The 69,929-nt window shown below is 46.8% G+C and overlaps 3 protein-coding genes across 3 annotated transcripts; all 3 read left to right on the top strand.

Moving 5' to 3' along the window:
- Window positions 1-13,274: 13,274 nt before the first annotated feature.
- Window positions 13,275-31,714, top strand: DISP2 (dispatched RND transporter family member 2; the record flags this gene model as incomplete). The annotated part of the gene is made up of 8 exons (XM_082762789.1): window positions 13,275-13,336; window positions 19,700-20,152; window positions 22,151-22,180; window positions 24,579-24,702; window positions 25,398-25,513; window positions 25,980-26,098; window positions 27,054-27,151; window positions 28,295-31,714. The coding sequence occupies 8 exons, from the start codon at window positions 13,275-13,277 to the stop codon at window positions 31,712-31,714; spliced, it is 4,422 nt and encodes a 1,473-aa protein (XP_082618915.1).
- Window positions 31,715-33,536: 1,822 nt separating this feature from the next.
- KNSTRN (kinetochore localized astrin (SPAG5) binding protein) lies at window positions 33,537-39,601 on the top strand. Its single transcript, XM_082760407.1, has 8 exons — window positions 33,537-33,641; window positions 34,587-34,719; window positions 35,382-35,438; window positions 35,665-35,764; window positions 37,676-37,790; window positions 38,093-38,154; window positions 38,273-38,347; window positions 39,212-39,601. The coding sequence occupies exons 2-8, from the start codon at window positions 34,595-34,597 to the stop codon at window positions 39,341-39,343; spliced, it is 666 nt and encodes a 221-aa protein (XP_082616533.1). The 5' UTR covers window positions 33,537-33,641; window positions 34,587-34,594; the 3' UTR covers window positions 39,344-39,601.
- A 189-nt stretch (window positions 39,602-39,790) lies between these two features.
- Window positions 39,791-58,179, top strand: IVD (isovaleryl-CoA dehydrogenase). The gene is made up of 12 exons (XM_082762493.1): window positions 39,791-39,941; window positions 41,803-41,892; window positions 43,833-43,884; window positions 46,668-46,837; window positions 48,912-49,005; window positions 49,484-49,620; window positions 50,720-50,816; window positions 53,278-53,371; window positions 54,581-54,662; window positions 54,934-55,038; window positions 55,684-55,756; window positions 55,867-58,179. Exons 1-12 carry the CDS (start codon window positions 39,801-39,803, stop codon window positions 55,998-56,000), a joined length of 1,269 nt encoding a protein of 422 aa, XP_082618619.1. The 5' UTR covers window positions 39,791-39,800; the 3' UTR covers window positions 56,001-58,179.
- Window positions 58,180-69,929: the final 11,750 nt, after the last annotated feature.

The raw sequence follows: 69,929 nt of genomic DNA, 5'->3' as shown, positions 1-69,929 counted from the left end.
CAGGTTCTTTTCATCTTTTATGAAAATGCAGTCCATGGGGAAGGCATGGAGAGCTGCAGACAGCGACTGGCTCGCCCAGGGTGAAAGCTGTCATCAGAAGGGGCCAAGGGTGGTTCCCCATTTCTGCACATGGCTTCAGCCCAGATCTAGGAGGAGGGCATGGTCAGCCCAGTGGCCTGTAGCTTGTGGTGTGCAAGGTGCAAATGAGCAAGGCAAGAGCCAGCTTGACATGGTCGCGTGCGCCTGGTGAGCTATAAAGGGTCCAACTTATTTAACACAGAACCTTGAGGCTACAACAGCAGCAACAGGACCCACTTCCAATCTAATGCAGCAAGAAAGAAGTTGCAAATTCAGCTCCCATCCCAACCAAGCTCAATTAAAACCTAACAAACCATTTCACTTCCCTTTACCAGCAGAACTCAAAAGCAAACTCTAGAGACCAACCTTAATTCCGGGGTCTAAACCGGACTGAAGACTCTTCGTGGACTCCAGCGACATCACATCACACTGATGCTGCATGGGTTCAGGCTGGGCTTAGCAGAGAGACAGGCTTTTCTTGCGCAGGGTTAAGGTGTGGAGCTGATTTGGAGAACAAGCCCAGAGAAAGTGCAAGGACCAACCTGAAAGAGGCACAAAGACACCTGTGAAGGGAGGAGATGAAAAGGGAAGCCAAGGTGACAATTAAATATTAAAGGACCAGTTCAACAATAATTAATCCTAGGGTGGAGAGAAAGGGTGGAGGTACATGAAGCAGTTGCATACACTTGGTGTTCTATGTCTGGCTGGCCAAGTACTGCACTCAAGTGTCACAAAACTCTGAAAAATGCAAATAACCCATGCTGCAGAAGGATGGAAATCGTGATCCAAGAGGGCAAATTAAAACCCAGCTGGAGACGTTGGTCTTTCTTCCAGCTATGGTCAGAATTTGAACCTTGTTGGCCTTGATTCTCCCCTTGCACAAGCTGAAGGGCCTCAGCCTTGGCTTTCTTTCTGGAAAGAAAAGAAAAGAAAAGAAAAGAAAAGAAAAGAAAAGAAAAGAAAAGAAAAGAAAAGAAAAGAAAAGAAAAGAAAAGAAAAGAAAAGAAAAGAAAAGAAAAGAAAAGAAAAGAAAAGAAAAGAAAAGAAAAGAAGAGAAAAGAAAAGAAAAGAAAAGAAAAGAAAAGAAAAGAAAAGAAAAGAAAAGAAAAGAAAAGAAAAGAAAAAAGAAAAGAAAAGAAAAAAGAGAAGAGAAGAGAAGAGAAGAGAAGAGAGAAGAGAAGAGAAGAGAAGAGAAGAGAAGAGAAGAGAAGAGAAGAGAAGAGAAGAGAAGAGAAGAGAAGAGAAGAGAAGAGAAGAGAAGAGAAGAGAAGAGAAGAGAAGAGAAGAGAAGAGAAGAGAAGAGAAGAGAAGAGAAGAGAAGAGAAGAGAAGAGAAGAGAAGAGAAGAGAAGAGAAGATTCCTGCCATTTTGGATAGATGCTTTTTTGTCTCTGCCCCCCAGCCTTTCCATCTCTAGTGTCTGTATGTGTGACTTGACAGTGAAGTATGGCTTGCCTGCACCCATGATGCCCCCCACCTGTCCCTCTCACTGTTTGTATCCATTAAAGACATCAGGACCATCAGATGAAGGTAGCAGGAGCCAAATTCAAAACCACCAAAGCTTTTTTTCATATCTGTGGAACACCTTGCTGAGGGACACATGTAGGCAGAAGGTTTTCCCAGGTCTGAAAGGAGACCACACAGATATTTGGAACACAGTTCTGTGGAGGTTTCCTAACAGGACACATCATACCACACTCAGAGAACCCCCTGCAAAATATTTGGGGAACCATCATATGTGCTTGCCCTGTACTTACTTTTCTCTGAACGTCCATTTCTAGTCCCTGGGTTGGTGAGGAGGACCTTGTTTAGGAGCCTGGTTGTTCTTGTGGTCCTTCTGACACTGTCCCTACAGTGTGATGGAGCAGGGCTGGGGACACACCACAGCCCAAGCACTCAGGACTAGGGTTGCCTAAAATAAGGGGGCTTAGAATTGTGTTTGTAAAAAAGAAAAAAGATCCATTTCCTTTCTTCCTGGGATATTGCATTTTCTTCAGTCTCTTGAGAAGGAATTTGTTAATTTTGGCCAATTTCCTCCCCAAATGTCAACTGGTGGTTCCCTGGATGACTCTGAATCCCTGGCACTGGTGCCATGTGGACAGAAGAGCTTGGTTCTTGCTGAATCCTACTGGTCCTGTGGGGATGAGACTGACACGGGCAGGGATCAGCAGTTTACAGCCAGGTCTTCTAGCTTGAGCTTCCTTCCCATCACAGGGGACCATGCAGGAGCCAGACTAGCTGGAATCATGCTAGATCCATCCATAAAGCCACTACTTGTGGTCTGAGTAGGGTTAGGGCTGTTACTGTGAAGTCAAAAGGGGCAAATTCACACCTGAATGCAGGATGAAGGCTGGGATCATGGTTAGTTCCCTGGTTGTGATGGCCCTGAGCACATGGTGGGTCTGGGCTGATGTTGGCTGCCGTCCATGTTATACCAATGAAGGCTCAGAGGACTTATCTTACGGGAGGAAAGTTAACATGGCTCAGCTCTGATCAATATTTACAGCAATGATCGGGAACAGGGCTTGCAGCTCAGCCCCATGAGGATGGGATGGATCCATCCTTCATTGGGATGTGCCAGCCCTACGTAGGCAGGATGAGATCCTTCTGGCAGAGAGGAAAGTCTCGCTAGTGCTACCTTAAACTGCCAGGATTAGGGATGTGCCTCAGAGTAGCTCTTCTGTCCTTCATTATACCTGCTCCTAATCCCAACTGCAGCTTTGATCATCACCTTCACAGCAGGCCAGAAACCTGCCAGAGCCACCAAACGGGTTTTAGGGAAATCATCCTGCTAGGAAACCACCCCAGGAGGCTGTGCAGGAGCCAACACGGCCCCCCATAGTCCCAGAGCCAGCCAGAAGAGACTCACCAACCCCATTATCTGCCCACACCTAGACCCCTCGTCTCTCTTCTTTCCTAACTAACCTGACAAAACCCAAACTTTTACCCCAGAACAGTCATCCTGAGTAAAGAGTTCAGTCCTCTACATGGAGACTCAAGGCCGTCAGTGCTCACTGGCCCAGCGTTAACCATGGCACAAAGGTAATGTTAGGGTTGTGCATTGGCCACAAGGATCGAGAGTGAAGAGAGTGATTTATCAAGGGTTAGAGCAAGGTCCATGGGGTTCCTAGAGCAAGAAGGCAAACTGAAGAGGGAGGGTTTGCCAGCAATTTGTACAGGGAGTGTGAAGGCTTGGGGTTACAGCTAGGATTTGGTTTGGAGGACCAGAATGGTGAAGCGCACCAAGAAGCTGGCCCAGTAGAGGCAAAGAGCAAATAACTCAGCCTGCTGTGGTCTCCAAGCCATGATCTGGGCTGAGGCAGCAACTGAAGGTTGAGCTTTAGCCCTTCAAGTCCAGCAATGCTGGGGAGGGAGGTGGAGCAGAGAGGGATGAATCTCCTACACCATCACCAAGAAGTGGGTTTAGATGGCTGGGATGATGCAAAAAGTAAGGGTTACATATGAGAGCAGCACAAAGGGCTTTAAAGCAAGAGGAAAAAGCCAAGTTTATAGCCCAATGCTGCCATGTTGGGGCAGCTGGTGAGTCTCTGACCATAGGGTGATAAGGGGTACCCAAGGAAGTTAAAGGAGGTGCCATTGCTGTTGGGCTGAATGCATTGTGGTTGTCAAACATCAGAGAGAAAAGGGCTTTTACTACAGACTCACAGCATAACATCACTTATCGGTGGAATTTAAGCACATCCTTAGCAAGACTGAAATATTCATATTTTGCAGGCCCTGCAACAAAGCTTAGATTCACCAAGATAAAACACGAAATAAAAAGCCCTTCCCATGTTAAAACTTTCTAGCCAATACCACTGGTCTGATTTGCTGATTCATCTAATTTCTTTTTCTTGGCATAGACAGAGTCATACAGGCTGTGAATTTCTCTTGCTCATAAATCTGTTAGCACTGCCTTAGCAAACCCAAATGAGGATGGGGAGAGCAGGAACCCCTTAAACATGCCTTGCCACAACAGAAAGAGCAATATGGTCTCCTCTTTACAGAGCTGGAACAGGAGGGCAGACAGTTAAATACTCCCTGGAGCTCTCAGCCAAACTTTCCTTATTGAAAAATTAGATTAGCAAGGCTGAGAGTCTCCTGGTAACTGATACCTCGTCTGTGTTTGCCGAGTGGTGATAACACAAGTCGTATCAGCCACAAAACCACGGGAACTGGCAGTGCTTGTTACCTCTTGTGAGCAACACTGCCAATGAAGCAGGGAGCTCCGGGCAGAAGGGGCCTTCAGGTCAGGTGAGAGATGCCAGAGATGTGTGTTGGGAAAAAGCACGCTGCTGGCTTCAGACATGGCTTTGTGGAGATATTTTGAATGCCCTTTCATCTGCTGATGCAGAAGGGCTGTAGGCAAAGCAGGGGGCTTAAGTCTCTAACAACACTACAGGTAGTTGGAGATTTTCTTAAAATAAGATTTCTATTTTTACCAATTCCAGAAATGTCAGTTCAGGAAAACAGACTTTTTTTTTTCATGTGACCAGCTGACTGCAGTCAATCTCCTGCTTCGAAAAATCAGTATTCTGAAATCTTGGAGCTGTTCCCCTTTCTGTGTTTTCAAATCATAGCGTCCAGTTCCACAGACAGCAAAAATGTGCTCGTCTCTCACCTGGGTGTTACTCAGCATCAATCAAAATCCCCCTTTTGCACAAAGCTGTGTCACTGCACAGCTTAGAGGCCCAAGGTATTGTCAACAAATGGTGCCTCACGGTGTTCCCTTTGCCATATTTATTATTGATCCATCCTTCTGAAAAGAAAATTTAATGTCTGAGGCCCACTGACCTGAAGTACTTCCCTTTAAGCAACAATTTACCTTCATTGAGCCGGGAGCAAATACAATATGAGAAAAGCAAGGTGTGCAGAGATGCAACAGATACAGCAGAAAAATTGCGACATACTCCCTTCTCTGTCAGGATGGACGGTGGGAGGGTGAGTCTTAGCCATGTCCTGCTCCCTCCCACATCTTCTTACCAAGGGGGGTGCAACTCTCACCTGAGTGTTCAGGTCTTCTGGTTCTGCTGGAGTTATTTCAAAAACCCCATAAGCTCCTCATATTCTCCTTCATGGTCTCTAGAGAGTCTGAATCTACCTTGCTGCTTCTCTCTTGGAGCTGAGAGAACCAAAGGCTGTCTTAGCAATATGGGTCACATATTGCACTCAGCACCCTTTCCACACTTAGCAGACCATGTATGTGCTGCAAATCAGGACTGACAGCAATGGGACAAAACTCCCATTTCTGGGTTGTGCACAGGATGTAGAGAGGGTGACTGACACTGTGCCAGGGCTTTCCTGAGGGCTCAACCCCTTCCAGATAAACGGCTCCACACCTTTATTTATTCTTAGGGTTGAAAAGGAAGTTTCCCCAATTCATTGCATTCTCGAGGCCAGATCTCCTTTCCTTTTTTTACCACCTCAGTAAGCACATAAAAACCTAAAAGCAGCCACTGATACTCCAGAGACACAGGTATCTCAGTGCTAAACTTTAATGTGCTGTGAGACACTTGGGTTTAGTGTTTTTTGCAGAATGAGGCCTGAAATGTAGGGCTCACATGTGAATCGCAGGAGCCTGGGAATGGGACGGCTGGTTTTGAAGTGCTGGATTTTGTACAGGTATTTGGCTGCATCCCGCAGGACCATGCTGTGAAGGCTGTCTGCAAGATCCTCAGTTCCACTAAAAGTCAGTCATCATTTTCAAGCCTTTTTGAAGCTAAAGAGGGTGTTATAGCAGAGACAGTCAAGACAAAAGTTGATGTCCCAGCATCTTTCCTGGTCTTCTCCAGCTGAGAACTTGTGTACCAAACCCTCCTAAGGACAGTATTTACCCGCAAAGACTAAAGCAGTCTTGGATATCTCAGGATGCCCTGAGGGAACTGGCTCACTGTCAGTCATGCTGGGAAATGGTGAGAACATATGGGCTGCTTCAGAGCAAATGTGGTTTCAGTGCCAGCACAAAGCACTGTAGAAAATGGTACAATATTTTTACAGTGAGATTTTCCCTGCCAAGACAATGCTGAATTAGGTCTCCATGGGCCTCCTGCCCCCTCATCAAATTCATCACATCTCTGATTTGCTTCAGTTTGCACTGTGCTTGTGCCCCGAAACACCACTGCCATATGCCTGCTACCTTCTCAGCCCATGGTATCATGTCAACAGCCACTCAAAGGTTGCCAGCACTGCAGGAACCTCGTGGTCACCCTGAGAAGCAGAGAAGGGCTCTGCCTGGACCTCTGCTCCCTGTGGACCTCCTCATCTCCATGGGCTGCAGCTTCAGCCCAGGGCCTGCTCCTGCGGGGGCTCTCCATGGGCCGCAGTCTCCTCCAGGCCACATCCACCTGCTCCACTGGGGGCTCCTCCACGGGCTGCAGCATGGAGATCTGCTCCATGTGGGACCCGTGGGCTGCAGGAGGACAGCCTGCTCCACCAGGGGCCTCTCCACAGGTTGCAGGGGAACTGGAGGACCTCCTGCCCTCCTGCTGCACTCCCCTTGGGGGCTGCAGGGCTGCTTCTCACTCCTTGTTCTACCAGCTGATGTGGCACAGCAGAGTTTTTTTTTTGTTTGTTTGTTTGTTTGTTTTTCCCCTTTCTTAAATCTGCTCTCACAGAGGTGCCACCAACATGGCTTATTGGCTCAGCTCTGGGCAGAGGCGAGTTCCTTTGGAGCTGGATGGAACTGGCCCTTATCTAACATGGAGCAGCACCTGGGGTCTTCCCAAAGAGGCCGCCCCTGCAGCCCCCCACTACCAAAACCTTGGCATGTAAACCTAATGCAAGTGGTCAGCAAATGACTTTGAATACAAATCCCTTTTAAAACAAACAGCAATACTCCACAGCAGCCACTGGTTTCTGCCTCCAGCTCACTTTAGCTCTCCCCTCTGCTGTCCTTGCCGTGATGGGATTTGCATGAGGTTCCACATCCACATGATGGAGAAGTGGCTGCATGACTGTGTGGTGACTTAGATTAGGGCTGTGTTTGCCCTTGATCTGGCTCTTTTCTTCTTCTCAATCACATCAGTCACGGCCCCTGGTTGAGATCAGGCTTTTCAATCACACCCTGAGCTGTACAGATACAGAAAAGCACTCACAACCGCAGCCCCTGTACTTCGCGGCTTAGACCTCTGCTTGCTCAGGTAAGTTTTTTAAGCTGTCATCATGAAGGGTGGGTGAGGTTGTGTGGGGGTGTGAGGAGCCAAGGAAAACAGGCACCAAATTTTGTTTTTCGATAGTTATATTTCCAAGAATTCACAGCCTCAGTGCAACTCTGAGCCAGAAAAATACAGTCACAGACCACTTCATCCGACTCATGTAAATGGAGTTACAAACAGGAAAAAGACAGGCTCCAGTGAGCGTGGATGTGTGCAGAGCTGCGTGTCCTTGGGGTGCAACAGCACTGCCCGTGCTGTGCTGCCGGCACTGCAAATCAGACCAGCTCTGTACAGGAGACCAAACGTGTGCCCAGGCCTTTCTCTTCAGGCACACAGAGCTGACATTTTTGGCGTGTCAGCCTAGAAGCAAGTGGCTGTTTGGATAGATGGGTTCAAGACTCGGGTCTTGGCATTCAAACCGTGACCAAAGCACATTTCTAGATCTAATTTAAGCCCTCCTGGAGTTGCAGAAGGCAGGCCTCTACATTCACCTGTAAAATAAGCTCTGTACAGTGAAGGTAAATGGGGCTTGGTTTGCTAACACAGCACCAGCTGCCCCGTGGACCTGCACTCTGGTTAAGGAAGCAATTTCATGGCCTGAGGTAACAAGGGGTTTATGAAGCAGAAGAGCCTAGGACTGCTGCTGCTGTACCCATGGAAATCTTCCAGCATGGGAGGGGACTGGCACACAGTTGCTGGCTTTGAGGAGTGAAAATACCCTTGCTATTTTATTGCTACAGTGAGCATGGTAGCAGGCCAGAGTTCGAATGTAGCTGGCTGCAGATCTCGAAGATGTTTCACATTGCTTGGAAACCAGCAGCCTGCTGCAAACTGGAGCAGCGTGTGCAGCCACAGAGCAGCCACAGGCTGCACTGTAATCTCTGGCTTTGGCATGACCACAGTGACTCCAAAGGCTCATCTGTGCAGAAATGCTCACAAATGCCATAATATGAGTGATTTTGCTGGGAAAAAAAAAAAAATGCTCTGTCCTCAACATCGTGGTGGGTTCATCACTGCAAGCAGTCGCAGTTGAGCATGGTTTTCCTGGGACCCAGGGTAGCACTGCAGTGAGAGGCAGGGATGCATCCACATGCAAAGGGACTGATCCAGACCACCCTGTCTCCATCCTGCTGAAGAGTCACTGTGGAAGAAAATATTCCTCTGTATGAATGTTTGGTGGGCAAGAAAGTATCAGCTTGAAGGAATGGTCTTATGAGTAACAGTTATGTCCCTAAAAGAGCTTTGGGGTCCCATTTTCTCAGCCTCCCTGTTCACTGTTGATTTTTTTCTATGAGGGCATGATATCTTCTCAGCATCAGCACAAGCCTCTCCTATTAGAGTACAGAGATCTGCTCTACTAGTCTCAAACCAGCCAAGCACAGAGAGGCCACAGAGTGGAAATATTTTAGATGGCACAAGGCAGTGGGTACAACAACAGCTTCTGGTTGATGGGCACAAGCAGTTCCTCTGCTGCTGCAGTGCAGGGACAAGAGCCAGGCAGATTTTGAGGAAAGGGACTCCTGTCTTCCAGAATTTCAGCCACCACAGCTGCTCACTCTCATCAGCAGGTCCAGGCAAAGGTCTAGGTGAAGCTCCTGCTCCGTGCCAGCCTCCTTCTTGCATGGGGATGGCATGGTATGAATGTAGCCGTATTTGCAGCAGCCTGCTCACGTCGGTTGCCAGAAGGACTGCAGGACTTGCTGTTTCTTTCTCCGTGCTGGCACCGGCTGCTCACAAAGCCAGACACACAGCAGAGAGGGAAGCAGCAGAACGTGGGTGTCTGGCCAGAAAGGCAAGGGCTTGTTTTGGAGCATTGCTGTGCAACATGGCTGCGCCGGCTGGTGGCAATGCCTCAGCTGGGGGACAGCCACGTGCTGCGTACACAATCGTGCTGCTGGTTGTGGATCGCTACAATCAGGACAGAAAAGCCCTTAGGATTTACCCTAGCTGGAAGAAGTACAGGCACACAGGTAATATTTCCACCTCATTTTTCTTCCCCAGGTGCTCTGGGACTCCACCTAACAGAAGAAATGGCCATTTGAAAACCCCAGGGCTCAAAGAGGATGGGGTACACAGAAAGCCCCTCTTGCTGTGCAGCAGTTTTTGTGACTGATGGGCACTGCAGCACCTCCCAGGTTTTCTGACAAAGCAGCTGATATAAACACGGTGGTCTGTGTTGTACAGGGAGGAGATGACCATCACTGCTCTCTCTGGTCTTAAAGTCCAACCACGTGCTTGTGCTTGGCAATGTTTTTGAGAACAGGAGCTGCTTTGCATACAGCAGCTGCCTTGGCAGAGCGCGTTTGGTGTTAGTCACGTACATATGTAACACTGAGGGCTGAGAAAGAGATGTCTTCAACTGCGATAAAAGCAGCTTCCTTTGTCATTCCCTTTGACAGCTGTTTTCCTTTGCCTGTGACCCCCATGGGTTGTTACCCATTATGCATTCAGGTAAGGGATCCTTTGGCTGTTACTGAGATGCTCTCAGGTATTGCCCAACACCTGACTTTCTTTCCACAACACTGGAATTTTCTTTTTGTCCTATTCTGAGGAAGCTAAATGTCTAAATGATAGGGACTAAAAATGACTGGCAGCCATGGGAAGCAGAGCACATGTAGCTCCAGGAGTTCTGGGTATGTATCATCTTGGCTCACTGTGCCATCCCAGGGATGCTAAACAATGCAGGCTCTTCAACCCTTTAACAAATATTTAGTTTAGAACCAAAAAATAGCCTGGACCATGTTTCCAAAGGGGCCAAACCCCAAAACATCTCCTATGGAAGCAAAAGGGAGAAACACACCAAAAGACTTAACAGCAAGTTAAAGTTCACCTCTGTAAAAAGGTGAATGGGAGCAAAGGCAGAAAGTGTGGGGCACAGTCTTGTGGCAGCACTGGTGGAGACAAACAGAAGTGATCCGAGCCAAAAGTCAATGCTGAGTGTCAGCAATCAGCCAAGAGACTGCAAAATGAAGCCTGAGAGTGCTCCGAGTGTGCCAGGGCACTGCGTGGGCCTCGCTGAACCGACAGCACCCAGCGTAAGAAATGCTGAGCTCTGCTAAGGGGGTCAGGACGGCACGAACCGAGCTAAATTCTGCTTGTGAAAATGCTGATTTACAGGGGAGAGAAATGAATTGTGCTAAGATAGGGTGCTGTGAAATGATGCACGCTGAACTGTGACAGGAATCCATTTGGAAATGCTCTCGGTCACATCTCCAACCCATAAAAGTAAAGCCTTTTTCTGCCTTCTTAGAAGTCTCTAAGGCTATGCTCAACTTGTACTCCTAAGGAGAAAGGGAGCCTTTTTGCTGACTTTAGCAGGAGATGTAGGAGAATGTCCAGACTGTGGGGATTTATCACATGCAGCAAGTGAAAAGCAGTGTTCACTTCTGACGCAGACTTCTGTCCTACAAAGGAGAGCTGGAGGGGCAATGCTTTGCATTCAATTTGTGAAAGAAATGCAAGTGGATGGTGAGCAAGGGGGTTAGGAAGAGCAATAAGCTAAAAAAAAAAAAAAAAAAAAAGAAAGAAAAAAGGTTCATGTAAAAATGTATCAAAGCTTAAGTGCAAAGTTATTTCTCTCATCTCTTTCAAAGGTCAATCAGGAAAGGTAAGAAATCTGTCTTCATTTGCAACAAATACCAATTTTGTTTGGGGAGCTCAAGCTCAGAGACAGCAGGCTTGCTGCTCTTGGATGCTCTTTGTGAAATGAGGAGCAGTTGATGGATCCCCTAAGTTTCTCAGGGGCAGCAGCAGCAAATTGCTGTTTTGGATGACAGGGATTTTTTTGCAGCACAGCAGCTCTGTAAACCTGCCTCAGCCACCTCTTGCATCACCCCTGGTCCATCTTTATCCCATTCACCTGTTGTATATTTTCCTTCTCCTTTCCCCTTGATCTCTGCTCACCAGATTTTCTCTTTTCCACACATATCCATTACTGCCTGTCTGCTTTTTTAACATTCCTGACCCCACTTTTTTTTTTTTTTTTTTTTTTTGCTATATTTCTCTTTTTTTTTTCTTTTTTTTTGCTATATTTCTCTTTTTTTTTTTTTTTTCCCTAGTTTTTTGTTTGTTTGTTTTTGGTTTGATTTTTAGCCACTTTTCTCTCCGTCACTCTTGCTCACCTGCCTCCTCCCCCCTTCACACTGGGGCACTCTGGGGACCAGCTGGACCCTCCTGATGCTGGCAGGTCTCAGATGTGGGTTGCCATGGCAAGGAGCCAGCTCCTGCACTGCTGAGGAGTGAAAAAAAGCCAGCATGCAATGTGCCAAGCCACCACTCCAGCCCCGGCCCTGTGAAAACATCCCCGAGAGGCAGGTGGGCAGCCCCGCTGACACCTCGCGCCATGGTTAGCAGCAACCTGGCAGCACAAGCCCTGCTGTAGTCCCCGTGTAAGGGCAATTGTAAACAAAAAATCCACGTCGAATAGCTTACAAGCCACAGAGGAATCCTGCCAAACCGTGGGAGTGAGGAAGTGTTATCGCCCCCACTTCACAGACAAGGAGTTCGCACATCAGGCTGAGCCAAACTGGAAGCTGTAGGATGTGACTGTCTGTCAGAAGCGGTGGGAGGTTTGCAATTCAGCCTCTTCCCACCCTCCTTTCAGCTCCCGTGGCTTTATTATTATCCTTACTGTTGTAAGTATTATTATTTAGCATGGGGAAGAAAGAAAAGGAAACAGCACCCATGTCCTGGCCATCGCGTTAATCCCAGCCCAGCTTTACAGCAGATACCAGGTTTCAGTCTTTCCTGCTGGGCCACATAATGCAGCACAAGCACCAGGTGCTCGGCAGCTCCGATCCTACCGGGCAAGCAGCATTTCTGTGGCTCAGGCCGAGCAGAGCGGGCTGCTCCCCTCGCCGTGGGCAGCACCCCGCAGCCCAGCCCAGCAGGGATTGTCACACCCCAGCCTGAAGCCTGTCCGTGGAAACTCCCTCCTGCTGGGTTCAGAGAGGCGTGAGCCTACAGGTAGGAGAGTCAGCGCACAGGCATTAGGAAAAGCTTTTTGTTCGTTAAACTGTCTCAGGCATTTAAGTCATTAAGGCAGGAAGGGCTTATTCCAAGCAGCTAGAGGATTAGTGGGAATTATAGGATACCCTCCGGTCTAATACTCTCCCTTTTTGCTTTGGCTTTTTTTGTAGCACATGAAGCAAGAAGGATGCCGTCCTCATGAGAAAGAAGGTCACTGCCCCCGTGAGGGCACAGCCATGAGAAAGGAGAAGGTCATAGTCATCATCATGGCCCCATGTAGGGTCACAGGGAAGGTCAGTGCCACCCCCCTGGCCATATGCATGCCTATGGGAAAGTGAGCCACAAATAACACCGTGGCCCTTGCAATGAGGGAGGCTGCAGAAGGAGCAGCCACCCTGAGGCTCTGTGAGCTCTCAGGAAGATCTGCCCAAGGCGCAGGGCGATGCGTGGCTACAGCAGTGCTGACAAGCAATGCCGGCGGGTCTTGTGTCCTCCACGTCGTTGCAAAACAACATCAACACCTTATTTATTTATTTAACACTGCTGCAACCACAGGGCGAGCCCAAACACTTCGAAATGCTGCCTTGCACTGGCCGCACGAAGTCCAGGAGCGCTTGTGGGCGCTCTCCCATCTTGGGCCAAAGCTGCACAACTCTGGTGGGACAAGGGACCCGGCACCCAAGGGTGCACCACCCACACCGCCCCTTGAGGCTGGGGGTGAGGCTGGCAAGGTGAGCCTGGTTGTGTCCAACCTCAGAGCTTTCACTTGGGGGACCCCCACCCGCTCAGCACAGCACCCAGCCTCCCCTCCAGCCTCCCCCCGGCTCTCCACCTCGCAGCCTCCCCAGGGCGCAGCCTGCGAGGTCCCGCGGCCATTGGCCGCCAGCAGCAGCACCGGCACCGCCTCCGCGGCCGCGCAAGCGCTGCGCCGAGCCTTCGCAGCCTCCCTCCTCCTCTTCCTCCTCCTCCTCCTCCTCCTCCTCCTCCTCCTCCTCCGCAGCCTCGGCGGCGCCGGCAGCGCTCAGCACCGCGGACAGCGCCCGCCGCCAGCCTCCGCCGCTGCCTCCCGCGGGCCATGGAGGCCGCGCCGGCCTCGGCCGAGCCGCGCCGGGGGGAGCCGCGGCCCCAGGGGTCCAGGTAGGGGCTGGGGCTTGTTGGGGTGGGTGGTGGGGAGGGGCTGGGTTGGTCCCGCAACCCAACCTCTGCGGTTTTGGGCAGCCCAAGGCGGCAGTGGGGAGGTGGCGGGGTGGCCTCCCCGGAGGATTTTTGGTGCTGGTGGTGCTCAGTCCTCCCCTCGCTGGGTTTGCACTCCAAAGGTTTTCTCTGTAAAACCCCGCAGCTTTCTCCTGCTCCCCCCCACACACCTTGTGCCACCCGCGCACCCTTACCTGGTGCCTGACACCGGCCGCAGTCGTGTTCATGTTCTGGAAATGTCAACAAGCGTCACGGGCACGGAGCCGCCCCAAATTTTCAAGCACGTTGCAATTTGTTAGACCCGAGCTGTTCACATCCTCGGTGTATTTGACCGGGGCACACCCTGAGGCGAACAAAACCCAAATCTGTTCTGAAAGCTGAGGTTCAGTTCTGTCTTCGTCTCCTCAGCTCTGAAGGTCTCAGCCTGAGGCTGTGTGGTTTTGGGTCTCGGAGCTCTCTGAGTGACTACATACGCAATCCAGCCCTGCTTTCAGTCCAGGGCATGGGATGGGGGCTGAGCTGCCAGAACCCCCGTTAGCTTTTCTTGCCTGAGTAATCCTTGCTCATTCGACTGGGTCCTTTGCAAGGAGTGCTGCAGGCTGGGAGGGTTAAGTTACAATAGGAGTTCCGCCATCTGAAACCGGCGTGGTTTTAATTTCACTCATGCTGCATACTCGAGAACTAGAATTTATGGCAATGAAGTGCGAGCATCGCTCTCTGACTCCTGAGCAAGCACATATGTAAATGCTTCTTTATGCACAGCTCTTCGCTAGCCACCAAGTGGTTAGCTCGACAGTGCCTGTCCTGCGGCCTTAGCCAATGCTCTGCTGAATTTACCACCAGAAAACTCCCCATGTTTGAAAACAACCCCTTCTTTCTGAGCTTTTTAGGACCGGGAGAGCAAGGTATAGTTTTCTTTTGTTTTCTTCCAAACGGGGGTTAGTTAGCAAACACAATTTTACCTGCACATTTTCCACCGCTGGTGTGCATACGGCAAACTGCATCCAGACCTTCCCTGGTGCCTAAGCCTGGGTGGGGATCGCCGAGACCTTTGTGTCTGCTTGCATCCCGTTGCATATACCCATACCCACAGCAGCACGGGCTGCCTGAGGTAAATAAAGGTAAGGCTGCTCAGGCGAGTCAATGGGAGGAATTATAAAACTAAACTTTTCTTGGCAGACTACGTGGGAAGCAGAGTTTTGCAGTCTCATTAATTTTTCATGAAGGTTTAACGTACTCAGGAGTCTCATTAAAAAGAAAAAAGAAAAAAGATTGTAGGTCTTCTCAAGGATACGCACTGTTCTGCTGCTAGAGTGAAAAAGCAAAACGAGGAGCAACTACGTGGAAATTCTCCTGTGCACAAGAATTTGACTCTGCCTAAGGAGGAGATAAATTGCTTGAGAGGTGCCCGTCTCTCCCTGTCAGCTCAGCGCTGGATCTAGATAATAGGTGAGAGTGAAACGCAACAAACCCTTCCCTAATCTCTGGAAAGGGGCACTCTCACCACCTTAAAAAACACAAGCAAACACAAGCTGTCTTTTTTTTTTTTTTTTTTCCCTTCTTTAGAGCTCCACTGCTGTGTTGCTGGGGGTATGTTGAATGAGAAAACCTCAGTTTAAATTCTAGTATAAAATCCCATTCTTAAAAAGTCATTTACAACTCCCAGAGAAAAAGCCATTTGTCTCAGTGGAAGCTGACCTCTAGCATGTGGTTTTAATTCAGAAAGAATTTCTCCTTTTATTCATTTGGGAAAATTCGTGCAGCTGATGTGCAAGGAAAACCTTGCTAGAAAAAAAAAAAAAAAAAAAGGGAAAGCAAATAACACTAGCTTTTCTTGTGAATGAAATTTTGCAGTGCTTAATATCTGACTGAGCGAAGGTTCCTGTGGAAATAGCATCTGGTTGTAGCCAAGGCACCGGCTCCTGCCCTTACTCTCGCTTGGTTTTGTTCCCCCTCGAGATTCTCCCATTATGGGAGATGCTGCCATTGGACTCTGGCATCAGCTCCATCACTTGGTAGGTGATGCCCATCGCTCCTATGCAGAGAGCTGCTTTCATGATCCCCTCCTCAGTATGCAAAGGCTGAGATAAATAACCTTTTTATTTAAATAAATAAAAGCTTGTACAATTGATCTGGGGGATGATTTTTTTAGCAGACTGGTAAAGAAGCCTCTCCTTCAAACGCTGGGCATTTGAGGCCCGTTTCTCCCCTCTCGGTGACCCACGCTCCCTCCTGCTGCATGGCTCGGAGGGATCGACTCATCGATTTCAGCCTCTGCGATGCCTGTCACTGCTCCGCACCCCAGCGGAGGTGGAGTGGCAGCAAGCTGTCTCTTTCCTGACCTTGACCTTATCTTGACTGCTTTACCATGGGAAGAGGCTTCAGTCCTTTCGCTGGCTCCCCCACATCAGGTGGGCTGCCTGTGCCCTGGCACTTGTCTCAGAGAAGTGCCACTGCACTCAAATTGACTCGGGCAGTTTCATAAATTGGATTATTATACTGTCTAGACATCTCAAGGGGAAAGCAGCACGAGAAACACAACTGACTGCTGTGGGTAACAGGAGCAGTTAGCTCCAGTCTGGCACTTGCCCTACACCTCCTCTTTCTTCTCTCTGCATCACTTCGGCTGCATCCAGCTGAGCTTGAAGAAGAAAAAGGAGGCTGTCAGGCTGCTCCGGTAGGCTTTTCTGCAGCTGAGACACCATTTCTGCCCACTCAATCCCAAAGATGTCAAATATCTGACATGGCCCAGGATGGGAATGAACATTCAAAAAAATTGTGGTGTTGGTTTTCGTTAGTGTCAGCGTGGTACAGAGCTCAGCACAGTTCTCTGCCCACCTCCTCTCCTGCCTGACAGTAAACAGCCATCAGAAACTCCCCCACAACCAGTTTTCAAGCACAGTTCAGGGTCCCGTGGGCCCAGAAAAGTGCTAGTGACCTGTTTGCAGGCAGGCAAACAAGGACCACATCTCTGGTGCAGCCCTCAGCAGATCAAATCCTAAGCCCGCCAGCATCCCAGCTAATTGGGAGCGTAGCAACCAAAAACCCAAAATGTGCAGAACTGCCACCAGTAATTACCCAAAGCTATCATTATTTGTGAGCTCCAGGTTTCCCTGGAGATTTTGGATAACCAAGGTCACATTGTCACGGCGTTGGAGAGAGATGAGCATAAGGCAACTTGGATCCAGGGGGTGATTGACAGAGCTGTAATTGTTTAGCCTGAAAAGGAGATAATGAAGAAGAGTCGTGAGTGAATGATTTGAACTAGCTAAAGTTATTCTAAAATACGAAGCCACTGAGCAGCTAGGGGATGGAGCTGAGACAAAATGTGTGGGAAGGATGGAACCAGACAGAAATCCGCAGCAGAGCTGGTAAACAAGGGGAATGGGCTTGCGTGTGAAATATTAGCCTTGGGAACATTGATGTATGTGCAAAAAAACCTGGACGCAATCTGCAGCCCACCAGGAGGTTCTGTAGCTGAGGGGTTTCAGAGGAAGAATTTTTCATTGCATGTTTCCTGCATTTCCCTGAGCATCTTCAAAGTGTTTTTTTTTTTTTCTCTTTTTTGTGAAAGCCTTTCCTTTCTGTCCAGCATTACAGATGAGGCGGGCAGACGTGGCGGTGCAGTCATCAGACGAATTCAGTTATGCAAAGCCTCCGGTCCCTATGCAAATCCAGCAGTTTAAATGGAAAATATTTTTCTTTTTACTTTGAAATTATATATATATTTTGCTGGTGTGGGAATACAAAAAGTGCAAATCATTAGTGTGGCAGTCTCTGTGAATTAATTATGTATTTTAGGAAAACATTGCTTATTTAAAGTGTACCTAAATTAGGGAAAATGATAGGATCAAGGTAGAGGGAAAGTAATAACTGGGAGACATCTAAAAGGGAGTGGGAGAAGGTCTAGACCTTGCCAAAGTTTAACACTACCACAATCCCAGCTTTCTGATGAAAATTCCCTGTCCCATCACCGCTAGTACAAAGCTACAAGGCAAAATCACCCTGCACTCCAGCCGCTGGAAATCTGGGAAGAGAATTAGTGTAGACAGGCAGTGACTAAATATGCCGTTTTAGATGGGTGACCACAGACCGTAAGCTTTCCTTCATCTGCCTGTGTTGCACCTGACCTGCATCAGGGATGACTCTGATGGGGCTGTAGTAAGCCCAGACGAGGCCTCAGATTACACCTCGTGAACTGCTGCTGTTTGATTTATACTCTCCTGTATTGCATTTGCACACACTAGCGACAAATTTGTAGCCTTCTGTTGGAAAATGCCTCCACACGGAGCTGTAACCCAACTCAAGGGTCTCCGAAAGTCTGGGCAATCCTGCTGCTAATCCATCTGTGACAGGGCCGCAAGGATTCATGTGATGGGATTTTGTATTCTGTCTTTTGACAAACTCTGCGGGTGGATGGGGTGTCACTGTCACAATCTGCTCAGGAACTCGTGCTCTGGCACACAGCACTCCCTCGCACTGCAGCGAGCTGGCTGAAATCTCATCAGTCCTTTGTAGTGTGGAGCAGAGGCAGCTGAGTGCTGGCACTGTCGGGAAGGACCCATTGAGCTGATCTCAGCAAGGTGTGCATGCATCTGGCTGCGGGTTTCCTGGCGCCTGCTTCAGGGCAAACTTTGACTCGTTTCCACTGATTTGTACATCTACTGTCATAAGAAATGGCGAGGGTCTCACAGACCCTGTCTGGCTGCTGCCGTTGCGTGTACATCATCTCCCAAGGACGCAGAGAAGCTTGCTCACAGCCGTGGGCATGTGCTGACTACTTTGATATCATTTTGTCATTTCTCCTCCCCCTTGTTGGCCAAAAAATATCCAGCAAATGAATTTCATGACCCCAAATCTGCATGTGAACATCAGTTCTTGCTTCCAAAGTTGCTGTCATTGCAATGAGCATCCTTGACCATACTGTTCCCGTCTTCTGGCATAAAACTGGCCCTGGAGGGTGTCCAACCAGTCAGGGTCTCTTTGTTATTAGACCCAGGACTGGGACTGAGTGCAAGTAATGCTGAGCACGATGCCTGCACCATGAGTCTCTGCACCAGCACAGGAATAGCAGCTACTGCAAACATTACTCTGTTGTAATGATTTTAGTGAAATGAGCCCGTTTTGTATAATCATGAAATATAGTTTCTCGGTGTTGATAAGCTCAATTGATGCTGGAAAGTACATAGCATGCTTTGCCAAGGCCAGTATGTCCTCCCTTCTGGAAAAAAATACCAATTTTCAAGCAATACTGAGCTAACAGCAATCTCCAAATCCCTTTTGTCATTGATATTACTGTGCTAGTTAAATTTGGGTGCAGTTCCAGAGACCTGTAATTGCTAGAATTCTGTCTTTTTGTGGCTGTCTGAAAGGGAAATGAGATGAACTCTGCAAAGTTTCAGAAATACTCCTTTCTCAAACATATTTTGCCTTCACTTTTTTTCCCCCACATCCCATCAGGTGCCTCAGGCTAAAGTTCATCTCATTCTTGTCTCGCTCCAGCACTCAAAATTCTGTGACGCCTTAAGACACTTTGTGATTCTAGCTGGCCCATATCATCCATCACACTTAATTCTCGATGCCAGACACAAGAGCAGGCACATAAGTCAGCTGTAGACACTACGGCACGTGCTCTGATCAAGCTCCAGAGACTACTGGTGTTTCCATATTGTGCTTGCTTTGAGCTGCAGACAGCACAGTGCTGCTCAAGCTCCCTGACACCCTGAGATGGCAATTTGAGAGGCATTTTGGGATCAGTGTGGCCTCATTCTGCTCTGTGTGAAGGGTTTTCTTGGTGTCACACAGAGTGACTGGTCCCTCAGGTCTCTCTAATTACTCTGTGCTCCCAGGATAGGACTGTGCCATTATCAGCAGCCAGTTTGTCTTGTCCCTTCCATGCTGAAATACCTTGGAGAAATAAGAGGAAACAACGAGGTCCATCCAAGTAAAATGCCGTAAGCAAAATTTAATTCTGCTTGCACATTGCAGCCATACTTGGCTTCTAAAACCACAGCCAGTAGAGGAGTTGAACACTGTTCAAGGGAGCATTACACAATTTTTCACAATTTTGGAGCAACATGCACAAAGAAGTGATGGCTTCACCATCAGCTGGAGTCCTTAAATGAGTCATGGATGTTCTTGTAAAAAGCATGGTCCAGCTCGGCCCTGGCTCCTGATACAGCAAAGAGAGGGGGAAGTTTTAAGTCTCGCATTAAGCGAGAGGCAAGATTCACCTGTTTAGCTTTTCCGTCAATACGGTGCTGTGATGGAGAAGGGTTTCACCCCCCCCTTTATTTCCTCTCGCAGAGAAAAACGCAATGCAGGACCTTGCCAGACCTGCCTCGCCATGCCAGAGATTGCCAACACGGAGCCCAGCTACAGCGGCACCTCTTGGGAGAGAATCTGCCCAGTCCATCACTGCCCCGTTCCTGCATCCCCCAGGCTGGGGGGTGACCACCTGCCCTCCTCCAGCCGCACGCTGGGGCCGGTGCCCACCCAGTCCAACGGGCAGGTACCGTCAAGCTCCCAGGACTCGCAACAGCATCACCTGTATTACCCCTGCAACCAGCAGGAGCCCCGAGGCAGCTACGGGCTGCCCCAGCTCCCCGGGCACGGCGAGAGGTCCGTGCTGTGTTCCCACCTTTCCAGCGGTGACCCCACACCTGCTCCCCACCGCCAGGTCTCAGAAACCCCCTGGAAACAGTGGTCCCCTGGGCAGCGACCCTCCCGGCCGGTGCAGCATCACGTTGTGACAGTCAGGTGAGAGGCTTTCATCATCTCCTTCGTGGTGGGTGGCGGGAGGGGATGAGGCGGGTCTGAGTGGGGAACGCGTGAAACGTGGGTTTGCTCCCCAGTTTGAGGCAGCAGCTGCCCCCAAAAGCCGGGAGGGATGGAGTTTGCTCTCAATGCCTCTGTGGAGGGCGTACAGAGATGCTGTTCCTACAGGATTCGCTTCTCAAGGTGACTCGCTGGATAAAGCCAAGGTCACCCAGCTACTCGTAGATCATCCAGCTGTGATCACAGCCAATTCTGTGGTCCTCCTCGTTTCTCCTTTTGCATTGCAAGATACCCAGCTGGCTAGTCCTTTATCTTGGTGGAGCTTCTGAGTGATAAAAGCACAACTAATTTCTTTTTCTGCTCCCACTGGAGCTGCTGCCAGTGCTGGAGGGGAGAGGCAGCAGAGGGCAATAAGAGGGCTACTGCAGAGCAGTGAGAAATACAAAGCTGGGGAGCACGATTTGGTTTTCCAGGCTGGACAGCAACAAGGATATAAATTCTGTGCTGTCCCTGACAGAATCAGGTAAGATCCATTTGTGTGCAGAGCACAGAGATTCAAATTGCTTGCTTGGTGGATGTTGTCTGGTAGTGCTGTAACAACACATACAGCACAGGCGTCCTCAATAGCCTGAAGTACATCCCCTGCCCCATCCAGCATCATCCTGCCTCACTGAATGTGCCTTTTGGAGCCCACTGTTGGCACAGACAACGATCCCTTGGCTACCACAGCAGCAGGCACCACGCAATGTCTGCTAGGGGATGGTGCAGCATTCCTTGCCTTCATACAGCCCTGTGGGGTTAGGCACAAAAGCCCTTTATGGTCTCATTCTGTAACCATTAAGAGAGGCTTTAATTTGCTTGTGTTTGCATTTGCATCAACACTGCATCAACCAAACTGTCAGCTGTGTTCTCCATAACAGGTTAGTTAAGCAGGAAATGCAGCTGGATTGCAAATCCCTGGCAGAATGTGCAGAGCTAGCGGACAGAAAAGTGATATTGTAATGATGGTATAAAGGGGGTTTTAATCCGAGCAAATCTGCTCGAGAAGCTATTGTGAGAGAATTAGCACAGAATGGGCAGCGTGCTGCCAAAAGGAGACCTCTCTTTAATAATCTAGTGAGGATTTTTCTTTGCTGTCCTCTCTATCAAACCTATGGAGAGCGATGAGGAAATCACAATGTGATTTATTACACGTGCCACAAGGAGTGACTCTTCCGTGGGGAGCTCTGCTTCGTCACTTTTTTGTTCTTTCCACTCGCTATGACATGCCAGGAGGGATGAGCTGCTGCAGGGGCACCAGCTGGCACCAGCCCCACATTAATAAATGTAACCTTGGTCCTCTGGAGAAGGCTTCTCTATTTTGTTCCTCAAAGCTCTACGAGAGGAATTACAAAAGCTCCCCTATGAGGGAAACATGAGTAAAATGTTTTTTTGCAGCTCCACTGGAAGTCTACTCCTCTAGATTGGACAAACGTCTTTGAAATGGCTCAGGAAACAAATGAGATTCGCCTTTCTGGAAAATCCTTGCTGAGTTGAACTGAGAATAAAAACTGTAGGCATTGTTAGCCCAGCTCATGAAATTTTGTAAAGAGTTATGCTCTTGTCAAGAAGCAATTTAAAAATTCAGTAGGAAAGCATTTAAAACAGATAGATTTTCATGGATAGGTGTTATGGGGCAATTTCTCTGGGATTACTGTGTATGTCCATTATATTCTGTGGTGTTTTTTAGAGGAGCAAAAAAGAGGAGTTAATACCTGTCTTCCCATCACACTTAGTTAAAATGCCAGTGGGAGAGGAATAGGCTCTGCTATTCATTAGACTAATCCACGTTGTGCCAAGCAACTCTTGCAGCAGCAGCTCAGCTTGGTGCCTTGCAGCCCCTGAATGGGTTAACATGCTCATTAGCAGGCCGGGACCGCGCTTTGTAGGAATATAATAAATTATCATGATGCCTTCTATTTTTTTCTTTTCCATCTGCAGACACGACAAAGCTTTCAGGATGCCAAAAAGGTATGTTTAATATCAAAAGCTTGCTGTCCTTCTGCCCTATTATCACTGCTTTCCTACCCCGCTGTTAGGAAATGCGGAGCATTATTGCTGGTGACGTCCCCGGCAGGCCCATCTTCAGAGGCAAGGTCAGCGCTCCCTGCCCCACGCTTCCCATCCGCTTGGAAAAATCCCAATTTGCTCGTGAGATCAATTTAACCTGCGCTAATGAATAGCAACGCAGTCTTGATAGCCGTTCTCGGGGCAGGTGCCTGGCTCTGGTCCATACGACAGCTTTATATATATATATATAGTCACATTTATTGGATTAATCCAGCTTGGCCTAACAGATGGGGAATCAGGAGGGCAGCAATAGCAGTAACAGTGGAGTCCTGCGTTTTCTCACAGCCTACAGTGGAAGAGACCTTTGTACCCAGACTACGTGCAACGATTCCTAGTTTTTCATGTAGTTAGATACCAGGAAATCTGCTATTAAGTTAAGAGGTGTAAAATATTCCAAGGAGGTTAGGTTTAGGAAGAGGCAATCCTTGTGCAAAAGTACAGGATGCTCCCTGACAGTGAGAAGTATGGCTAGCCTAGCCATGCTTGGGAAAATAGCATTTTAATAGAAAAGCTAAGTACCACAATTCTTTTATCTCCAGTTTTCTGCTTTCAAGTTAAGTGAACATATAAAGAGATCCTATCAGCATGAAGCTCACCTTTAATACAAAAGAAATTACATAAACGTTTCAAATTAGATTATTAAAGGATAAAGATCCCCTAATGTTCAGAATTAAAAGCAAAAGGAATGTTTTCCATTGTATTTGCTTTATAGCAGTTTTTATCTTTATTGAGTTTCTTTACAGTATTAGGAAATTCTCGTTTAGGGCATGAAAATAGGCAACAGAAATTCCTTCCTCGTAAAGAATGTGGATTTTGCATGTGGGCGTACAGTACTGTCATGGAATGTAACATTGCTAAACTACGGCTTCAGCTGGAATGCCTAAACCGAGTAAACATGAAAACATGCCTGGAACTCTTTTTACATCTTTAAAAAGTTGAATGAGTTCACCCTTTTCAAAATACAGAGGATTTTTAATACGTTTCTCAAAATTAAAATACTTTGATTGCTTTCAATTTCTGTTTAAAAGCTGATTTTGTAACCTGCTTTTCTCTGGAAGGTTTGGGTACGGCATCAGATACTGCAGTTTATTTTTATTTTTATTTGGTAATTGGTCACGGAATTAATCCAAAACAGCCTCCAGATATTATGTAATCTAATGTGGAAAGGGCAATTTTGGTCCATTTTCATAGTGTAGACTTCATCTATGAAAACAAATTTGATAAGGGAGCCTTAAATTAAAAACAAAAGCAAACCAGACCTGACCTGAAGTCATGCAAAAAGCTGTTTGAAGGGTTTAAGATGATTTATAATTAGGAGAAGAAAGCTGCATTATTTGACTCAGTGAAGTTGGAGGAAAGAGAAGCAAAAGACCAGTCAAGCAGGAACCTCAAGGCTGCTAAACACTGGCACAGCTGCTCAAAGTTTCATAAATATTTCACTTCCCCATGAAGCCCAAATATTTATCAACTATTTGTGAACATAGGATTTCTTATATTTCAGAAATACATCCAAATACTTCTTTAAAACTTAGAAACCAGTCAAACCCATTCCAATCTTTTAACAAATTCACTCATCCTGCAGATCCAGAAGCCACTTGTCCACTCTGTGGCTGCTGCTGACAATCCTGACAGCAGTTGCACATCAGATCGGTGGTTTCTATCCCTTTCTGACTTCGCAGATGCCTACAAAATTTCCAGCAGTAAGGCAGGCCCCTGTACAGTGAGTGAATGTAGAGCAATGACAACAGACTTGCTTAAGAGAGTTATCTTTAGAAGAGCCTTCAGAATATCCTATGACTTCTCAGGGTCCATAGGCTGAAGATCTGCAGGCCAAATGGTAAAGCAGCTACTAGCTTAGATTGTACAATGGGGAAGAAACAAACAAACAAAAACAAACAAACAAACAAACAAACAAACAAAAAAAAAAACAGACAAACAACAAAAAAATAGAAAGCTGTTTCTAAATGTAATGTTTTCAGTTAAACATTTAAAGCTTCATTTTGCCTTAGGACGGAAGAGTGGGTTTTATTGTTTCTGTTTGAAAAAGCAGGAAAATGCAGGGAGGCAAAATGTAATTACCCAAGTTAATTAGAATTGCCTGCAAACATCCAGTTGGAGGTATAATATGTTCATTAATAGCTGTACTAGAGCCTCACAGCTCTTCAATAAATAAATGCTCAAACCAGAAAGCCCTAACTGTTTTACTTCCTTTCCCTAACACTGCGTTGGTTCAACAGCAGGTTTCATGCTCGAAGCAGAAGTGCCTTAACAGCTGCATTTTTTCTTCTGTTCATTCCAGTTACTCTCAGATGATCGCGGAGTGGCCCATAGCCGTCCTGGTGCTGTGTTCAGTGATGGTTGTAGTTTGCACTTTAGCTGGCCTGCTTGTTGGAAATTTGCCTGATTTTTCTGAACCCCTAATGGTAAGTCCTTTCAGACAAAATGAACGTAAGGAATGTCCACAGGCCAGCCAGTGATACAGTCTTTCTGCCATATAAAACAAGTCTGTGCTTCCTTCCTTCTCTGCAGATAGAGGCAGGACAGCAAATCAAGGAGGACACTAAAGCCACTAGAAAAAAATAGCAGTGCTTATCAGTGGTCTGCTGTCCTTTCCCCTCGTCTTCACGATGTGCAACCAAAGCAAGATTCCTTCCAGACGGACATAATGTTTGAGAGTAATGCACAATACTTGCTGTTTCTTGATACCACAGTCACCAAAAGAGAAACAGGGACTTCACCCACTCTTTTGTCCAGCCACAACTGTGTCCAGTGCACGTGCCACCACTTGGCCTGTTGTATCTTTAAAGGACATTAGTGAAAGGCTTTCATTTCTTGCTGTCTCACTATTTCACTGCTTAATAGCTCTCACTGTTGAAGCATTTCTGTTGGTATTCAGTATTAAGTTTCCTTCCCTGAGGGCCAGCATGCTGCTCTGGTGGAATGTCCTCACCAGCTTCTGGTATGTAAGGGATGTTGTATTTCCAGGGAAAATTTGATTTCTGTGTCTCTCCAAGATGCAGTAATAATCTTGTATAGTTTCTGTCTAGGAGAAGCATTAAGGAAGGCTAAGCTGAACTAAAAAGCAAGCTGATGACAAAACGCTTTTTCTTGGCTGCAGGGTTTCGAGCCCCGGGATACAGACATTGGCAGAAAGCTTGTCGTGTGGAGGAATGTAGAGAGCCATACGGGCTACAAGAAGACCTTCTCTCTTTCACCATATACTGAGAAGAAAAGGTATTTGAGTTTGGTTTGGGGGCTTAGAGGAAAATGTTGGCTACAAAGTTAATGAGTCACTGTTCCAAAATATGTATGTGAATTACATCCTATATTCTATGCTCAAAAGCAACCAGGAAGTTTAAAGTCTCTTTCCCTGCAATGCACCTGGACTCCCTGCTGCGGGATGCAGGAGTTAGACTCTAAACTCTCCAAGCATTCACTTCACTGTTTACCTTTAAGAGAACACAGTGGGACAGCATGCCTGCACAAGGGGATGCAAGTTCTCATGTAGCCTCACACAGATTTCTACAGAGGGCACAGTGTGTGCAATATCAAAAAGCTCTCATCAAAGCAATGCTGTCTTTTAAGACTACAGTGGCTTTTATTGCTGCAGCAGCATGGTGTGTGGCACCAGAGCCTTGCCAGTCAATGTAGCTCATTGCCAGATCTCTCTACTTACACAAATAATCTCTTCTCTTGCTAGCTATGATGACATTGGCATTAGCAGAGGACAAAAGGCTGATCAGGGAGGACAAGAAGCCAGGACACGGAGAATGGTGGAACAAATCTACGGAGCAGACGGTTTCTTTTGCGGTCCCCCGGGTGAGTGAAGTCTTGATGGAGTAGTAAGTGACAGGCACTCAGAGCTCAGAACTGTCAAAATAGTTTAGGACACAGGGAAATGTTGTGAAAGCACTCTGAGAAAGCAGTGCATACAATACCACTCTGCGAAGGCTAAGCCACTTCTGGGATAGCGATGTTTCAACCCTTCATAATCAAATGGTTAGAAAAGGCTCGTTCCAAAATTCTGGAGTTGTTTCTCTGTCTTATTTTTTGCTATATTTCTTTTTACCCTTTAGAAATATACTTTAAGGGTGCAAATAAAAAGATTAAAGTTTTCACCATTTACCTGTATCGAAAGTGATTACTATGAAAAAATGCATATTCCTCCCTCCCTCTCTGTTTCCAGTCCATCCCTGTTCTTTCTTTTCTTCTTGAAAAACATGTGACAGTAAAAAAAAAGAAAAAAAAAAAAAGAGAGAAAACTCCAAGACACACAAAATTTGTCCCCAAATGGATGCTAAAAAGTAGAGGAAAGAGCATGAAGGTATTCTTACTCCCTCCCCTGCCTCTACTCCACCTCTGAAACCAGGCAAACACCAAACCCTCAGGTCCTTGGGAGTTTTTGGCTGAACTTCAGCTCCTCGCTTTGCAACAGGGGTTGCAGAACCAGGTGACAACACTCACTGGAAGCACGCTGACAGCACAGAGAGCGGATTTTGCAAATGTCCTCCCCCTGCTCTCCTGCTGCTACCAGATGGGTGGAGAGCAGAGGTCGGACGGCACAGGGCAGATGCTACCACTCACTACAAGCTATTTGTGACCTGGTTCCCTCCAGGGAGCCCTCCATAGCAGTCTTATAGACAGCAAGATATTTATTTATTTATTTATTTTATGCACACAGAGTCTATTCCAGCCAGCTGGGCTAATTCATCATCATTACCTAATACTTTCTATTTTTTTCCTTCCTTTTTTTTTTTTTTTTTTTTTCTTTCAGAAAAGAGCTATTCCCAGCTGGTATTTATGTCCACGACTGCTGGGAGCTTATGGAACTTGCAAGCTATCCAGTCCATGTGTCAAATCGAACAAGACAAGGTTAGTAATGTCACACAGAACATACATACATGCTGTCTCTTTCCTGACTTTCCCATCTTCAATACCTAGCTGAAAGGAAATAGCAGACAAAAATAACGTAAGCTACAGAACGTGCTTCAGCCTAGAGGACTCCAAAGCATTTTACTGACTTAGCAAAACAAGAATGATTTCACCTATCAGCTGGTCTGTAGTGATGTAGCAGCTGCCACTGAACAAGAATAATCAGACCTTGAACAAGAACTTGGTCCAGAAGCCAGTGATGCCCATCAGAAGCTGCTGTGAATCTCGAGCAGCAGAACCTAATTACTAAAATGGAGCTATTGTCGTGGAGACTGCCACAGCAAGCTTTGCAAGTGGGAGGTTTAATTGGATTAGCTGTGTTTGCTGTAGAATCTGTAATAACTCTAAGTGATCAGACCCAAGAAACCTCTGCTGCAAGAGCCTGACGTCCCGCTGGCAGGAGGCAGCATGTTCACACTGCACCCTGCCAGGTGTGCAGCTCAAGAAGCCTCAGCCAAGTCAGGCTTTAAGTCACCCCACAGCACGTAGGTGAGTGCAGGCTCCCAAACCCACCCACCTCACTGAATATTGAACTCTGAGCCTGAGCTGCCAGTGATACTGCCAACACCACCCTCACTGCTGTGCTGTGCCTGCAGCAGCTGTCAGGCCAGTAACAGCAAGTGATGGTACTGGCAAGTCTAGTAATAATATAAGGCATAAAATAAAAATAAAAATAAAAATAAAATAAAATAAAATAAAATAAAATAAAATAAAATAAAATAAAATAAAATAAAATAAAATAAAATAAAATAAAATAAAATAAAATAGTAAAAGGTGTCTCCCCTCTCTGTTCTAGCCTTGCAAACAGTGAAATGAAGGTCACTGCTGTCACTAACTGAGTGGAGAAGGATCCACATTTTCAAATCAGAGGTTATAAAATATAAATAGTGAACAGGGTTTCATTTTTGAGCATTTTTACCAATAGCTTTAGCATTGGGCAGTTTGTCACTGGGAGGATGGCAAGCCATGGCTTGTATGCCAGGAGGGGAGGGGACGATTACTGCAAGAAGCAAAGAACCCCATAGGGCTGCAAGATGAAGTGTGTAGAGGATCTGACACGATGCTCCCTCGGCTGTTTTTCAGATACGTTCACATGTTCATTTTAGAGACCTCTGCCAACGTACTGAAGCCAACGAATGCTGCCCAAGCTGGTCTCTGGGAAACTACATCGCTGTCCTGTACAACAGGTCCTCTTGTTTGGAGATAACCCAAGGGGACATCTCCCACACCCTGGCCCTCCTTCGTGCCTGTGCTCCAGACTACCACAAGGGTATCCTCACTCCATCTTGCATAGGTCCTGAGACTGTGAGACAGAAACACTCTCAGTGTGCCAAAGTCCCAGAAAAATGTACCCGCTTCAATGCTATTTACCAGCTTCTTCACTTCTTAGTCGACAGAGACTTTCTTAGTCCCCAGACAATGGAGTACCAAGTGCCATCCCTCAAATACAGCCTGCTGTTTTTGCCTACCAGGAAAGGTGCATCTATGATGGGGATCTACTTAGACAATCTTGAATCCTGGGATCTGTTTGATAACTATACGTCTATCACTGGAATGGACCTGGGCCTTAAACAGAAACTATTCCAGCACTACCTTTTACTGGATACCAAGTATCCAGTTCTGGCAATATTAGCTATTTTTCTAAGCATTTCTTTTTATTTACGCTCAGTCTTTATTACTCTGATGGTCCTGCTCGCTGTTGTCAGTTCTTTGATGATCTCCTACTTCTTGTACAAGGTGGCCTTCAGATTCACCTACTTCCCTTTTGTAAACCTGACAGCGGTCATCATTCTCAGCAGCGTTTGTGCCAACCACACCTTTGTCTTCTTCGACCTCTGGAACCTCAGCAAGAGCCAGAACCCCTCCGCTGGGCTTTCTCAGTGGGTAAGTCAAACCATGCACCACTTTGCGTATCTCATGCTGGCGTCTTGCTTCACGATGGGTGCTGCCTTCTACGCCAGCTACATCAGCAATATCACAGCCATCCGCTGCTTTGCTGTCTACATGGGCACCTCTGTGCTGGTGAACCTGGTATTCATGATGACTTGGCTGCCTTCTTCAGCTGTGCTGTATGAGCGCTACATAGCAACAACCTGCATTTACAAGCCAGAAGACTACTGGAAAAACACTGGCCATAAGAGAGTCGCCCTCTCCCTCCATTACATTCTCAGGGGTCTCCAGAAGACGCTGTGTGAAACCTCCAAGCTGCTATTTGAAAAGCTTCTGCCTTGCGGGGTGATAAAGTTTCGGTACATTTGGATTTGCTGGTTTGCTGCCTTAGCAATAGGAGGTGCCTACATTTCGTGTTCCAACCCGAAACTCAAACTCCCGACTCTTGAGACGTCATCTGTTCAGGTGTTTCGGCTGAGCCACCCCTTTGAGAGGTATGATTCTGAGTACTGCCACCAGTTCATGTTTGAGAGGCTAGAGCATGGAGAAGGGCAGCATATGCCTGTCACGATAGTCTGGGGCATTCTGCCCGTGGATAATGGGGACCATTTCAACCCAAAAAGTAATGGCACCCTAGTGACTGATGCCACCTTCACAATCCAAAGCCCTGATGCCCAGAAGTGGCTCCTTGAATTCTGCCAAAAGGTGAAGAACCAAACTTTCTACTTCCCCGATGCAGAGCAGAAGTCTACTGTGTGCTTCATGGAGGAGTTTATCAGGTGGATGGACAGTCGGCAGTGCTCCCAGCGAGATCACAGCTTCAACCTTTGCTGTAACCAGTTCTCTTTCCCTTACAGAAGCGAGGTCTTCCTGCATTGTATCAAAATGATGCTCCTGGAACAAGGCAGGGAAGGGGCAGAAACATATGATCTGGGCCTCAGGTTTGACGGAGAGGGAAATCTTGCTGCCTTGGTACTGCAGTTTCAAACCATTTATCACTATAGCTTCAATTACAGCAAAGCCAAACAATTCTATGAGGAAATCAACCTCTGGGTAACAGAGGAAATGAAAACTGCCCCTGTGGGGCTTCAGAATGGGTGGTTCACAAGTAAACTAGAGCTATACAACCTCCAGCACAGTCTGAGCACAGAAACGATGGTGGTCATGGGGCTCTCCATAGCCATTTCCTTCGTGGTGCTGCTGCTCACTACTTGGAACGTTCTCCTCAGCATTTTCTCTGTTACTGCCATTGCGGGCACTGTGCTGGTAACTGTTGGCCTTTTGGTCCTCTTGGAGTGGCAGCTCAATGCAGTGGAGTCTCTCTTCATTTCAGCTGCGGTAGGTCTCTCTGTTGACTTTACCGTCAACTACTGCATCTCCTATCACCTGTGCCCCCATTCGGACCGCCTGAGCCGAGTGGCCTTTTCCCTGAAGCAGATGAGCTGTGCCACAGCGATGGCAGCTTCTGCCCTCTTCTCCGCCGGGGTCATTATGCTGCCTGCTACGGTCCTGGCATATCGGAAGTTAGGGATATTCATAATGATGATCAAGTGTATCAGCTGTGGGTTTGCCAGCTTCTTCTTCCAGTCACTGTGCTGCTTCTTTGGCCCAGAGAAGAACTGCGGGCAGATCCTTTGGCCTTGTGCCCACAACATGAAAGACTATTCTGATGACTCTGGGCCAAATGGAAGCTACGCCTGTGGGGGAAATGAGAAGCAAAACCGATTGCGGAAGGTCCAGGAGTCCAACACTGCAAATGAACAGTACGAGCTCCAGCCTTTGTCGAGAAAACTCAGCGACAGTTTTGACAACAGCACTTCTACAAGCAAGCTGTCCAACAGGCCATCAGTGCTCTCTGAAGATACGCAGGTTGAAGATAACAGATGCCCAAGAATAGGAATGCACCCTTCCCTTGAAAGAGAGAGACAGAATCTGCAGGAGACCCTCGGAGACCAGCAGGTTGGCCTGTGCCAGTGTCCTGCCTTGCAAACTTCCTCTCCTTACAAGCACAGCAGCTCAGGAGCAGAAATTCACAGGGAGAGACTCTGCAGAGATTGTCAGTGTCAAAAGTACGGTCCAAAAGCTTGGGATGGATCTGGGCTGGACTATATCCAGCCAGCTGGTGTGAAAGAAGAAGGGCAGCTCAATAAATCACAGTGCTCTAGTGACACTGCCCAGCAGCAGTCGGATTATACCTCAGACAACAGCCATCTTCCTGCTGCTGACATCTACAAAATTCACAGATGCCTTTGTTCTCTTGGCAGCTCTTTTGACATGCTCAACATCTCCAGTGAGACATCGATTAGCGATTTCGAGCAAGGCCTAAAGCTTGCTGAATCAGCCAGTTCTTGTCCTGATGTCTTAGAGCTGTCTGATTCGTACAGTCAAACAGAAAGAGGTTACTTGAACGGGAAGAGAGATACCCTGCGGCTGGACCTGAGGGAGACAGTCTTTGATATCTCTCCAGCAGCATCGCAGCAAAACAGCTCTTCATGGAAGAATCGATTTGGATTAGGGAGCGAAGGCCCAGTGGTGTTACCGAACAGCCAACCAGACATGCCTGATGTTTGGATCAAGCGATCCAGCGCACAAAGTTCTGGTTACAACAGCTGAAATCTTGCAGAAAACAAAACTGTACTGCTAGGGAAAGGGGAAGTCAAAATCTCCTTGGAACTGTAAATATCACTTTTTTTCCTCCCACCTCTCCTTCAGCTGAGACTATTTCTTAGTATTTCAGCTGTGCAAATACCTGTGTTTTCACAGAACCAGCAAACACAATACTAGTAAGAGGGTGCGAGATCAATCATGACAGAGTACAAGCCCTTTGACCTTCCAGTGTCCTGTGCCATGTTCACAGCTGTACTGCAGAACTTATCGAGTAAACCTGTTTTGTCATTTCCTAAACAGTGATTCGATTTTTCTTGTCAAGCTGCCTAGGAGAGACATAATGAGAGAGATGAAACTTCCCAGATATTCAAAGACAGAGAGCTCATGAGAAAAAAAAAAAAAAAAAAAAAAAAAGCAAAGAAAAAAAGCCAAAACCCAAACCTGCAGCTATAGAAAATCTAGATTTCAAGTGGAGTGTATTGTTAAAAAAAAAAAAAAAAAAAAAAAAAAAAAAAAGGTCTTTCATTTTTCTACTGAATCAGAAACTGCTTTATGTGAAGTCCAAGTTCACAGATCTCTACAAAACCGATACAAAAAAATCTCATCAAGACCTTTCAGTTGATGCAGCCTCTTATTGATCATGGAGGAGGCTGTAGAATCAAGCCCAAATCTATTTTTAGGAACAGTTTCAATTTGTTTTATCAGACAAATTACTGGTACTGCCAAAGATTTTCAGTGTGAGATTTCTCCTTTGAGAAAAGTGTCCTCATTCCTGCAGTGATTTGGGTGCTTTGTGTTTCGTCTCCATAGCTTATTTCCACTCAAAGCTACAAAGATGTAACTTTTTAAAATTTGCATATCCGATGACTCTTGAATTTTACATGTTTTTTCTCTACCAGAAACAAACAGAAAAACAGGTACTTCCTTGCCTTTGTCTGTTGAAAGAAAAAAAAAAAAAAAAAAAAAAAAAAGAACGAGAAAACATTCCCTCTAGATGTTGACGTAAAATAAATGCTTATGACAAACTTTTCTAAATCTGTGTGATGCTTCATTTTCACCAAGAATACTGCAGTTAATTTTCTTTAAGTGCTTAATGTGCTTTCCAATATCATCAGCAGAAGGAAAATACATATTTTAAGAGATTCCCTCATTTTGACATCCAGGAGTTTTCTGGGCTCTGTGGGAGAGGGACCACGACTACCTAATGGTGATTAGGAATACACTCTTTTAAAGCTAAACCCCTTCTTCAAATACATAGCACATTTCATGACTACCTAACGTCGATTAGGAATGTGTTCTTTTAAAGCTAAAGCCCTTCTTGAAACATAAGGCACATTTCAGTCGCAGATTTCCATGCCATAGCTCTCAAGTACTGGGTGTTCGGAGCAGTGTTTTAGCAACCACAGCTGCTCCCTGGCTGCGGGGCAACACCGACAGAAATCCTCTCTGCACCAAAACCTCCTCCCGTTACCATTTGCAGGGGCTTCCCCCCCATTTTGAAAACCCTGTTTCCATAGCGAAAAAAAATTAGACATTTAACCACTGCACACAGCCCACTCGGGGCGGTTTGAGCCACCTCAAGCACAGGAGGCACAGCCAAGGCTCAGCAGCGAGCGAAATTCCCCCTGAGGGTCTCCAACACCTCCAGGGCTCCCCTCCCCGAGCGGCCACCCGGCGGTGGGAGGCAGCGGACGGCAGGTAGAGCCCTGCCCGCCCCCTCAGGGCTGCCGCCATTTGCACGGCGCCTCCCCTCAGGGGAGAGCCCTTCCCCGCTGCCATGCGCGGGGCGCTTCTGCGCATGCGCGGCACCGCCCGACCGTTGGGCGCCCGCTCCGGTTCAAACGGCCGCTGAGGGAGAGGGCGGCTCGTGTGGGAGCGGAGCGGAACCGGAGCCGATTCGGAGCGGAACCGGAGCCGAAACGGAGCCCTACGGGTGAGTCCAGGCCCCGGGAGAGCCCAGGGTGCTGAAGGGAGGCCTGGGAGGGAGCTGTGGTGCAGGCGTGGGTTTCGCTCAATGGAGTGTTTGTGGGTGGTCTGGTCCTGTTTTGCTTTTATCGGTTTGCTGCTGTGTGAGGAACCCGGCTTTAAAAGGTAAAATGTGGGGAGCTGGTCCCTAGAGGGCTGCCCAGAGAGGCTGTGGGTGCCCTGGAGGTGTTCAAGGCCAGGCTGGATGGGGCTCTGGGCAACCTGGTCTGTGGGTGGTGACCCTGCCTTGGCAGGGGGTTGGAATTAGATGATCTTTAAGGTCCCTTCCAACCCAAACTGTCCCACATCGCTTGAAGAGACTTAACTTGCAAAAAAAAAAAAAAAAAACCAAAAAAAACCACACACACATATACAAACAAACAAACAAAAAACACTTCAAAAATCCACTGTGTTAACAAGGCTTTATATACTCAAATAGCTGTGGTTTAAAATAAACTTTACAGAGAAAGTTAATTCTCTCTAGGTATTTTAAGGAGTGTGTCTACGCTTAATGAAGAGAAATGAAAATTTCTGAGAACTTTTAAGTGGGCTGTGTGTGTTTTACTTCAAGTACTGAACAACTTTGCTTGGAACGCTGTGGCTTGCTGACTACTTGGTGTTGAGATTCCCTTTATTATTGTGCCTGTGTTACCATTTTCAAACTTCATTTCATTAGTGCTAGCCTGATAACTGTTCTGAGACTGTTTACCAGGGTATACTTACAGCTTATTCTGAACCCTCTATGCTGGGAGGAATTTGAAGATTGCCCTTAGCTGTTGCTACCTTAAATTATCTACTCTAGTCAGATATAACTGTGATCTCCTCAAACCAAAGGCTTATGATCCACTAGTACTGCATATTCTGGTGATCTTTTGTAGACCATAGTGTTTTCATTGTTGTCTTTTTCTTGCAGAAACGCAGATGGCTTTTTCTTCGAAGAAACAATGTGTTGGTAAAACACTAGATCCAGAGTTCAACGAAGATCCTAATTTTAACTTTACCTCCAGTATTCCAGCAGATGGTGTCTTCAAAGCTACTAATCAAGGGTAAATGAAAGAGAAGTGTAGATGGATTTATTACTCGACAAATGTCCTAAAGACAGTGTAGCATTTCACGGAACCATTTAGCCTTGAAAAGACTCTTAAGTCCAACTAGCCAACATTCCCAAGTACACCACTAAACTGCATTCCTAAGTGCCACATCTACACACCTCCTAAATGCCTCCAGGGCTGGTGACACCACCACCTCTCTGGGAAGCCCATTCCAATGCCTACCCACTTTTTCCACATAGAAACTCTTCCTAATATCCAACCAAAACTTCCCCGATGCAACTTGAGACTGTTTCCTTGTGTCCTGTCTATCCCTTTTCACCTGAGAATAGAGACTGACATCCTTCTTGCTGCACCCTCCTTTCAACTAGTTGTAGAGAGTGATGAGGTCTTTACTCAGCTTTTCCTCCAGGCTAAACAGCTCTAGTTTCCTCAGATGCTCCTTATTTGTATTGTTTTCTAATCCTTTTGCCAGCTTTGCTGCCCTTCTCTGAACACATCTAGCAACTCAATCTCTTATATGAGCCTAAACTGACCCCAGTACTCAAGGTGCAGACTCAGCAGTGCTAAGTACAGAGGGATATTCAGATCTTGTCACATTAAAAGCTTTAGTAATCTGTAAGTATTCAGTGATAATTGTATTCTGTATATCTTTTAAGGATTCCTAAATCTGCCAAGAAAGCGGAACCACTTTTGAAGAAGACTGCTACAAGAGGGTATGTTTCTTCACATTGTTCTTAGTTGTCCTTGTGCAGTAATGTTCCTTCTCAGAGAGTTATGATGAGCTCTAACCATATGCAGCTTTGTTGCCAAATTTGCTGATGAAATCTCTTGGTCAGGAATAAGAGCAAATCCTTCATAGAAGAAAATGTTTGTGTAAGTAAAAGAAGGTGTCTGATATTGATCTTTGTGCACTGAAGTCTTTGATGTTTGACTCTATAGGCCTCTGAGCAGACACAAACTAGAAGCAGAGCTGAAGGCCAAGAATCAGCTGCTAGAAACAGCCAAGCAGCAGTTACACACCAGACTAACAGGAGCACAGGTAAGGATGGAAATGGGGTAGAAATCATTGAGTAGCTCGTATATTCTGCTCTCCTACAGGGCTAGAACAAAGGACTGGCTTACTCATTTTCCAGTCTCCATTGGAAGCCACTAGAATTTGAGTGAGATGGGTTCTTTTTGCCAACAACACCAAAGATATTTGGTAATTATCAGTGGTGCAAATGTATTTGGCTAGATAATGCATCCAGATCGCTGTTAACAGCCACCAGAACTCAGTTCCATCTTGAACTCATTGCAGGAGAATGTTTCCAGTTCAGTGATGTACTTGCACAAAATTCTAATAAAAGAACCTCACTATTACCGGATTCTTCCTAGCTACATGAAGAGAAGCAGTACATAATCATTCAGTACTTGACACTGAGCATTTGAGATCTATGAATTCTTTTTCATCTTAATATATTGTTACAGTAGATAAGCTATTTTGTTTGTTTGATCATCCTTGTCTCACTTGCTCAGTCCTTCCTAGTTCTGTTAACCAGTCACAAGTATGGTGTGGCACAGCACATGGCATTGGAGATGTGGGGGTGTGTATGGTCACGTTTTAGTAACTAAGAACATTTGAGTTCTGGTTACTGTTGTACTCTAAATGCTTGAGGGAGTGACCTCGTTCACTTCCGTGTATGCAACTGAGAGATCAGTGTATGTAGCCTTGTTTCCTCGTGTACTATTGTATCATATTATTGTGTAGTCTTTTAATATCTGGATAGGCTTCTGCAATTTTTCCCATCTGCTCATCACTGGTGAGGAGGCCACACCTGGAGCACTGTATCCGGTTCTGTGTTCCGAGTACAGAAAGACAAAAACATATTGGGGGGAGCCCAATGAAGGGCCACTAAAACGTTGAACAGGCTGGAGCATCTCTCCTGTGAGGAGACACTGAGAGCTGGGACAGCTCAGCATAGATAAGAGAAGGCTTATGGGGAATCTTATCAATGTATATGTGAAGGGAGGCTGTAAAGAAGACGGTGCCAGGCTCTTTTCAGTGGTGCCCAGTGACAGGACAAGAGGCAGTGGGCAGAAACTCAAACATGGGAGCTTCCGTCCGAACTCCCTGCTTGAGCAGGGGTTGGACCAGATGGCTTCCAGAGGTCCATTCCCACCCCAGTGATTCTGTGAAATTCACCAAAGATTTTACTTTCTTGATTCGAGGTTAGATTCAGAACTGGTACCCCATTATTCATCACCTCTCGGTGATCACTTCAGAACACAGTGCAGCTTCTCTCGTGTGCAAGAGGCCCTACTTGTAGCCTTCGGTTGTACAAGCTTGCTTTATTTCCTAGTTCTTGACTGGTTACTAATCTGTGAGATGATCTTTCCTTTTATCTCACAGCTTAATTTCTTTAAGAGCCTTTGAGACCTCCTATGGGATGTTCAAAAAAGCTTCTGGCACTATCAGCGGGATCACCCTAATCCACATGCTTATTGATTCTCCTGGAGAATTACATTCAACTCGTGAGGTTGATCAGCTTATCTGATTGCCTGGTAATATCTGAATTATGCAGGGAATAATGCTGTGGCCTACAGATTCTAAGATGCCCCTTTCTTCCTGGAGTTAGCTGCTCTTCTATGCATAAAATTCTTGAAATATTTGTATAGAGCACAAGAAAATATATGCTAGAACTGCCTAAAAGGAATTTATCTCTAGTTTTTTTTGTTGATTTTTTTTTTTTTTTTTGAGCCATTGCTATGACATGTGCAAGTGATAAATCTTGTCAAGTAGCAGGAGTAAGGGTCTGTTTCTCTGCAGTGGTAGAGATGGAAGGGTAGGATGTAATTCTCGGTACTAGAGGTGCACCTGTTAAGCCATTAACATTGCACTGAGCATTACCAATTAATGTGAAAAAATTCCCCCTGGCAACTTGATTCACTTAAAAACCTGTGTTAATGACAGAGCACTATAAAGGAATTAAAGGAGAAGAATGAAGGCCTGGTACAAGAAGTCGAGAAGCTCAAGAAGTTTCAGGAGACGTGCATGGTCATTTTAGAAAGCAGAAACATTGATCCTGGTAAGGGCTATGCATTTTACATACTGTTCTGGTAGTTCTTCAGAACACTTTTCCTTTTTCTTTTTCCTTTGTATTTGCTAGTATTCGTAAAACATTTGGCTCCTACTTTCCCAGGGAAATACTGGGGGGGATTTTTTTTTCTAGTGTAAGAGAAATAGACACTTCCTTCAGGCAGCCCTGTCCTGGATAAATTTTGAAAGCAATTTACTTCGTGCTGTAGAAAGATATTTTGAGAAGCTGTTAGTTCCTACAAGCAAAGTTATCAATGAACATCTAATGTACAGATGTATCTCATAAATCAGTTACAGGCAGCAACATTGTGGAGGAGGAAGAAAAGACAAGGGAATGCCAGAAGCAGACAACGGTAAGAATTTTTGAAGTGGCAGTGAGTTAAATGGACTTTGGTGAGAACTTTGTGTGTAAAAACAGCGGCTGAGATGTTCGTTCGCATTATATTAAACCATTTTCCTTTGGTTCTTCAGCTGTTGACTGAGAAGCTCTTGGCAGAACTGAGGGTATTTAATGAAGCAGCTGAAAAAGAAAAGGAAGCACTTCAGGTAAGGCTGACTTTGTTTCAGAGTCAGACAGGTAGTGAGCGTCTGGTGCTGAGAGAAATTTTAAAGCTTGTTTTCCACCTCATGCTGCTCTGGTCTCTCGATAGCAAATGCCTGCAGCCTTACTAATCTTCCCTAAGTGCACTAAGGGAACAGTATGTCTTACTCCTCTTAAAAATAGAGGGCTTAGAGCAAAGTCTGGGAGGGGCAACAGTAGTTCTTATCAAAGTCATTTGTAGTTCAATGATACACAATTCAACTTGGAACAAGATAGAGGATGGAAGCGATGCTAAAGACTGATAGCTTTCAGATGAGGCTCGATCAGTTCCTGTGTAAAGATGGTTGCCAATGCTGGAAATGGAGCTGTCGCTGCTTAGAGCAGCTCTTCTCAAGAGGCTTTTCAAGACTGTTGCAGGTGGTTGCAAGCACCACTGGAAGAATGCTGAGAAAACTTGACCTAATCTGAAGTCTTGCAGACTGTTGACCTCAGGGAGCTAAGAAGTATGCAAGCACAAGCAGCTTCAATAATATAATTTGTCTATGTACTGACCAAAATAGTCATTAAATTATAGCTCTGCAATTCTTGGTAAGAAGCTTGAGCTGCTTATTGAAATTGCTATTACATAAGGCTAAACTTTTGGTTATGGTTAAGTTACCATTTTTCTCAAGGAGTTGTGAAAAGATGAAGAAGTGAAAGATGTCCCAGTCAAGGTAGGCTAACCTTAGCTTAGCAGGTGAGACTGATAAAGACTTCAAAACTGTCTGGAGATTTTTTTCCCCCTGTTTTAGTTGCAGCTGTTTTGGAAGTTGAGTTCTGCTATTCTGCACTGTCATGTTAGTGAGATGTACGCTGACTTTTCCATACAGATGGCAACGGCTAAGTGGAAACTGGCAGAAGAAACAAGGCAGCAGTCCCTGGAAAAGCATTCTTCCTTCCAAGCAGAAATGCAGGAATGTTCAGCAATACTCACTGAGCTGGAGAAGCTCCTGGCTGCGTGAGGCAGAAGAATGGACTGCGCTGCCTTTCCTTGTTTTACTTCTAGTTCAGTGGTCTCTACCCTCAAGCCTGGTCCCTGTGTCAGGTCCAAAACAGTGAGCTGGGCAGGCTCCTGAGCAATCCCTGGTGGAACAGCACCTGCAGTGTGGGAACCAGGCAGCAGCAGCACTGGTGAAGTGCTCAGAGCTCCTGTCTTTCCAGTGGGGCTTATCCTGGAATCTTTCTGAGTTATTTTTTAAGTGTTAATAAAGTGTTTTCGATTAAAGCTTTCAGAAGGAGATACAGGTGCACAGTCTCCGAGTTCATCTCGTTAATGCCGGGGCAGCACTGCACCGTTACTCCCTGTGACCTCTGCCACCCCTCGCCCACAGCCGAGCGGCGGGGCCGGCTGCTGGGCGGGCCGGGCCTCTCCCCGGGGCCGGGCCACGCTTGCGCACCGGTGCCGGCGGGGGGGTAACGATGGCGGCGGCGGCGCTGCGGAGAGCGGCGGTGACAGCGGGCGGCGCGGGGAGGCGCCGAGCGCTGGGGTGGCCGCGGCGGGGCTGCGCCGGGCTGGCGGTGGACGACGCCGTCAACGGGCTGAGCGACGAGCAGCGGCAGGTACGGGCGGGCCCCGGCCCCGGCCCCGGCCCCGGCCCCGGCCCCGGCCCCGGCCCCGGCCCCGGCCCCGGCCCCGGCCCCGGCCCCGGCCCCGGCCCCGGCCCCGGCCCCGGCCCCGGCCCCGGCCCCGGCCCCGGCCCCGGCCCCGGCCCCGGCCCCGGCCCCGGCCCCGTGGCGCGCCTTCCCGCGGGGGTGTGTCGGCCTCGGCGGCTGCTGATTGGCTGCGGCCGCGGGGAGCTGACCTATCCCCGGGGTGCTCCCATGGCGCGCCGCCGCCACGTGTGCGCCCTGCCCGCGGGGCACAGCGGGTGGCCGGGCCCTGGTGCGCAGCGCAGGGCGGGAGGGGGCTGCGAAGGGTTATGGCTCTGCTGTGTTGTTCTCGTGGTCACCAAGGGACCTAAAGCTTTAGGGTGGTACTTCTGAGCTTTGTGGTGTCTCGTGTTTGATGCCTTGCCTGCTTCCAGCCGTCATAGTATTTATTCCCGATTGCCCCAGGGAATGGAATGATAGGCAGCGTCTTCACAGGCTCCTGCCAATGAAACTTGGCCTCGGTCTCGGATTTGCAGCTATTGCCACACTTGCTGCGTAATTATGACAGTGCAAGTGTACAGGTGTACAAAAAACTTGTTCATACTTATTTTCTTACTTGGGAAGTGGAGTACTTCTGCTGTTTTCTTTGCCTGGTTTGTGTTTGTGATTTATAAGCTCACCAGCTTGAATTAACTTGATGTTTCTGTGTGCTTCTAAATTTAACAAGCATAAAAGGGAGAAAATAATCTCGTAACTTGTGTGTCTCTTGTGGAAAAGTTAATAAAAGATCAGAAACAGATCTTTAGTAATGTTAATCTGTAAATTAAGAGCACTTGTAACTGTTATAAGCTGGTTTAGTGTGTCTGGGATGCCTGTCAGAGTCCACCTCCATCCTCCCCCAGTCTCTAATGATTAACAATTTTAAGCTATTATTTTCAAGCTTTATTCTCAAGTTTACTGCTCTCAGTTTTGTTACAATGGAAGCTTTAATACTTAAAAAAGGAGGGGAAAAAAATAAAAGAGAAAAGCCTATCAACAGAGGAATAAACTTGTTTGGTGGTACTGGAATCCAGTGTCTGGGTAGTCATGGAAACTAACATATCTTTTTGATCTGAAACGAGAGAAAGGCAGAGCAGCTCAGGCATATTTTGCTTTGCTGCATTTGCTGCTTCTCCAGGTTTTGGTTAAAGAGCAGAGGGTTTCAGTCTCTGAATGTTCCTTCACCAGCATTAATTTGTGGGAATAAAGAACCAAGAGGGAAAAATAGAATTTTTAAGCTCTACTGTACCATCTAGACAATTTTTTTTAGTGTTCACATTAAAAACACTTTAAGGTATTGTATAAGCTTCTTTCGAGTGCGTACAGACTTCTGCAGAATGCATTGGATCTTAACATTTAGAAGAACTTTGAGTTCATCTACATTTAATTAAATGAAGCCATAGGCAGGTACTCGATGGGGGTAATGAATCATGAGCTCTGTTCACCAGTTCTTAAAGTTTCCTGACCCAAACATCACCTGAAACCCCAGTGCAGGCAGGAAATAGTTCCCCAGCACACTCTCATGCTGGGGTAAGATTAAGTTAACTGTCAAGAGGAACTTATATTCTCTATTGAGGACTTCTCTTAAGACCTCTTGCAAAAAAGGCTAAAGAGAGTTTCATATTCTCTTTCAGCTAATAACCTGAAATACTGATTTCCTTATGATCTTGTGCTTTTGGGTTTGAGATCATTGGATCGCCTGTCAGGGGAGCATTGGAAGTATCCTAGAGAAGAAGATGACAATATATTAATGGGGTGTAACGTATGCGTTTCTCCTCACCTCTTTTCCCAGCTTAGGCAGACCATGACAAAGTTCTGTCAAGAGCATTTGGCTCCGAAGGCCCAACAAATTGACCAGGAGAATGAATTCAAAGGCATGCGGGTAAGTATTTCATGCGTGCCTGTGAAATAGATGGCAGTCTGTACTTTGATCTGTGTGTAGGCTCAAACCAGGAATTCCAGTCAACACCACAGGAAGATACGCATCAACTCTTCAAACTTGTAAGCTACAGAGAAAAAGAAACAAACAAAACAAACAAACAAACAAACAAAAAAAACACCTTTGCTTTCTTGTTTCTTCTTTTGTTAGTTTTTAACAATTTGGGGAAAGACTGAACTAGTGTCAAAAAAAAAAAAAAAAAAAAGAAAAGAGATGGATTGATAATGGTCTTGTTTGGATTCTCATCGTGGTGTTTCTGCCTGGCCCTGTTCAAAGACTCCTCCTCTAATATGTGTGTTGTACTCTCCTAGCTAGGACTCTTATTGTGGACAGCCCGGATATCTGAGCTTCCTCTCAAATTTGCTTTGGAAATGCTGTGTGCAAATGCAGGAATGTAGAATGGTTTGACTGTTGAGCTGAAAGTTTTCTTCCTAATAAAACCAACAGATTCTCTGAAATAGGAAGGTTTGATTGATAAAAATGAGAGACCTCGCTGTTGGTTTTCATAAGCTCCACAAGACTTAAAACGTTCAGAACATCTGCTAGGATTTCCTACAGCTCTGATGCTGATATTTTCAGGGCTATGCGCGTGGCTTTGAAGTTAGCTATATAGATTTAGTCTGGCGTACCAGATGTCATCCAGTGCTATTGAATAATACTTTTTAAAGTCTCTGGAGACTATTCACAGGTAACTGTAATCACTGGCCACCGAGTCCATGTGAGAAGCAATCACCTGCGTGGCCATCTCCTAACAGAGGAAAGCCCGCAGATTGAAGCAACACCAGAGATGACTCACCTAGCACGTGTGACCTTCGATGGTGGTGTCCCTTGCTACTGCACTGTGCCATGGCTTTTCTCTTCCTCTGTAATGCCATGTGCCCTGCACAGCTGATGTGTTTGTCTCAAGCCAGGCAGTGGCTCCGTGCCTCGAGCTGTGTGGCTGCAGAGCAGAGGTTAATTGCATGCTGCTGTTGCAGGGCAGTAAGTCTGGGCGAAGGGAGGAGCTGGCAGTCAAGGACAGGCTGCCCTCTAGCAGATGGACTTTGTAGGGTGTGTGTCCAGCTGCACACGACTAAGCAGCCTTATCCAGTCCCCACATGCCGCAGGTCTCCCAGGAGGCTCAGAAGCCTAGAGGCTTGTGTATAGAGTGGCCATTGTGGATTCAGCTCTCTTGGCTTCACAAGTCCAGAGTGTTCACTAGAAATCACAATTTTTTATAACTTTTCTAATACCTTTGCCTACCTCAGCAGTTGCTTTTCCTGACCCAGCTGTAACGCTTCCTTTTTTTTTAATATAAGCTCTCACAAGGAGGTTTCCTTGGGTTTACTCACCAGTTTCTGGTTTTACCCTAGTCTTAAATTGTTCAGTGATTGCAGCTCTTCTCAGTACTTTCCAGGCCTTCAGTCACGGATAACTTATTCTAGCTGTGGCAATCACAGGCTAATAGACCTACAGTGTTGCCAAAGCAGCGTGACAAGGTTGTATGAGGTAAAAAGCAAGCATAAATTTAAGACATGACATCCTAAATTACCTTTAGCCAGAAACAGCATACGAGAGCCTAGAATTTTTTAAGGTAATTGGACGTTTAATTTACCCAGTTTACGAATTTAGGTGATGTGTTAAAATCTTAGGACCTGTCCTTCCCAAATTAAATTTAGGCTTGTGAGTTCCCTCCCTGCATAACTGGAGTCCTTAAGCCTGTGTGGGTTCTTGGTTGGAAGCATGGAGCTGCTGCTGCAGGAGGAATGGTACTGATGTGATGATCTCTGAGGTTTCACACAAACAGGGTAAATCAGCGTGTCCAGTGAGCTACCTGGGAAGGCTTCTCACCCTGCTGCCCTGACCACATGTCTGGACTGATTGCTTTTGTTGTGTATTTGTAGGAGTTTTGGAAGAAACTCGGGGAATTGGGAGTTCTGGGGATCACAGCTCCTGGTAAGTGTTTTCCTGCCTCCGACCATCTGCTGGGTGATTCCTCACACAAAAGAGAGACGACTTAAACTCACCCTTTCCAGCTCATAACATCCTTGTCTGTGATGTGACATCTGTTTTTGTCCAGAAGCTGCTGTTTTCATGGTTTTTAAAACTCTTTGGACACTTCTGTTGTTCTTTACCAAGGAAAAAGGAGCTTGATTCAGTAGACTTCTGGACAATTACGAAATGGCTTTTGCAACTTACCAGTACTTTTCAGAAATGTTTTCTCCAGATATACACACAAAATAAACACATACAACTTGAATGTGTTTGTGCTTCTCCCATATGAAGCGTTTGCTTCAAGTTTTGAAGCCTGAGAGCTACAGATAAAAGTATCCTAGAGCAAGCATCCATCTCTAATAGAAGAAGTTACAGGGCATTAAACAATGCCGTGAAAAGCTGTGATAGCTAATGGAGGGCTGACAGCATCCAACCCATCAGGGAAAAAAAAAAAAAATCGGGTAAATCTTATTCAGCCTTGTCCAGGTTAGTTGAAAAGTGTTTTGATTAATGTTACAGATTACTGAGCCTGCCATGGTCATGCTGAATGCGCTAACGCAGTGTAATGAGGAGAAGCCCTTAGTGGAGAAAAGCAGCCAATGGGGCCTTTATTTCCCCATCGTAAAGTCTGTGTTTCTAGATGTGTGTGTGCAAAGGCTTCTGCAGAAGCAAGCTGAATAGCAATGCGTTGAAATAATGCCTCTGCATTTCTTTCCGTGGCACCAAGTCTGCTTGAAAGAGTCTCTATTTTTGCTTTCTTTCTCTTTACTCTTCCCAATTTACTGCTGCTCCTGTTTTTTCTCACTCTTACCTTCTTTCTTCTTTGATGTTGTGCCTGAGGCTTACAGCAGTTTCCCACACTATAAATAAGCTATCCCCTCATGAGTCCTGTCTTTTTTGATTTCCTGAAAGATTTACCTCTAAAACCTTGCTATGCCCAAACGTGCAATTTTTGATTGTATTGCTATGTGCAGTTTCTTTATTGGCATTGGTTTTGCTGTAGGAGGTGGAGGCTGGACCTGGGGATGTGAAGATAATGTGAAATCTTATGAGAGTGCATGGTCAATTAAATGGTGTGCTTCAGCACCAATGGGTCAAGACTTTTAAGGAAACATTTTGAAGAAATGCTTTTTACTTTATTTTTAAAACTTAGTATACTGTGTTGCTTTGTTGTATTTATTTTATAGAAAAAAAAAAAAAAAGAAGAAATGCAAATACTTTGGAGTAATCATACAGGCACATCATATGTAGAGAGTGATTTTGAAAGGGCACCATCAGCCTAGATCACTGCAGCTTGTATTATAAAAATAGTTGTGATAGGAATATTTTCTTGTACCTCTTGCAGTACAAAGTTGTTATGTACCTGTACTGCTTACAGCAGGCAGTTGCCTTTCCTGTATTGAGGCGATAGCATCCAACCCAGCAGGCAGTATAGCAGATCTTTTGTTTTGGCACACGTGAGAAGTGGTTAAACCCATCTTTCAGGATATTGAGAGTGAAAACCCAAACCCTGATTCAGGGTGGAGAGGTGGTTTCGGAGGATAAAGAGCCCTGCAGATAAAGACAGCTGTCAGAATGGGTGACGTGGGAGAAAAGCTGCCCCTAATGGTAGTGACTGCTGTATTAATTCGGATTTGGGGCAGTGGCTCTCTTTCAGCCCAGGTTATGCTCTTGCTCATCTCTTTGGTCACTGCACGTGCAAACATATCTTGCTCTTACTGTTGCTGCTGCTTGCTTACAGCACTCATGTTGATGACTAGGTGGTGCTTGCAGGTTATTTCCCTGACTAGTTTGTGGTGGTTTATGTCCTCCTCTTTTAGTTCTTCCCTTATCAGTATGATCACTTGCTTCTTGCCTGCTCAGCTTTTACTTTTGGATGAAACTGTGTGTATACAAATGTGTGTGTAAGTAGATGTATTTATGTAGGCTGTCAACGCTCAAGGCCATCATGCATTTCTCAGCCACCTTTTGTTTTGTTTTGTTGCCTTCTCCCTCCTTGTCTCACCCTGTGTCTTTAATCGTATCAGCCACTGGTTTAAGACTCACCTCAGGGTGCCCAGCTGGACTTGCTGTTACAACTTGATCTCTGAAATCCACATTCTTGCTGCTCTTGAATTACAACAGTTACATTTTAGGATCATTCTCATTCCAGACCCATCATCCCTCAAAGTGCTGTTCTCCTGCGTGTTTGTGGGCATTAGAAGTCCCTAATACCCCAGATCTTAGACCAGTTTGAGGGTTCCTTTTTTATTTAAAGGTTTTCGTTAATACAAACATAGTTAGACTTTGCAAACTTTGCTCCTTTTCCCCTCTCATAATGCAGGTTGGCATCTTATGATTTAATCCTCATTAAATCATTATATTATATTGTATTAACGTTGCACTTAGGGATAGTTGCCAAGAAAGATTCCTTGTTGTGCAAGTGTTGGTAGCATGTTTTAGGTATATCCTTATCCATGTAATATTTATGAAATATGCTTCACAAACACAAATCATTATCGATTGTGCTGAAGAAGTAATGTCGCTGTACTTTTAAGATAAAACTCAAATTCTGAGAGGATGGGGAAAGCCAGAGGTGCCCAGCTCAGAGAAAAAAAAAAGAAAAAAAACAAATGAAATAAAAACCAGCCAAAACCAGCAGCATTCTTGTCTCAGATCTCACTCAAGACAGCCCAGCCCAGCCCAGGGGTCTTGTGCACATGTGCTGTGTCCCGTGGTGGTTAACGTGGGATTTTTCTTCTCAGTGAAGTACGGTGGATCTGCTTTGGGGTACCTGGACCACGTGCTGGTGATGGAGGAAATTTCTCGTGCATCAGCAGCTGTGGGGCTTAGCTATGGAGCCCACTCCAACCTTTGTATCAACCAGCTGGTGCGGAACGGCAACGAAGCCCAGAAGGAGAAGTACTTGCCCAAGGTATAAGGCAGGATGTGGACTGGAAAGCATCCTGGTTTGGGTGGTGGTTTTGGGGACAAGAGTGGGAGCAGGTTCCATGCTTTAAAGTGTTAGGGAATACAATAGATTTTGCTGCATTACGAGGTTTGGGACAATAAAATACAACAGAGTGCACTAGATTTAATATTTTTGCTGTTGCTGATCTGGTCTGTCACTATCCATGTTTTCTGAGAGCATGTTTGTGTGCCTGGCTTCTTCTATCGGGCTCCTGTTTGTAGATACAGGGGTGAAGAGTCAGAGTTGCGACTGTATCCACATGCTTATGGAATTAATAATTTTTTTAATGAAAAAGCATACCCTTCTTGCACAGAGGGTCTACTTGTTTCAAGTAGGCAGCAACAGAATAAAGCCAAAAAAAAAATTGTAACACACAAAAAACAGCAGTTTTTAAAAATTATTTTTAATATTTTACTTTCCTTGGAATTTTGTGCCTTTCTGTGCCTTTCCTTTGACAAACAACCGTCCCCTTTAAAGTGTGTAGATGCAAGGAGGGATGTACAGTTAGCAAGAGCTGAAAGTAGCTGCTCTGCAGCACTCCTAAAGTACCAGAGCAGTGCATGGTACAGATGCATGCAAGGATGAGCTTTCTTTCATTGTGTTCAGCGTTTTAAGCACCAGCTGGTTTCAGTGCTCCAGCGTTTAGGAAATACTATATTAACCAAACTTGCCTTTCCCTAACTTGATAATTTTGATTCCTTAATTTGCATTGAAAGAGCATCTTGTGGAACTCAGAATTTGTGTAGTCTTTGTACCCCAGCCTGTGTCGGATCCCGTGCCTGCAGGCAATGAGGATGGGGCAGTACCTGAGTTATGGGGAGCTGGGACAGGCAGACAGCCTTTGCAGACCTTTGTCACCAAAGGAGGCTGTGGAGTGGCACTGGATTATATTTTTCAAACTTTCTAAAGTGCTTGGAGACTTCTGTGCTTCTTGCTCCTTTTATATTTTATATTCTGCAGTTTTTACTACCCCAGTGCTTGGTTTGCTGCCTGTGCTAATTAACTGCGAGTATCTTCATCACGTAAAGCTCTGATGTTTGTAACCTGCCTGGTAAACGGATTTATCTGTTTATACATGTGGAGAAATGTAACTGAATCCCAGCTACTGAAATTATCACCGCAAGAAACTTGACTTAAACCATGTGCAAGGCACAGTGTTGCTTCCTCAAAGCATTCTTGTGCAGCTTGGCAATAGGTAACCCCAAGCTGTCCTCGTTGCTGCTCAGGGGTGTTTTAATGCCATCATTCGCCGGCTTTCAGCACGAGATGTGCTGACCCTAGTTCCAACTCGCCTTGGTTCATGCTGAAGTACTTAGTGGTACTTATTTAATTAGCATTGAGCGTATCACTGACTGCTGGTGAAATGCACTAATGTATGGGATTCTTTCAACGTAGCTTTTAAGCATGGAACTTTTTTTTTGTTAAAAAGAAGGGGGATCAAAAGGAGAGAATGGATGAAAGTGCATGGGGGGAGAATCAAGGAGAAAAGCTCAGGATGAAGGAACAGGAAAGGGGAAGCAGCAGCTATGCCCAAGCCTGGCATGAGCAGGCACAGAAGCAGTGTGTCCACCTGCTATTTTAGTAGGAGTGTAGGGAGACAGGGCTATGGGAATGCTGCAAAGAACTTCCCAATCTCTTTTCACAGCCCTTACTGGCCTCTTGTGTTCAACAACTCTTGTTTACCTAAAAGGGCAGTTGTGAAGCGTGGAGCAAGGAGCTTGTGAAAGGCACACGGCTGCCTGCATGGTTCTTTTGGCACCTTCCTGGAGATAGCTGCCTGCAGCTCTGTGTATAAAGCACTCACTCAGATGTGAGTTGAGCCGTCCTCCTCCTCCCGCTGTGCTTTGGTGCTGTTCCCTCAGCACAGCAGCACAGGGGAGCTCCCTGTGAGGACTCCACCAGGAGCAGTTTCTTTTTGGCAGCTCTTGCATGGAATAGCTAGGATGGAGATACAGAAAAAGAAGTGGAAGGCACCTTAAAGAAGGAATAGAAACAATGCTACTATTCCACTTCGTTTTCTCGTATTTGTCTCTTCCAGCTAATCAGTGGGGAGCACGTTGGAGCCCTAGCGATGAGCGAGCCTAATGCTGGATCTGATGTTGTGTCCATGAAGCTGAAAGCAGATAAGAAAGGTAAAACCTGTCTGGTGCTTCCTGGGTGGGTAGCCAGCATAAATGTCTCCTGTAAACTTAAACTAACCTTCCTAACACCATTCAGAAATGGTGCTTAGCCTTGGATTTGCCAAGCAATGTTAGTGGTCTTGTACAACCTCCCAGAATAATCTGGGATAAAGCAAACATACTGAAAGTGATAAAGCAAGGTAGTGAAGACATGGAATGGGTGGTTGCATGTCCAAAAGTGGACTTCTGATTGTGGTGGTGGAATATGGTGGTATAATGGACCTATTGCTAGAAGCCTTCGTTTCTCAGGGATTCATTAAACTGACTTTGGACTCCAGAAATGAAGGGAATGAATTTTCTTGAGATCAAGAAAGATTTGTGCGTGTTGTTTGTGGGGATCCTTTAAAGCCAGTTTTGAAACAAATGGGGTGAGGATGTCGGTGTTGCTCTGTCTGTTGTGAGCTGACAGACTGCACCTCTGTACTTCCAGGGGACTACTTCATTTTGAATGGGAACAAATTTTGGATTACCAACGGGCCTGATGCAGATGTTCTCATCGTTTATGCTAAAACAAACCTTAATGCTGTACCAGCCTCCCAAGGTATAACTGCATTCATTGTGGAGAAGGTAGGTTTACATTACTGTTTAGTAACTCTCACAATTTTATTCTAGTGTTTATTATTTATTTATTTATTTATCTTTTTTTTTTTTTTTTTTTTTTTTTTTTTTTTTTAAAGCTGCCTCCTTCAGCCTAAAGGGCTTGTTTAGAAACTAACTAGTTTTCTTTCCACAACCATCACCCCCTTCCTCAAAGAGCCGTTAATTCCTGCCTGAATTTTATAAACTCATGAAGTTAGGCCTCTGCCCCAGTGATACGGCGGGTTGCACTGCCAGCTGGGAGCTCCTGGATTTTGGCATACAAGCCCATAGCCAGCCTTTTGGGCTAGAAATGTGGAGAGAACAGTCAAGATCCTAATAAAAATGGACTTTTGCTTGTTGCCCAAAATTGTCAGGAGTTACGGAGACCCTGTAAATCTGTCCTACTGTCTGTCCTGTGATCTATCCCTGCATTTTTTAATGTCAATACATTGAAATAACTTTATTCATTTTTCCCCCTCCTTCTTTCACTGCCCTTTTGGATTCCTGCAGTGACCCAAGCATGCAAGTAAAAGTGATCAGAAACAGGACTTTTGATAGGGACCCCTTGGGAAGTGGGGATCTTTTGGGGTCTTTCTTCCCTTTTAGTTAATTGGGGCTATGCTAGACACATTTTCATCTCCACAAGGAAGATAGGAAGCTGTAATAAAACAAATGGTACTGGAAATAGATCTCAGATCAGTAAACCTTCTGATGGCCTTACTGGACTGAGAGACTAGAATAGTTCAGGCACTGTCAGCACTTGCAGTCCTTGCTGTAGAGAAGTGCTTGTGTTGGCAGCTGGCCAAATCTCTATTTGTTTAATATTTATGTGCAACAGAAAATTAATCCACTCCATTTGAAAAGTGGATCCACTCAGTTTGCCACATGTCCACATTTCTCGGATTATTTGCTTCCTGCTTGTACTTGTGCCTGGTTTTGTCCCCACAGTGGGTGCTTCCTTGACTCCCTTCTGGTGCTCCACACGTACTCATGTGGTCAGGGAAATTTCACACATCTGTAGTGATTTTTTAGTCTTTCAGAATTGAGAGATATGAGACTCAGTTTTAATGTCTTGGCTTTTTTGCAGGGAACCCCAGGTTTCAGCACAGCGCAGAAGCTTGATAAGCTGGGAATGAGAGGGTCTAACACCTGTGAATTGATCTTTGAGGATTGTAAGGTCCCCGGTAAGCTGGCTTCAAATCATGGCAGTATGCATGCGGGGTGGTTCCCTCTCTTCTTGCTTAGATAAATTGGATCACCAATTACATGCACATTCAGACTGTGACCTAGAGGGCTTTGTAGATGGTTATCTGCTCTTTGGCAACCTCCTAAGAGCTGGTGAAATTGGGAAGGTGCAGTCTGATGGATTCCAATGAACAAGCACATCCCGTGTTAGATCACTTTTGTTTCTCCCTCAGGGACCTAACTCTTAACCACTGCTTTTACAAAGCCTAGATGAGGCTTTCAGAGAAACTTCTGATTGTTTCCATTAGAGCTCCCCAAATAGTACATAGGAGAACTTATTTGCATTGAAGTTTCTTTTCCCCAAAAATGACTGAAGGCTACCTGCCAGCCTTCCGGTTTGTTTATAACATTTCTGAATTCTTGTGGTGTCAGGGCCTGAAAATAAATGTCCTTTCCACTGTTAATACAGCAGGGGCAACTGTAGTGGCTATTTTTGTTGACAGAAAGTTCACAGCCACTCTACAGCAAGTAGAGGAGATCCCTTATCTGAACTCCAGAAACTCCCAACAGCATGTCTGCAGAGCAAGCATCTCCGCTGCTCCCCATACACAAAACAGCTGCTTTGCAGCATGTGGAAGGGTTTCAGCTGAAATCTGACGTTTCTGACTTGACTGAATCCCTCCACTCTGAAATCAGAAAGTCCAGTACCCGAGTCTTCAGATCATCTTCTGGGTAATCATCTGCACAGAACAGCATGTTCTCATGGTAACAAGATTCCATTTTCTGATAGCTCGGGGAAGCACATCGCTGCACGTTGGAAGTTAACACACTTTGCACTATGGCCATTAATGCTGCTTCTGATTTTCTGCATTGGCAGCTGAAGCATTTTGCTGTTTCATGTCTCATGCTTCATGTCTGTTTCATGCTGTTGCATGTCTCACATCAAAATGTCTTCCTCTAGCACTGCAATTCCACCAGCTTTAAAATACAGGGGTTCGTTGTCAGCCATGCTACAGTGAGTGTTTTTTCTCATACTTAGTGGATTCATTTGGTCATGTTGCTTTCATAAAAGTTGGTTCAGAGCGTCAACTTTCATTGCTGTGACATGCAGCCAGCAAGCCCACCCCCTCCTTGTGCAGTCAACACATATTCTTCAGCAACCTATCCATCCCTTTTCCCAGGACGTACAGGAAAATATTCAGGCTATTTGGTTCTTTTTGTTTGTTTTCAAGCTATTAGATGTCATTACTTCTGAACAGTTACGTCACTTTATAATTAGTGATTCCAGCATTTATGTTCTGTTCTTCAAAGTGATGTTTGCTATTAGTATTTTTCTTTGTTTCTGGAGGTGTGGGGGGGAGCAGATGCTGAGTTTTTTCTCCAAGAGCCAAGCATCATTTTTCATTTTTTAAACTCATGATCCTGGTCCTGTAGAAGCTGGACTTTTCCATGCAGTACACCAGCACACTCCTCAACAAGCAGCAGAAGACAATGCAGTCCTTGAGCTTCTGCCCCTGAAAGAGATTATTTGCTTCAGGAGATTAGCTGCACGTGTCCACAAGTCCTGCCACATTTTCTCATTGCATATTGCACCTCTCAGATCTCTTGTGATCAAAGCCTGAAGCATGTGTCAGTTCTTCTACGGGGCATGCTAAGTGAATAATCTCTGTCCATCTGCAAAGCAGAGTTGGTAGGCTGTAAGTTCTCTCCTGACTGCAGGAATACAGCCATACTGAGATGAGCCTTTTGTTCCTGCTTCTGTTTATATTGTTAACACCAGTGCATGCTTTAAGTTGTCCCACAATGACAGGGCTTTCAGTCTTTTTCTCAGCCCATTATCAAATATGTTTTTTTTTTTCTGTTCCATTTTCACAGAAATAATACTCATCTTTGAAAATGTGTATTTGTAACAAGCACAATGTTCTGCTCTGTTCCCCTCACAGAAGGGGTGATAAGTTTGCGTTTTCCAGTCTCAGAAGGCTGATGTATAACCCCAACACGTGCTAAGTGGTGAGCTTTGGTTGCTTGCCCATGCAAGTTTTGATTCCTGTATTAGGAATGACCAGTGAGGTGACCTGAGTATATCAGATGAGAATTTGCATTCATTTCCAATACCATCCAATGTCTGCTGAGTGTGGTAACACCTTTTGGTCACTGTCAGTTTGGGTTAGATACAAACTAATGGGATGGTGAAGAGGGCTCCCAGTTTGTCCTTGAGGTGATTGTCTCCTATTCACGTTGATATAAATGCTAAGCTGGAAGGTCTCAGCTCAGATACACTTTATAACCATCTACTGCTTTTCCTTTTTGGCTTTGTTTGGATTGAAAAGATGTTTCAGTGTCAGGTAGTGTATCCATTGAAACTCAGCCTGTCTAGCTCGCCCTGAACGTTTGCATCTCAAGCTGGAAAGAAAGTTGTGCACGAGTAAAAGCTTACCCATCATTTTCTTTTGATCGCAGCTGAAAATGTCTTGGGGGCACTGAGCAAGGGAGTCTACGTGTTGATGAGTGGGCTGGACCTGGAGAGACTTGTGCTGTCTGGTGGGCCGCTGGGGTAAGGGTTTGTCGTCTTTCATAGATTATAAGGCTGGAAAGATGGTTCACAACCCCCTGGCCCAGTGGGATCTCTGGGTGGGATCGCACCTCTCTGTAGGATACTGAGATACTGGGGCAGCTTTGGAGAGAAGAGGAAAGTGTGACTGGAGGAGGTGGCTGGGTCGGAGCCGTACAAGGGAAGCAGGAGCAGAGAGATCTGTAGCTTCTGGGAACTCGTTAGCTGTGTTATAACTGCTCTAATGGGCTCCTGCTGGAGGGTGCTCAGCTCGGCACTCCTAGGCAGCTGCAGGGAGCTCTTCTTTTGCTCTGTGTGTGCTCCATCTTTTCTGTTAGCTCTCCTCACCTCTCCATTCTTCATGGAGGCTTTTCTCCATTTGAAAGCATCTAGGTGAAACGTGTTGAGGGCTAAGGGATAAAAGAAGCAATGCAAGAAGGAAAGTTTGGGAATCCCTGCCCTTTGGTGTTGTGCAGGTGAGGTGGTTCTCTGGATTGATCATCCAGAGCATGGTTTTGAAAATGTTGGTCTTGACATAAATGTTACCAGGAGTGGGAAGTCTGCTTCAGTCCCTGAGAGCTGGGAATAGCCAGCTCTGCATTTGTGTTACTGATTCTTTAAAACTTAAAAGCACTATCCAGACTGCCACATAGAAGGATCTTTGGACTGGATAAAAGGTTTGTTATTCACTTACTCAGTCCGTAAGGTTCCTAACAACCTATTTTTCATCGCACAGCCCCTTTGTCTCCTCCCAAGTGGTCTCTCTGTGCTAACTCTCGTGTGGACAGATTATCTTCCGCAAAGCAGGAAGAGGGTTTTTCACCATTCTTATTCTTGTCTACACTTTTTATGTCACCAGCTAATGCTCCTTTTGTTGGTCTTCTCTGGAGACGTAAGGCAGCACAAGCTGTCCTAGCTACAGCTGTAAGAAAACTCTTCAACACCCCATCTCATTTTCCTGAATTAAGGAGGTGAGACCTTGCCCCAGGATGTCCCAAATGAGCAACATGAAGAACACTGTGAAGAGAAACTGTGGCCTCTTAGATTTTATAGCATTGTTTGAGTGGAGCTTTAAGGGAGACAGCAGTTTTTTGTTGTTGGTTTTTTGTTTTTTTTTTTAGGTAGAAGAACCTTTTTGCCTTAGACTGAGCTTGCAAGATTGCAATATTATTTTTCTGTTGATTGTTCTGTTGTCTTCCTTCTCCTATCTAGGATCATGCAAGCTGTTCTTGACCATGCAATTCCATACCTACATGTAAGAGAAGCATTTGGACAGAAAATTGGACAGTTCCAGGTGAGACAGAAGAGGAGTTAGAAGTTTTTGTCTCTTTTTTTTTTTTTTTTTTTCTTAAAGAGAAGATGGGGAGCCCATTTATGGGAGGGCTTTTCATGGGGAGGTAGTTAAGGGTTTGTACTGGGGTTGGGAAGTAAGGATGTGGTTTGGAGGTGAAAGGATCTCTGAGCCTGTTTACCTGAGGCCGCTCCCACCCCCCCTTACTCCCTTGGGTATTAAAACGTGAAGTTTTAACAGCTGTAAAATGGATCTCATCTTCTGTGACGTGCAGCTCATGCAGGGCAAAATGGCCGATATGTACACGCGGCTGATGGCGTGCCGGCAGTACGTCTACAACGTGGCCAAGGCCTGTGACCACGGCCACATCAACGCAAAGGTGAGCTCACTCCGGGGTGGGCTGTGTCTGCTGGGGGAATTCCCTTTCCTTTGGTCCCACAACATGAGCAGGAATTCCCTTTCCTTCGGTCCCACAACGTGAGCAGGGTGGATGTTTTGTATGGGAGCTAAAAATGATGTGCTCGCAGCTCTCCAAGTGCTGTTTTTCCCTCTGGAGAAAAAGAAACCATAGTCCTACAAGGGAACAGATTTAGCAGGATCAGTAGGTGTTTATTGGAAGCCCAAACACAATATCCTGCCTGTTGTACGGGGCTACAGCAGTCATCCCGAGGTGTTATCGCCTCTACACACCGGCACTGTCAGTGCATGCCTATTGAAGGAGAGGACTGAACATCTGACAGAGCGAAGCCCTGCATCCCAAATCAAATCACATTGGTCTCCTGTGGGCACAATGTGTTTGTGAAGGACCAGCTCCCCTGCTGCACTTGTTTTCTTGTCTTCACGTGGCCTGACACAAATGCTCTGCCGTGACAAAGACTGCCCCAGGTCCTTGCTTTCTGGGGGGTGAATCCCGTGCCTTTGTGAGGTGGTTTGGGCTCGTTAGATATGTTAATTAGTGAAAAGGTTGGAGAAGGGCAGGTGGCATCTTTCCTGACTCTGTTGTGGTTTCTATCTCTCCTTGCAGGACTGTGCCGGAGTGATCCTCTACTCAGCAGAGTGCGCTACCCAGGTGGCTCTGGATGGGATTCAGTGCCTCGGTAAGCTGCAGTCACTGGCAGGGTTTGTGGCTTTAAGTGTGCTCTCACCTATCCCACCCTCACCCCCTGAAACGAGAGAGAAGTGACTCGTAACATCTTTTTGCTTGTAGGTGGGAATGGTTACATCAACGACTACCCGATGGGGCGCTTCCTGCGTGACGCCAAGCTCTACGAGATAGGGGCAGGCACCAGTGAAGTGCGCAGGCTTATCATTGGCAGGGCCTTCAACGCAGCTTTCAAGTAACGTCTGCCAGGGAAAAAGGCAGCACCCTGATCACTCTGAGGCCTTTGACAGTAGATACAGCAACGCACAACTCTTTTCTTCCTGTGATTCTGGGATCGTCACTTGTGGACTCTTTCCCACCTGCTTTGTGAACAGATGCTGCCGGACTGGGCTTGGGCGGAATGAATCAGTCTGTAGCAGGGAAGGAAAAAAATATATTTTTCTTCTCGTGATCAGCCTGATTCTCAGTGTTGCAGAGCTGAGGTTCATCAAGGAGACATGCTGCCATCAAAGCAGGCTGTTGAGCAGTACACCTGGAACAAGAGGTGGCCACTGCTGAGCACAAACTCAATCCAAAAAAGGGACGGGGGAACAATTTAGTTCTCTTTTTAAAATCGAGTGCCATTAAATAGCTAGCATTTAGCATGCTACCACTGGAAAGGGAAATTTCCTGTTGTGACCTTGCAGTGGGATTGATAACTTCTGTTCTGGGGAACTCAGCCACCTCCGTGATGTGGTTGGCGTTATCATGAATGCTTGAGCATCATAGCTGCACAACCAGTGTGTTAGGTGATGATTCTTAAAATCATGTTAAAATACCACATCTGTTTCTTTGCATACTTCCTTTCCTATTCCTGCTGCTTCTCAAGATATTTCAGTGCAGCCCAAAGTCTTTGCTTCTCTGATTGACTGCCTCCTGCTGAGTTATTCATTCAGATGTGTCACTATCCATCATTCTGGGAACAGTTAAAATGTCAGACCTGTATTGTGACATCCATGAATGAAGCAGGCAGGAGGAGGCTGACTTTTTAGGTTGGGGTTATTTGGTTTTGTTTGTTTTTTCTTTTTCCTTTTTTTTTTTTTCTCTGAAGATTATTTTTTCGGCAAAAGCATGCGTTCACACTCCGCTGTTGGTTGGCTAAAGAAGTCAGTGAGCACAGCAGTATTTGTGGGTGTCTTCAGAGCACATTATATACAGTGCATTGAAGTTTATCTAGCCTTAATAAAGAAAACGGCACAGTATGCTGCCAGCCTTAAAGAGTGAATCACATGGAAAAACTGGATGGTGTAAATATGACAGAAGAATGAATGAAACAGTTGCCATATAGCCAAACTCCCAGGAGCTTAACAGAAAGAACTTAAAGCTTTTTGTAATATTTGGTTGTAATTGACATCTATCTGTACTAGGTGCCTAATGCTGAATTTTAAAATACTACAAATTGAAGAAAAGCTCACCTTCCTGAATTGCCAGGTAGGTCACCCAAGTATTTATTTAAAAATAAATAAATAAAAGCAGAGCTTCAGTTCTTCTGGAGTTAGAAACAGCTTCTTAACAGGGGCAGTACTTTCTTCCTAAACTTCATTTTTATTCAGCTACAGTGGGATCATTCTGGAAGTGTCCCAGAGTTTAAATTTCAATCTTCATTTCTGGGTAGAGCTAGTGGAGAGGGGACAGAGGTGACATTGCCTGTCAAGAATATCTCACTGAGCTGCACCTAGAAATGTTTTGGAAATAAGCTTTGTCTAGAGGAGACATTTTATATTTTTACTACCAAGTGATTACAGATGTTGTCACCTGTACCTGCAAGTGACAAAACTGCAGATGCTGCACCCCAGTCTGGTGTCCCTGTGAGAGCCTTGGGGCAGAAGTTTTCGGATATGCCCGAGTGAGTTGGTAGCAGATCCTGCTGTGACAAGTAGTGGCAGTTGTGCAGCCCTTGTACCTCTGAGCACTGTGGTCTGCTTGCATTTTTTCCAGCAAGCTGCGGCCAGAGCAAGTATGCAGAAACCGGTGCTGCAGGGTATGGCGCAGAGCTGTCTGCTCTCCAGGATAAGTGCAGCTCCACGTCTCAGTAAATAAGCAAACCTCATCTGAGAGGTGGTGGGAGTGCTTGCCAGGGAGGTGAGGAGTGTGAGCACGGTGTCTCTAACGCACGTCGGAAAACTCGTGTCTTGCCTGCGTGTTCTGCAGCTCTTTAATATGGGAATGAATCACTGCAATTTTCCGTGAAAACTCTCAAAAGAACATTGGAGCTGAATCATTGTGTTATGATCTGTCTCCAGCCAGAGGAGCTTTTCTGAAATGAATGTCAGAGCAACATCGGGATGTGGCTAGATTCAGATTGTTTAAAAATATATATTCTAGGCTGGAAGGGATCCGCAGCTTTTTAAACCCGTCCTCTAACACCGGAGAGCTCTATTTTTTTTTTTTTTATACAAATAATAAATAATGCCTTTGCTTTCTGGGCTGATCAGCACCTTTGAGTTAAAGGTGTAATGAATCAAAGTCTAACGCATCATGGGACAGGGTGGAGAGTGGGATTAATAAATCTCAAACAGGGTTATGTTAATCAAACCTCGTCTGCTTCCACTGCAGCATGGCATGGGCTGCCTTTCCTTGCACGGAGCAGTTTTCACTGTGGTGTAAAAACAAAGCTCCCAGCACACCAGGGAGTGCTCCAGTGTTTAAGGTTAAGGGGTTTTTAATCTTTATGCAATATAATGAAATAAGCTTTTGCTGGACAGCCTGTGTCCCCGTGGTGTTTCCCAGCAGAGGGCAGGTACAGACCTCGTCTGGTACCCGCCACAGCGTCTCTGGGCTGGCAGCAGCTGAGGGACCAGCAGTGCCTTCCCTTGCCCACCCTTACTCTTACCTACTACAGCTCTTTTTTCCAAAGTGTTTAAAAATAAATATGTATGTATATAGAGAGAGAGATAGTGATGCACTGAGGCTGTGCCTCAGGCCCCCTCTGGAGAGCAGCAGGCAGGGCTAACAGGGAAAATGTGCAAGAGCGCTGTGCCTCTAACATGATCCTAAGGGATCCTGTGCCTTTAACATGATCCTGAGGGATCCTGAGGGATCATATTAGAGGCACAGTGAATTTGCAGTGGAGGTTTTCCTAGCCTGAGAAATGTGTGGCTGATGGCAGAGAAGGGTTAATGTGCTGCACCCTTCCTGGTTCTGAAGTTGCTTGCCCTGTTTGCAGCTGGCTGCTCAGCAATGGGGAGAGAGAAAACGCGGAGAGCATAGGAAATTATTCACAAGGTAAAAAACAGAGTTTATTTTAGCAGCGTGTTTAAAATGGGGGGATTTTGAAAGAGGCAAATTTGTAGGGAAGCCTTTCCTAGTTTGTTAGGGATTCAGAAATGCTTCCTGTTCTGGAAAAGGCAGGGGTGAGAACACGCACTCAGCAGCACCTGCCCACGGAATGAGTTTTGAGGTACTCCCATCATTGTTTTGAATGTGTGAAGCATCCATCCTGTAGCATCTGGGTAGGTTTCACAGGTTAAGAGTTTATCGATTTCTTGAAAGAAGAAAAACCACACTCGGTTCGCTTGCTGAAGCTGCTTGCTCCTGGGGAATCCAGCTCAGGTGATTTTTTTTTTTTTTTGCTGTGTGTGTTCAGGGCTGCTCTGCAACTCATTCCCTGAGGTTGCAAACCTGATGAAAGAGCAGTCCTAGCATAATGACCTGAAGGTAGCAAAGCTCTGGCTCAGTTTGATCTTTTAGCGGTGAATTTTGCAGCTCATGTCATTCTGCTGAGCAACAGCTATGCTCACCTTCAGCTCATGTGGACCTGAGGATGTTTTAATCTCAGGATCTCAGCTGCAGCTGCTGCAGTGGGTGGGTGTGTGAGACCGAGGCGTTCAAAACAAAATGGGTTGGCAAATTGCTTTGTGCAAGGGACGCGCAGGAAGTCTGGGGTGAGTCCTCCTGCCCAGTTTTCCTGCTGCACGCTGCTGCTCCACTCCCTTCTAGCTCTTCAGCTGTACAGCCGAGTTGCGATAAACACCGAATTTGCAAGGGTAAACTTGTTGTGTGTCCTTGATCGATGCCCCTTTGCTCTGCGAGCCCTCACTGGAGCTGCGAGCTTGTTGAGTAAAAGCTGGGCTGGGGCTGAGCTAGGGCCTGGCCAGAAATGGATCTGCTGCAGAAACCCATGCTGAATGAAAAGTGGAAGAACGTGAATGACTCCTATTACCTCTGGGTGGAAGATGTCGAGGAGAAGACAGGCAGTGACCCCACCTCTGTCCTGCCTTGTGCTTCCCAGGCAGGTGGGGCCATGGCTCCTTCACACCACGTCCAAACCTGGCACCTGTTGGAGGGGATGCCCACAGGTGTTTCCTTTATAAACACCATCAGGACGGTGGTTTTAGAACAAAAAACTGCTGTGGAAGGGTCTGGTTCTTACGAAACCAGCCCTACCTTATACCTCAGAGCCCAGGCATGGTGTGAGGGTAAAGCAGGGCCAGCGGGATGCAGGCCCCCACGTTTGGCCATGGCCATCCCTGCTTCTCAGGGGGTCTGTCTGTTGCTTCCCCCTCCAATCCCTTCCAGAGCCGTTCTGGGGCTGCCAGCTGGGTTTTCCAGGCCACTGCCTTGCTGTAGGACCACCCACCAGCTCCCATCCCACCACAGGCCCCAGGGGGAAGCAGGAGGCCTCGCAGCTGCTTTTGCGGCGGGGGCAGTGTGCGTGCACCCCTGTTTGTGCATGTGTGCGGCAGAGGATGCGGTTTCCTGCCCATCAGGCTGATCCACGAGGGGAAGGGAGGCTTTGTGGTGCGAGGTGACACATAATGAAAGTGGCAAAGAGTCTCACTTCCACCGGGCGGAGGAGCCGCGTTGAGGCGAAGCAGCCCTGCGGCGCTGCACCTCGCTCCTTCCCCATGCACCAACACGTCAATTGTGCAGCCCTGCTTGGAGCAGTGTTAAAAATCTCTGCTCATCTGGGCTTTCGCTTTGCTTCTGGCCCTCTCCGCTGTGGTTTACGGTTGGTGCTGGAGCAGAGCCCTGCTGCTGTGTCACCTCCGTCCTGTGCACGTGCGGCGGAGCTGCCTGCTTGCTGGGGGTGCCCATGCGGCCGCGCGCTTTTGCTGCCCCAGATGCAGGCAGAGAGATGGCAAAATCCCCTGCTGGAAATAGGGAAGGGGCTCAAGCCAAGGGCTGAGGAAAGCAGCTGCTGTGGGGGGAGCAGACCCCAGTGGTGGCTGCAGCCCCGCACAGCTGTGCCGAGCCACGCTGCCCCTCACAGCAAAGTGCCCGCTCTTCCTGAGCAGTGGCCGGGTAGGGAGATTAGAAAGAGATTTCTTCTCCTTATAAAAGAATTTGCAACTGTGAAGGGGAGACAAAAACATTCTTGAGCCGAGGGGACAATATTGTGCGAGGGGGGCCCTGGGGGGGCAGAGCGGGGATTACTGCAGCGGAGCCCGGGGTTGCACCGCTTGCACCTGCTGTTTGCTGAAAGGCTGATGCTGAGCAGCAAGCAGCTGATGCTGAGGCCCAGTTGTCAGCCTGAATGGGGGGGGGAATAAAAAGCCTCCGATCAGTGCTCTCGCCAAAGGAAATGGCAGGCATCCCATCCGTGTGGCTGGAGGAGGAGTGTCTGTCTGTCCTTCCAGCCCAGGCTGGTGCGTGGGGATCAGAGCCAGCTCCCCTTGGGCATGAGGGGGTCGAGGGTACCGTGTAACCCCCAAAAACAAGGATTTGAGGCAGGGCCGTTTGCATACAGTGTGTGGGGCTGGTGACAGTAGGACAGACGTACCCTTCAGGACCAGGGAGCAGCACTTGCATTGCTTGGTATCAGCACCCAGGGGTGCCTTGGAGCGAGCAGGATGCCTTTCCTTCCCACAGCTGTTCCTGGGCATAGCTCGCATGCCCCAGGCTTTTCCAAGGTGAAGGGGATTTTACTGGCACGATGCTTTCCCTGTAGAGCCAGTCGTGCCCTCTGACAGCTGTGCTGGGTGCTAAGCACACAGCCTGTGGTCACCCTGTGCCTCGCTGCAGAGCAAGGAGATTCTCCGGTGCCAGGACAAACCCATCATCAGTATGATGATATTTCAACTCACTGGAGACCCCCAAGAAGCAAAAAGGCAGATGGCTATCAGTCTGACCCTGAAAAACAAAGGGAAAGGTTATTTTTCCAGCCTGGTGGGATTCAGCATCCAGGTGCTTGCACTGGGGCAGCTGCAGGGACCCACTCAAAATCCATCGGCAGCCTCACCACTGGGATGATTTCTCTTGCTGCAAACCTTGCCTGGGTACAGCCAAAGCTCGCAGCTTCTCTACTGGCCCTGAGCATCACCTGGGGGAGGTTTAAAAACAACAACAAAAAAAAAACCACAGCTGGGTCAAACCTGATGGGGCAGACACGGCTGTGCCCTTCCTCGGCATGCAGAGCTCAGCTGTTCTTGGCGTGAGCTGTCTGTCCAGCCAGCCCGGTTGTGTTTCCAAATACAAATACAGCCCCCGATGTTCTGCCCTCTGGTCAAACAGCCTCCAAGAGGCTTGGAGAGAAGGCTGCTGGCAGTAACCAGCAGGAGGGGGGGAAATGGGTGCTCGCTCCTTCCTCTTCCTCCTGATCCTGCTGCTGGCCCCAGGGAGGGAAGGGCAAGCTCTGGTGCAAAGCAACAGTGCCTTGCGGAGGAGCTGGGAGTGCAGTTACTGAGGAAGCATGGCAGTGGTGCTTGCCCTGCTTGATTTTGCAGCTCCTTCCCCTCTTGCTGCTGTTCAGCACCCTGTTACTGACAGAATTTTACCACCACCCCAGGGAATCATTCCTAATCCCTGTCCTCAGGTGCATCCACTGTTGGAAATAGGGCATCAGCACAGATATACATTCACCCTGGCCTCATGCAGCCGCTTTTATTCCCTTAAAATACCAAGCATCCCAATGCAAGGGACGTTTTTTTTTTCTCCCGAGGAGGCTGCTGCCGTCGCAGCAGGCAGCCACACGCGTCCTCCTTTCTGCTGACTCAGCACAATTTGGAAGAAACCAGCTCTCGCCGGTAGCAGTGATGTCTCCCTGCAGCTTTCCACCCAGCTGCTTTTGTTATTAGAAAAGGCCTTTCATCTCCGCGACACCTATGATCTTCATTGCAGCATTGCCCAGCAGCCACAAACAGGATCAAGGCATTGTCACCAGGTGCCCTTTGTACGTGCTCCAAAACCACAGTGCCCGTGAATGCTCTGGAGCTGCCACCAGCAGCGCCTCTGGTCACCAAACTCCTCCTTTAGGATGGAGAAGAACATCCTCAGAGGACAGCACGGGTGTTTGAGCACCCAGAGAAGTGATCCCCATCGATCCGGGGTGTAGGAATCCCTCACCTCCTGCACTTTGCTTTATTTGTGTGAGTGACAGGGGGGAGGCTTTGGTACAGCACAAATCTGTTCCTCATGCCATCTTTTTGCCCTCTTGGGGCACGATTTGCTTGGATGTGGGTGGCATCAAGCTGCTGCTGGCTCCAAAATGCCATTTCTTAGAGGGGCACAGGGACAACCCTGGTTATTGGCATGTCACAGCAGTGTCCATCGGGTAGCAATGGTGGCATGGAGCAGCAAGCTCATGGAATACAAAGGGATAAATAACTCCAGGGCAGGCGCAGCTTTGCTGAGTGAATGCCTTTGTCCCTGCCAGGTGAGCATCTTACCCATCACAAGATAAATGGCTGAAAGGTTAAGTACCTTGCCTGGGGTTGTCACAAAAGTTTATAGCACTCACGGTTGTTTTTTAGTACTTCCACACTCCAAAAAAAAAAAAAAAAAAAAAAAAAAAAAAAAAAAAAGCAGCTTGGTGCTGTTGGACCTGGATTTGGTGCTCAGACAGCTCTTCTTCTCGTGCCTTTCTCCATGAAATTAAAAAGCTCTTTAACACCCACCATTTTCTCCTCTGCAGGTGTTTATGCATCAGTGCTCTGGCAGATAACGTGGCTGGGTTGATCTCTGTAAGCATCTCACGGTGAAGCTTTTCCTCCAGCACCAAATAAATCATCTCTGGGCTTTTTCTCAGCAGCTCTCCCCTTCCCTAACGTCCATCCCTAACCTCGGGCTCCCCAACAACAAGGGCAGGCCTGGGCCAAAACAGGCAGAGCAAGACTGGCATGGTTTATCTGCTGCAGGGCTGCTGCCCCTCTGTTTTCCTTCCCAGTTTCTTGGTCTGTGGTGCCTGCCATGGGGAAGAGGAGAAATTCTCCCTTCCTTAATACAAGGTCTGAGTGGCAGTGTGTGGCTACAGCCTGCAGTTTCCTCTCCCCGCCTGATGCTCGAGATGGGATAAAGAGACACGAAACTGCGGAGCTGCCCCAAAAGGCTGAGCAGGAATTGCACGCAGTCATTAGACCAGTAGCTTTAATTGCTGCATCTCTTATTCTGACTGTGCCCAAAGAGCAAATCCCAGGTGATTACAATGGACAATGTCATTTAAATCAATTATCTCTCCATTCAGACCCATCCTTCCTTCACTGCTCCTTCCACGCACCCCATAATTTATTCATCCTGGGCTGCACTTAAGCATCTGCTCTGGTGCCACTTGAGGTTGGCAGAGCATTAGCTTTAAAATTTTATGAAATGTAGTGCAGGTGGCAAAATCAGAAATTAAGGATTGTAATCACAGCAAGGAAAGGCTGCTGAGCAGATCTTGGCTGTGGTCAATGGGCTGTGCCCTTTTGGGGTTCCGTTTAGCTAAAGACAAGGTGCACGAGGGAAGATCCTGGGGATTTAATGACTTTCAGGTATGCAAATCGTTTGTTCTCTCCCTCTTTCTCCATTTCTGAACAGAGTTGGATGACGGGCTGGGGGGACCTTTCTGTCCTCGCTGCATGGAGTTGGATGCTTAAAGAAGCCAGAGGAGCATCTTGTGCTCACTTGTCTTGGGGTATAGCTGCTTTGTTCTTAAATACCTTTTGCAAGGGGATTATTTTTGGTGGGCAATGTGCCTGCTGGCCCATGCTGAGATGCTTTTTGTGGCTTTTGTACGAAAATGGGAATAAAGCTTTATATTTAAGTCCCTGATCCTGGCTGTATTAATGGGAGGAAGGAGACCTGGAGATATCTCATCGTTGTGTCTCTAGCCCCAGGAGCAGAGATGGGGCTGCTGGAGCCCACGTAGGGTGAAAGCCTGGTGCTGGGACTGCCCCATCTTCTCCAGCACATCACCCATTCCTCCTGTGAGTGCTTCTACCCCATCAAAAACTAAACTAAATGAAAAATGGAAGGCTACATGCACTTTTTCTCATCCTCAGCTGTATGGCATCCTTCCTGCTCACGTGGCTTTAGTTCTAGGCAGCGAGCAAAACTCACTCCCCCTCACCTCTAATGCACTGTAACCACATCAGAGGTCGTGCTGGGAGAGATGATGTCCTTTTGAAGCCACCTCCTCAGGTGGGAAATCTTTCCAGGAGGAAAGAGCACGGTGGCTGCCAAGGGGACCGCTGCAAGGCAGGTGTCCTGGGTGTCCCCTTCAGGATGCAGGGGATCGAGGAACTCCTGGCTTAAACAAAGCTACACACATCAAGTCCATCACCCAGGCTGTTAAAAACCATACTAAACAAGCAGAAAAAATGTGTCTGAACTCTGCAGAACTTTTCTTTCTTTTCTTGTTTGTTTGTTTGTTTGTTTGTTTTCCCCAGGTTTTTCCCCAGGCAAATTGTGAGGGTTGTTTTTATTTTATTTTATTTTATTTTATTTTATTTTATTTTATTTTATTTTATTTTATTTTATTTTATTTTATTTTATTTTATTTTATTTTATTTTATTTTATTTTATTTTTTACTGGGATGTTTGCGGGATGCTGCTGGTAAAAATCTGGGGAGATGCTGCACACTGGAAGGGTAAATTGTAGATCTGGGAGGATCTGTCTCGGCCAAAAAGGTAAGGAGGCCTGACATAGTACACGGATATTGATTTTCTCTAAAATAACAGAAAGTAGGAGCTCAATCTGCGACCCCCCCCCCCACATCCCCAATTCCTGCTTCAACCACAGAGCTACAACCCTCTTTAAAATGTGGCTGTGATACATGAAGTTTCCGTGTGTTTATAGCTAATGAACGGAGCTTTGAAAAGAAAATATTTGCTTTAGAAATTCCTCTCAAAGCTATTAAAGCCACGATCCAGTGGAGTTGGGGGACGGAGGAGCAGGAGGGAGAGCAGGGGGCTCACCAAGGAGGGGAGCAGCAGATTAAAGGGGATTTCGATGTTTTTATGCAATGCCCCTGAATCTGCTGACATCGACGCTGAAGAGCTTAGGGATCTGGTGATTTCTGACCCAATGATGGTGGAGAGGAGAAAGGCAGATCGACTCCTACAGCTCTTCCTAAATGTAAAAAGACCAGGGGGATGATAAAGCACTCAGCGTTTCTTTCATCCCTGGAAAGCTTCTACAGTAAGGGGTTTTATTAAAAACCTATTCAAGCAACCAGCCAGCGTGGGTTTCTCAGGGTTTTATAGTCCTGCATCAGCAGGCATTAAAACCATCCCCGTATCAGACACCAGCGAGCGACCGCCTTCAGAGTACCCACGATAAGAAGTTGCTGCAAAACGGCAAGGGCCGGCCTGGGAGGCCTCCAGCAGTGCTATTAATACACAACTCTCCGAAGCCCCTCGTTATACGCTGCCCATTTTGGCAGCCTCCATCTCGTAAACCAGGGGACATTGTTTTAAGGGAAGGACCGCTCAGTTTCCAAGACCCAGCCCCCACAGAAGGGATTTGCCTGGGCACCAGCAAAACTTCTTGCTGGGGATGAGGCTCAGGGGCTGTCTGAGAGCTTTATTTGATGGATAACAACAAGGAAAGGCTTGATGCAGAGATGATGGTGTGCTCTGAGCCAAATTTTGGGTGAAATCTAGGACCATATGCTTCCATGAGGCCCCCCCATCTATGGGTCCAGGACTCTGCAGAAAAGATGCATCTGAGAAAGCAATATGCTCCCGCCATTAGTGACAGGGCAGCAGTTGGGATGGATTTATTTATTTTTAATCTTTTCAGCGAATGGCAGGGAAAAAAAAGGCTTCTTTTCTTTTATTTCTGCCCCCCGCCTGCATGCAGCAGCAGGCGGCCGGGGCTGAGAGCATGCCCGTGCTGCTCTGCCAAGTCTGGCATTGCCAAGGCTCCGTTTTACTGGGGTTTTCCAGAGGAAAAAAAAAAAAAAAAAAAAAAAAAGAGCTGGGAAAGGAAGAAGTGCTGATGCCTGCTGTGTTTCTGGGTGCTCCCACAGCACCTCTGAGCTCTCCAACAACAACAAAACCACAGCAGAGGTTTGCAGGAAGAGCTGACGATGCCCTGACTGCTGCTGCGGTGGCTTTGCCCTGCTGCTGGTCCAGGCAGAAACCCTGCCAGCAGCAACTCTTCAGCAAAAACGGGTATTTCTTAAAATGCCTGCTGTTGTCTGTCATTCACCTTTTATTGTCTTCCTGGTTTGAAAAGTTTTGTTCGCCCTCCTGGGAAGCGGGTCCAGGAGAGCACAGAGGCAGCTGAAGTGCCCCACGAACAACAGAAAGTCCTGGAGAAACGGGCTGCAACCTCTGTATGCTCCAGGGAGAAATAACTCACAGCACAACTCGGTTTTGAACTCAAGATAAAGTTTAGAGAGGTGATGGCCAAGTGAATTTCTTTGCTTGTAACTGCATTACTTTCAAGCACTTTCATTCCCTGAGCTTTGAAGGAGTCAAAGTCCATGGTGAGGAGCAGCTTTGTTGTGAATTTGAGCTTTGAAAAGTCACCTGGCTCTGAATTTCCCCATGCAAATCTGAATTTTACACTATTAGTGATACCTATCAGCAGCTTTCCTCCCACTGAGCTTGGGAAGATCCTTGGTGCTGCACACTGTGATGCTGGCCGAGACCCGTGGCAGCCTCCCAGCAGGTCAATGCCCCAGTTCCCCCTTTTTTTGGGGGGATGCAGTAGGTCTGGCAGCTATTGCCAGGCATGGAAATGGGATGAAAGAGGATCTATCAGCACTTCTGCTCTCAGGTGGACTCATCCTGCAACAGCCTCCAGCCTGGAGAGGAGCTGCCCCGCCATTCATTCGCACCCAAATACACCCTCGGCATCCCCAGGGGTTGTTTCCAAGGGTTTTTTTGTACTTCAGAAGTCTCCACTGGATCCTGGTTGAGTACAGGTGTGGGAGGAGATGTGGGATGGGGCCAAGGTCCCCTGGCATTGCTCAGCTCCGCTGTCTTCCCAAGCAAATCCAGCAGGAGTATTTCAGGCATCCGAGCACCCTGATGTCAAAATCCCCGCGCCTTCAGATCCCTCCAGCTGAGCCAGGCTTGCTCGGCTCGGCATTTACAATTCCAAAAGCAGGTCCCCTGCGAGCCTGGCGCTGTCACTTTGATTGATTTGTGACTTCCCCAGCTAATTGTCAGCATGCAGCGGTCACACCGGGACACGCTCGCCGTTCGAAAGCGCCTTCTACCTGCACGCCCAGGAGAGCGGCTCGGCTGGGTCCGTGGTAGGGCCAGCATTCCCATAGCAACAGCCAGCGAGGCTGCAAAATGAGAATTATGACTTTGTTCCACGTTCTGGCACGAGGAGGAGCCGGGCTTTATGGGATTAGGCAGATCCCAGCTCAAACATCCAGGGGAACACTGGAGGGAATAATGAATGGTAATAGCAGAATAAATGGCTTTTGATATAAGGCTCTGTCCAAACAGAGCTAACGACCCAGCTCGCTGGAATTTGGAAGAGGCTGACATGGTTTCCACGACGAGTATGAATGCATTTTGGTTTTTCAAGCTTGTCAAAATGCCCATCATAAACCTCATTTGGCACAGCTTTCTGCAAGTGACTCCTGATCGTGCTGGTCAAGAAAAATCACACTAACCTGCATCGAGACAACCCCACAACGCTTTGCTCATCACGAGTGCTCTGACGCAAGGACTGTTTTGTCCCAAAATACAGAATTTGTGATTAGGTTGCCACATGGGGCTTCTCCGAGGGGATAACTCCATCCACGCACAGCACAGAGCCTCAGAGGAGCCGCATCCACCAGCCTGGCTGATCCCTTCCCGATGGCCCCAACCCTGGCTTCAGATGGCTGGGGCAGAAGCAAGGCTACCCCACAAAGCAGTCAGAGATGCTTAAGAGGAATAAACAACAGATTATTAAGTCGGAGGCCAAGAATCATCATTATTGCCCAATTATCTCCCTGAGCAGAGACTTTTGCCCGCAGCACGTCGTGGTGCTGGGGCTCTGCCCTTCTCCGTGCCAGGCACCAGGAGATTCCTGCAGCCCTGGCAGCTCACTTTACATCAGGCACACTCGGGTTATCAGAAAAGATGAATATTCAAACTGTGGGAATACTTTTGTCTAGCGGAGCCGAAGTTCTCAGTGAAAACCTATCGAGGATAGCGAGGTTAATCATTTCTTTTGCAAAAGCCACAGCAGCCGGGGCCCCTGGGGTAAGCCACTTCTCGAGCCCAGGGCTGTGGCCGTCTGCACCCATGGGGCAGCACCTGCAGAAGGAGTTGCTGAAACATCCCCTCACCTGCAGCATCCCACAGAGAGATGCTGCCACCAGGACAGGACCTTACAGGAACTGCGAGGCTGTGCGAGACCGACTGTGAGACTGTTTTGTGGCATGACCCATCTCCCCTTCTCCCCCAGTGTTCACACATCAATCCATCATCCCCGCAGAAAACCCCTTTTTGTGCAGCCATGCAGCTCCGGCATCTCCTGTGGCTTCGTGATGGCTCCTCCAGCACTCACCGGGGTCGCTGCTGCCTTTCCGCGGGCTGCTTGCACCGAGCCGAGCACTGCCTGGGGTTGCGTGAAAGCCCAGCATATTTTCCCATGAAAAGGATGCCGAGGAAAGAGCCGGCAGGCTCCCCAACCCCGTTCTTTGCAACTCGCTGAGCTCGCCAAGTTATTCATCTGCTTTTTCTGCTCAGGGCTGAAAAAAAGTCAAAAAAAAAAAAAAAGGTAAAAAAAAAAAAAAATTAAAAAAAAAAAAAAAGAAAAGCCAAACCCCCAAACTGACCAACCAAACAATCAAAAGCAAACAAAGAAATAAACAGGCGAAAAGGGATGGGGAGCAAAGCCCCAGCTCAAAGCTGCTGCTTGTGGCTCCTGGGGAGATGGGACCTCGGTTTAGGGCTCTCCTCTTCCTGCTCTGGGTGCTAATTCCCAGGCAGGGAAGCTGCGGTGGCTTTTCTTTTCTCGTGGGAGCTGAGCTATC

This window comes from Aythya marila, assembly GCF_965140915.1.
Source record: "Aythya marila genome assembly, chromosome: 5".
In the NCBI taxonomy this organism is placed as follows: Eukaryota; Metazoa; Chordata; class Aves; order Anseriformes; family Anatidae; genus Aythya; species Aythya marila.
Note: the sequence above shows the minus strand (reverse complement) of the source record. Positions and strands in the feature narration are given on the sequence as shown.

Bases quoted from the DNA above. Each gene is read 5' to 3' on its own strand.
- KNSTRN (XM_082760407.1), top strand. From the start codon at position 34,595: ATGGCTTTTTCTTCGAAGAAACAATGTGTTGGTAAAACACTAGATCCA. The intron at 37,791-38,092 runs GTAAGGGCTATG...CTCATAAATCAG, and splicing joins AAGCAGAAACATTGATCCTG to TTACAGGCAGCAACATTGTG. The intron at 38,348-39,211 runs GTAAGGCTGACT...TTTTCCATACAG, and splicing joins AAGAAAAGGAAGCACTTCAG to ATGGCAACGGCTAAGTGGAA.
- IVD (XM_082762493.1), top strand. From the start codon at position 39,801: ATGGCGGCGGCGGCGCTGCGGAGAGCGGCGGTGACAGCGGGCGGCGCG. The intron at 49,006-49,483 runs GTAAAACCTGTC...CTGTACTTCCAG, and splicing joins GCTGAAAGCAGATAAGAAAG to GGGACTACTTCATTTTGAAT. The intron at 55,039-55,683 runs GTGAGCTCACTC...CTCTCCTTGCAG, and splicing joins ACGGCCACATCAACGCAAAG to GACTGTGCCGGAGTGATCCT.